Below are 70,000 nucleotides of genomic sequence, written 5' to 3' on the forward strand. Positions count from 1 at the left end.
CCCGAACTGCATCTCTCTGGAACTCGCTTCCCCAGAGTTGTTTCCCTCCAAACTTCAACCCACAGCTGTTCAGGTCCAACTATTACAGATATTTTATGAATGGAGGACACCAGTAATATGGTGGATGGATTATTTTTTTTTATTCGTTTTTCCTTCCTCTGTTCTGTTATTAAAAAAAAAAATAAAAATAAATTCCTTGGGAAGAGGTGTTAGGGAGCTGCCTTAACTGAACAGAGCACCAGCCATGATTTAAAAAACTGGCTAAGCACTGAGTCAAGAGAAGAACATAACAGAGGATAACTGAAGAAGGTTGGCAGACAAAAACACAGACTGGCAGAACACAGCACATAAAGAACATAACAGAAGAAGGAGGCAGACACAAGCATATAAACACAGAATGACACTGACAGAACACAGCACATAAAGAACATAACAGAAGAAGGAGGCAGACACAAGCACAGACTGGCAGAACACAGCACATAAAGAACATAACAGAAGAAGGTTGGCAGACACAAGCATATAAACACAGAATGACACTGACAGAACACAGCACATAAAGAACATAACAGAAGAAGGTTGGCAGACACAAGCACAGACTGGCAGAACACAACACATAAAGAACATAACAGAAGAAGGTTGGCAGACACAAGCATATAAACACAGAATGACACTGACAGAACACAGCACATAAAGAACATAACAGAAGAAGGTTGGCAGACACAAGCACATAAACACAGAATATGATACCGACAGAACACAGCACTATGAACTAGCAAGTTTAACTGCAGAAGGCTGTGTGATCTGGGAGCAGGGCAATGAAATGGCAGAGGGACAGGGTGACATGGAGGCGATTTGTTTGTGGCCACCCCTTACGAGATTAAGGTGTCTGGCAATAGACAGATAGACAGACAACAACAAACATGCATATGAAGGGAAAACTTAAGAACATAAGAAGAGAGGATAACTGCAGTAGGCCGGTTGGCCCATGCTAGGCAGCTCCTAGAAGAATAACTGAACTACTAGAATGAGATAAGGATAGCAAAGAAGAAGGCTCTCCCCCGCCCTCCAAACCCTCTAGCCGAAGCCGGCAGGAAAAAGTCAGAAAGAACACCACGCCGTATAGAAAAACTGGCGTGGACATTTTACAGGAAAGTGTGAAAGGAGAATAGAGACTATCATAGTGTAACCTGGGAAGAAAAAAATTATGAATTAGTATTGATTATAAGATTTTCTTTATTCTATATCCACCCCTTATTTGTCATATGCTTATCTAGCCTATGCTTGAAACTCTCAATGGAAGAGGCAGCAACTACTTTACTAGGTAGCTTATTCCATTCGTCTACTACTCTATTACCAAACCAATTTCTACCGATTTCCTTACTGAAACGGAATTTTTCTAGTTTGAAACCATTATTTCTAGTTCTATCCTGTATGCTCACTTTAAGTACCTTGCTAATATCTCCATTATTTATACCCTTCATCCACTTAAACACCTCAATTAAGTCTCCCCTTACTCTACGCCTCTCTAGCGAATGCAGACTTAGTCTTTTCAGTCTGTCTTCATATGACAGGTTCCGGACGTCATGTATCATTTTTGTCATTCTTCTCTGTACATTTTCTAACGAATTAATATCCATTCTATAGTAAGGACACCAAAATTGTACTGCGTAGTCTAAATGTGGCCTTACTAATGCTAGATAAAGTTTCAGTATTACTTTAGATGATCTATTGCTCACGCTTCTCGAAATAAATCCTAGGACCCTATTTGCTTTATTTCTCGCATTAATACATTGTTGCCTTGGTTTAAGGTCGTTACTAATCATAACTCCTAGATCTCTCTCGCATTCCGATTTGCTAATTTCTTTGTTATCTAAGCTGTATTTAGTATCTCCAATGGTCTTGCCTACGTTAAGTACTTTACATTTTTCAACGTTAAATTCCATTTGCCAAGTTTTAGACCATTTGGACAATGTCCCGAAGCGTGGAAAACCGCAAACGTAGCGCCCATTTTTAAAAAGGGTGATAAATCAGCTGCGTCGAATTATCGTCCGATAAGTCTAACGTCAATAGTAGGAAAAATGTTGGAGTCAATTTTGGCAAATAAGATTAGAGAACACTTAGAAAAATTTAATCTTATAAACGAAAGTCAGCACGGATTCAGGCAAGGACGATCCTGCCTCACAAACTTGTTGTCATTCTACTCGGAGGTCTATGAGGCAGTAGATAGCGATAAAGCTTACGATGTTATTTATCTGGACTTTAGTAAAGCTTTTGATAGGGTCCCACACGAAAGGTTAGTTAGAAAGGTTCGAGCACACGGTATAGACGGCGATATCTTAAAATGGATAGAATCCTGGCTGAAAGGACGAAAGCAGAGAGTTACATCTATAATACTGAATCAATTTCATCTATAAGGTACCACGCTAGGGCTGTCTCATACAGGACCGGTGTATTGGTATTAGCGGGGGTATTTTACTGTTAGGAAGCTTACTAACACCTCTTCCTGACCGATTTATTTCTGCTTCTGCTCCGTTACTATATTCTACTCATGCAATCGATGACGATATGAAGACATAGGAAGCCAACCAGGGGATAGTAATGAGTCGTTTGGAGAATAATCGGTAAGGAGGAGGGAAAAACACTGTTGGGAGGAGACTGGTATGTAGGGAGAGTACGGTTTCTATAGGTCACACACACACACACACACACACACACACACACACACACACTCGATGGTGCAGTGGTAACGTTCTCGCTTGCCAACTGGTGGACGGGAGTTCGCGCCTCGCTCAGGTTGCGAAAAGTTTCACTGACGAAGTGGGTGGTTACTGTCCCCCTTGAGCAAGGGGACGGGTGTGTGCGTGTGTGAAGGTCACAGCCTTGCCCTTAGATCGGACTATATGAGCTCTCAGCTCCCTTCCGGGAGGGTAAAAGCTGACGATCACGACCATCAAGTGATCCTGACCGACCCGGTGAATTACACACACACACACACAGAGATAGATAGATAGAATTTTATTGACCACAGCTACAAATGATCATACACATTATTTTAAAGATTGGTCCAGTAAAAGTACATATATAATAATACAATGAAATACTAAAAACAAATTACAACACCCTAAAGGGAATTCTTAGATAACACAGCGGCACGACAGTGAAAAGCACTGACTACACCTGCCTTTGTAACTCCAAGTAAATATAATGATACAAACTCTCACATCAGAAACAACGCCCACCCTGGATTTCATATCAACTTCAAAGAAAAATCAAAGACACAAATGCTCAAAGTATATAAAACACGTACTCCTTAACTTAAAGTAATATGAACAGTGACCTTTATGTACCCAGGAATAACATATGCTTTATCTATTTACTTCCTTCCTTTCAACATTTATGTTTTATACTTTATAAGTATCCAAGATCTTGAAAATTATAGTACATCTTTGAACATCATCATATCTATTAGAAAATATATCTGTGATAGTTGAAAAATTATAAACGTCTCTCAAGTGTTGCGTCATAGCACATTCTTGTACCACATGAATCTCATTTTGTATCTCACCACACTCACATACCCTCTCCTCTACTGGCAGCCTTCCACGTCCCCTTCTGTTCCATCGGCCCACCTCTATTGCTAGAGAATGTGCTGACACTCGGAACCGCGTAAAAGCAACGCGATAGTGTTCACTTGCATAGTTATTCTGTCTGTATACTGAATGGACATTTAATTCTGGGTTTATTTCCATATATGTTTTACGTTTGGAAGACTCTGAGTTGGAAATTATGGCCTTCAGGTCCCGAAATCCTTCAGCTATATCATCCCTTTCATTATGTAATAAATTGTTAATGTATGTATGGGTCTGGTATTGATTGTTCATAACAGTATTAATGGCTAAAACTAATGGGTCATCATCCATTCCTTGCCTTTCATTCCACATCTTACGAAAAAACTTTCTTTGCTTGCATTTAACTAAGGACTGTAACTGAGGATAACCAGATTCTACATAACACAAGTCATTACACGTAGTTAACCTAACATTTAAAAGACTTTTTAAAGACCAATTATACAACCTCACAACCGGTCTCAGGTCCGCACCCAGCCAAGACTCACATCCATATAAAATAGCCGACACCAAACAAGCATCAAACACACGCTTCTTAACACAAAAAGGAATGTCATTATTTTTCCTTAAAAATGAAATGAATTTGATGACATGAGTCATTTTGGCGTCTGCGTGAGCCCTGACCGATGACGAAACTGAGCCGTCAGCCGTAAATGGTGAACCAAGATACATATACTGAGTACACTGTTCTACCACCAGACCCTCTACCCGCAAATCTTCCATATCCTCAGGCGTACCATGTATTACAAAAAATTTTGTTTTTTCTCCGTTCACTTTCATATCATACTCATCGCAATATTGCATCATCAATGACAACTTATTAATCATCCCACTGCGCGAAGTGGAGAGCAGCACAGTATCATCCATCTGCATTAAAATATGTAGCCACCTCAAGAATCCGTCATCACCACAATGATCTTTTATCAGTTTAATCAAATCGTTCACGTATAATATAAAAACAAACAAGATGTAGGGGATCCCTGACGAACTCCCAGTGTGGCAGCAAACATGGCAGTACCAATAATGCTCTCTGTAACATTATATACAGCACCAATAGCACCCAACATAACCATACCACATCCAAGACGCTTTAAAATTCTTATTAGAATATGTCTTTGTACCCGGTCATAAGCCTTACTAAAATCAACGAGTGTTACAAATAACTTTTTCTTTTTCTTTCTAGCTAAATCTGTTTGGAGGCGTAATGTCACTATGTGCTCCACACAGCCACGACCCCTTTGCGCTCCTGCTTGTTCACGATACGGCTTAAACCACATCTCCAAACGGGAGCACAACACCATATCATAGAGTTTGGAGATGCTATCTATTATACTTATACCTCTATAATTCTTAACATCCTTTCTATTCCCTTTCTTAAAAATAGTAATCAACTTGGCCCTAGTCCCAAAGTGCAGGATATTGTGCGTTAGAGAATATCACATTAAACATATTAACAATAAGCATTAGCCACTGGGCAGGCAACAGCTTAAAAATCCCTGGTGCAATGCCATCTGGCCCACAAGCTTTTTCTGCTTTGAGCTTACTAATTTGGTGCATTAACCTCTGCAGGGGAGATGGGGTTATCTAACACAGGTATAGTTACATTGCTATGTCGGCATTCATCAAGATTATCTATATCAATATTCATTAATTCTTCATAGTAGCCACGAAATTCTTCATCAGAGGGTCTATTGTTAGCCTGTAATTCATCATTTAAGTCTCCCTTCCAACTGATTGTCTGCCACACCCGTCTATCATCCCTGTCCTGCATCATCCTCTCCCAGCGGGATAAGCTACTATCACCACCACCACCACCACCACCACCGAGAACGCCCACAGCGCTTCGGCTAGCTCTTGCACATTCGTACAAAGCATCAGCAATATTATGAGCAAGATTATCTATATTATGTTCATCCTCGCAATTGGGAACATCAAGAAATTGTACATTATTTCGAAACATATCCAAATCTATTGTTGAAAACTTAATTGGACTGCGAGCCACCGAACTACTCTCCCTGACATTTAACAGCGATGCATGACCTCCAAGGTGACATGCACGGCGGTATAGGGAGTCTACACTAGTAACTGGGATATTTACCTCAATGCTAACGGGAGCATGATCCGATGGCAAACATTCCATATTATGCACACACAAGGATTTAATATCATCAACCAATCCACACGGTACCACACACACATCCAACTCTGACACCCAACTACCTCCTTTACGAAAAGTCAGATCACCTTTAAAATGATTAGTCGTCGTCTTTAGGTTATTTAGTACCAACATCTTGTTGTCTATGCAAATCGTAGATAGTACATAAGCATTGTCATTAGGGGCATTTATAGTGTCGTGTATAACTGGGTAGCAATACATATAGGCATCAGGAATATCACTACGGGAAGGTAACTCCCGAACACATTTACCAAATCTGGAATTAAGATCGCCTATAATTACACACCTACAATCACCATCAATAATCTTTTCTTGGATTGAGGCAAATGAATTGTAAGAAAAATACTCAGAATCATGTGGTGGAATATAACAAAACCCAAATATTACATTAGGAATACATTTAAATTTCATCCATACTTGATCCTGTATTCCGTAATCAACGCTCTCTACATAACCTGCTAAATAATTTTTTACCAACACAACTGTACCTCCCCGATGAGTTGAAACATTATTCACACACCTGAACGTCACAAATCCTGGCAAATGCACAGACAGTTGTGTTTTTGTCTCATTTAGGCTGACAACATCAAACTTTAATAACAATCTTTGCACCTCAGTCTTCTCCAGCTTGGTTCGCACAGCATTTATGTTCCAAGTTAATATGTTGATGGTTTGGGTGAGTTGTTGCTGTGGTCTTACTAAAAACACATGATGTTAAATTTGTCTATCACTTCTCCATCTCTGTATAACTGACGTTCCTTAAAGTTGATATATATGTTACAGCCTACAGGTCGACACTTACTCATCCACTCTAACACGGTCATTCGTATCTTAGCCCCAAGGGGGAGAAGGAACAATTCCTCACCGCACCACACCGCACGAGGGACAATTGCGCCGTGCAATCAGTGACATCCACAGCAAGGCCCTACAGCAGAGCTGGTTTACACCTGCCACATCATAATAGACCCATCCCTTTACCCGCATCTGCCTGATCAGCTGATCAGACAAATGTAGGAGAATATCCCCCCAAGGCTGCGTCATCATTTATTCATTCACAATTTCTCTCCATTCATTTCTATCACGCACAGCCACTCTTCCTTGCTCTACAAACATCCCTCTCACATCCAATGCTCTCTTCATATATATATATATATATATATATATATATATATACGTAAATCGATCGACAGAAAAACACAGGCAGACAGATAGGTAGGAATAGATAAGCAGACGGATAAATAATAATCATGTCAGGTCTGTGCCAAACCGCCTGCAAGAAGTGATTGGAAAATGGAAATAAAGGAGGTTGGATTCGATACTGACTGAGAGAGAGAGAGAGAGAGAATGAGGGAAGGTGTTAAGAGAAAGTAACAGGGACAGAAGAAAGGAGGAAATCAGATACTGAGACAGATAGACAGACAGACCGAGTAGATGAGGAAGGGAGAGAAGAAAGGAGAAAAGCAAATGTTGAGAGGCAGAGTGTATGCTGACGCCGCTTAAAAGCTGGCTACATTTGTCTACCCGCGAATTGCAGTTATCTTTAAATGTGTTAAAATGCTTTATTTATTTTATACTAACATGCTTTATTTATTTTATAATAATTATATCAGTAAACGTATACTTTGCATTGACATTATTCACCTTACAGAACCCTTGAGAGAGAGAGAGAGAGAGAGAGAGAGAAAGAGACGGGGGGGGGGGGATGACGGGATGTATGGAGGGAAGGAGGGCGGGCGGGTGAGGTGAGGAGTGGTCACTTGTCCATTGAGGCAAGGAAGGGGGTGCGGGGTACGGTTCATATGGAAGAAGATTTAATGGAAAAATCGAATAGGAAAGAGAATTTCTCAGCCCAGCCCTTGAGTGTCCAAGTTTCTCTGTCCATGACTTTACTGCTCTTAAGCAGTTCACCTTTAGTCTCACGAAACACGAAACATACAAGCACATAAAGCTGCAGTAACACAAAGCACAAACATAATATATAAAACAGATTTAAATCGGAACACCAGATACAGAAAATACATGGAACACGAAGCACACAACACACACACACACACACACACACACACACACACACACACACACACACACACACACACACACACACAAAACCACGTCCACCTCCTGTCATACTTGACTTTGGAGGGCTCCGACCAACAAAAGACCGCAATGCATAAACCACTTTGACAATGCAGTAAATTTAGGCGTTTCGACAGGGACCAAGACTTTTACGAGAGAGTGTCTTAAACCATATTAATCGTACATATCCTTAAATTTGTGAATTGTTTTGGCACACACTATTTCATTCGGTAGTGCATTCCATTGATCAATTGCTCTGTTTGGGAAACTGAATTTCCTTACGTCTTTATCACCTCTCTTCTTAAGCAGTTTTTTGCATTGTCCTCTTGCTGATGCTTCTCCATATGTTAAGTAATCATTTATGTCTATTTTCTCCTTTCCTGATATGCACATATATAGCAATATCATGTCACCTCTTTTCCTTCTGTCCTGTAGTGTTGGTAGATTCAGCTTATTTAGTCTTTTTTCGTAGCTTAGGTCCCTTAAGCTTGGTATCCATCTTGTGTGTGTGTGTGTGTGTGTGTGTGTCTGTGTGTTTAAGGTGTGTGAGATGTTTTCTATAAGGAAAAATATATACTCTCTCTCTCTCTCTCTCTCTCTCTCTCTCTCTCTCTCTCTCTCTCTCTCTCTCTCTCTCTCTCTTTACCCCAGCTCAATTTACAAGTGCAGATGTAAGTTTATGTTTCACCTTTTACCATATATGTCTGTCTGATTCGCAACGGCTACAATATATCATCTTGCCTAGTCATTATTTACAGCCTCGTATCTGCATAATCAACCGTGAAATATTTAATTGACGAACCGTGGCAGGGATACGAGAGATAAAGAGGTAGGATAAGAGAAAAAGAGCAGAGAGTAAAACCAAAAAAAAACAGAGTATGAGATAAAGAGAGCAAAAGCCTGAAACAAAACGCAGAAAGGCATGAATGGGGCCAGAAAAAGTGAAAAAAAGAAGAACGATAAAAAGAACACAGGATAACAGTAATATACGGCTTGGATAGGTAGCTCTGAGGTCTGATTAGGACTATGAGGAGTGCAAGCATAAGCAGACGAGACTACGTGCTTCAGAGGCTGATGAAGGCTATGAGAAGACCATGCATGATTTGAGAGAGTTGTCATCGTATAATCAGAGAGAAGTACGACTCCCAATATCGTGTGTGTAATCATCAGTAAAAAGCCTTGCACGAGGGAGGTCGGAATCTAAAAACATGCTCTTGACACATCACTAATAAGAGGAGTGTAATAGATAATAAACACCGTTGCACGAGAGACAGGTGGGAGGCTTTGAAAAACATACCATCAACAGATTACCAATAGGACGTGTGTAATAGACACCCATGTAACAGACACGAGTAAACACCCTTGCCTGAGAGATGGGGATCTGTAAACACACCAGTGATTTTACCAATTGGAAGAGTGTAATAGACAGTAAACATCTTTACTTGAGAGGAGGCGGAAAGCTTTAGAAACATTCCAGTGATATATTAACCTCCATATTAAAGAAAGCACTGAGATATCTATTAACGCTTGCCTTAAAAGAATGAACCTGAGTCTGTTATCTCGCAGCCACATACGAAAAGACATAAAACAAGGCATATCCAATGACTTTCAGTACAGCAACGTCTCTTCAAGCTTATTCTTACTTCAGACGATTTTATTCAACTTGGACAACGTATCTGCTAATGAAACTTGGGCAGGATATCTGGTAAAGAAAGCTGTATCTACTGCAGTTTTTCTAATTCCAGTATTTTCCACGACGCTCTTATATAATCGTCCACAGAGGGAAATAAACTGAAAACATTTGCTGTATTCCGGAAGAAGCAATCGTATCTATAAAAGGAACTGTTCTTAAGCAGTTCACCTTTAGTCACACGAGACATACAAGCATATAAAGCTGCAGTAACACAAAGCACAAACAAAATATATAAAACAGACGAAAAACGGAGCAACAGTTACAGAAAACACATGGAGCACGAAACACACACACACACACACACACACACACACACACACACACACACACACACACACACACACACACACACACACACACACACACACACACACACACACACACACACACACACACACACACACACACACACACACACACACACACACACACACACACACACACACACACACACACACACACACACACACACACACACACACACACACACACACACACACACACACACACACACACACACACACACACACACACACACACACACACACACACACACACACACACACACACACACACACACACACACACACACACACACACACACACACACACACACACACACACACACACACACACACACACACACACACACACACACACACACACACACACACACACACACACACACACACACACACACACACACACACACACACACACACACACACACACACACACACACACACACACACACACGTATCCTTCCCCGCGCACACACAATCTGGCTTGAGCAGTTCAGTTTTTCTTCCTTTACTTTCAGCAACACTGATGTGGTTTGGTCATAGGAAGGTAATGGGGAGTAAGAGATTGGCGTGGAAAGAGAGGTGGACCAAGAGCAAGGTGGAAGGATAGAAGTGAGGGAGTACATAAGAAATATATATGAAAGTGGGATAACAGAGAGAAAGGGGACGAAGGCAAAGAACAAATTGAAGTGACAGTGTTCGATAATGAACGTTCATGACTGCATTTAATACTTTCTGAGATTTGCTCCAGAAACAAAATCTCTGCGCCCGCCCAAGCGTCCCAACTCTACGGACGGACACCAGTGATAACATTACCCTCCACTGACTTTGGTGGAATAGATGTTCTGCTGTGGGATAGATAGTTACGAGGAGAGACAGATTATAAATAATGAGGTGGTGGACAGACAAAAAGTCCGTGAGGGAAGGTGCATATGGGTGATGAAGTATAAAGGAGAAAAAATAGGTAGGCCAATAACAACGTGGATGGAAAGAAAAACCAAGGAGTACTTGAAGGAGAGAGCATGTGAGTGAAGAAAGATGAATGAAAAGTTGGCAAAGAACTGGGTGAACAAACAATGTAAGATAGTACAGCCCAAAGAGAAGTATGTATGAGAGTGTAATGGTTGGAAGAAGAGAGGAAGGCCAAGACGATCGTGGATAGAACATGTAGGGAATACACAAGGGGAGATGTAGAGTGGAGTAGTTGCGAGGAGAAGAAAGGTTAATCTAGATCAAGGATGATGAAAACAGATGGGTAGTATAGGACGGAGAGGTGGACGAATTGTTGATGAAGAGGGACAGAGATGAAGGAGGTTTTTGGTTCCGATCACATTTCACTGGATGAGGTGTCAGACAAAAACCTCTATATATTCACAGTTCCCTGAACAACAGAAAGAAACGCTAAATAATTCGTCAGGCTGAAAGGTAGACTGTTATTTCCAGCACAGTATCAAATCTGTTATATTCTGATCTGCCTCTAAGAATATGAACCACATCGCTGCCGTGGATGCATCTGGGTATTTTAGTCAGGCTAATACAAGGTTATTCAGCTCTGAGAAGTCTGTCAGTATAATCGTTGGTAACTTTCGATTATCCTTAAGCTGGTATGGACACAACTATTGTATTCAAATTAACATCAGGTGATTATTTTTACCTGAGACAAGTCATAACATTCCAAGGATAGATCGCCGCAACTTACACAGATTTCGTAATTATAAATTCCATCAGACTACTCACAGTTTTTTAGGTATTTCTTTCTATTTGCAGACGATTTTATCCAACTGAGAATACCGTTGGACTTTTTTTTTTTTTTGTTGGGGGGGTGTTAATGAAGGTTATACGAGTATCAAACCCTCTTGAAAACTCTCTCCCAAACTGAACCATATCGTTTGGAGTTAGTAAAAATAAATTAACTGGATACAAATATAATAGATGCTGGAGCTTCAAGACCCATTGATTATGCCTTTGGCGTCATGTGGTAAGAGAGAGTGGCTTTGAATGGTGTGGTGTGGCCTCGCTCATGTCGCCGGGAATGAAGTACCTCGCATCCCAAAACGTTAATGAGACAGACAGACACAACCTTTCCTTGAGATGCTATCGCGTCCTTTTTAAGCACTCCGGCCTGAAAGGATTTTACCTCTCCTGTGAGATGACATTTTTTCTTTGATTTCACTCTTACTGTCTCCATATGATTGCTTTGAAGAGACTTTCAGCTTTGAAGAGACTTTTAGATATGAAAGGGTTTCACACACACACACACACACACACACACACACACACACACACACACACACACACACACACACACACACACACGAGACCGTACTCTAAATGGCACTCCAGCTTTGTAGCACACGTTTCTTGGTGATCTGTTTGGCCCGCTACACTATGACATTATCTTCTTTGTTATTTGTGTTGCTTTAATATCAACACAATTGCATTAGTAGTATATATTAATGCAGTTGAGGTGTGATGTGCAGAGTAAATCACTAAAGTAGATATGCTACGACATCACTGAAACAACTTATAATACGACGGCAGTGGTCTGCAGCATTTAGAGAGGTAGTTGGACAGACATACAGGCAACTCCCAGGAGAAAGAGAGAGAGAGAGAGAGAGAGAGAGAGAGAGGGAGGGAAAAAACGAGGCAGGATATTCTAGGTTAGTTAGAACTGCCAGAACGTGACACACATGTTCAGTGACAGAAAATAGTTGGACGGTGAAGGCAGTAGCGAAACGAAAGAAGTAAAAAGTTGGAGCTCGTTCTTCGTAATACATTTATCGCCCCGAATTTCTCACATGGTTCTATACCCTATGTCCTCTCTCCACCAGATGCATATATTCATAGGTTCTCCCCTCACTCACATGTACAGGCTACCCCGTGGAGAGTGTGCCAAAAATCAGGAAGTTATGCTTGGACTAATTTTGAGTCATAAATGATATAAGAGCGTGAGTCTAGTTCTTAACCTGTACAGAGAGCTATGATTTCGCCAAGACGAGCTTCAGGATTGGCATATAATTTTTACATTCAGTGACTTCAGCAAGCCTCATAGCTCCAAGATACTGACGTGATGCTCTTGAACAACCAGAACTAACTACCCTATTTTAGCTCTTCCGCTAGTTAAATGGTGGGCTTAAGGTTTGGCAAGTGAATAAAATCCTCTATTCTGATTAAAATTATTCTATCAGCAATATGGGCAGACTCGACACATTACGTTTAGTTATATTACTCTCATGTAGCACAAACTTTGCCTTATTCCAGTGTTCCATGTTCGGTATCAAATTCATGTTGTACAGTAGCATTGTTGAAATTAAAAACTCTCATATCATATTTATTTTCCTTTAACCTTTTATCAACCCCCTAAAAGTCTCTCCCACATGTACGGTACCTTTTCGCAATCTTTGCACGGAATTTTATACACACCTGCTTTGTTTGTTCTTTTTACGTATTTGTTAGTTTTCTGACTAACTTGCCCACAGTCGTATTTCCTGCTCTGACTACCTGTATTCCTGCCATATTCATACAGGGAGAAACAGTGTCCGCTACACAGGGTGTGAGTACTATTATTCTTTTCTCAGGTTTTTCTTTTTTTGTATTTACTCATGTGTATTTTAGTGACACTCTTTCTAGTTTTGTGGATAAAATATGGAGGGTATTTTAGATCACTAAGAGCTTTAAAAATGTAAACATGTTCATCCAGTGAGGATCTGTCCCTTCTCCCCCTTGGGTCTAAGATACGAATAATTGAGCGTGTTTGGATGAGTAAATTGGGAGTGTGTTGTCCTGTCTCGGCTACCTCCCTTTGTGTGGGGGAAGCAGCCTAGGTATATAGATAGCTAGATTAGTTAAGTTTAAATGTAGATATTGTATTTGTGTGTGTGGTATGTATGTTGATTTGTGGAGTTTGAGGAAGGTATTTGTATTCAGGGGTGTGTGAACCCTGAACGTGACCAAGGCTGGGTGGGGGACTATTTTAAACGTAAAGTGTGGGGGTGAACCCGTTGGTGTCCCGCGCCACAGTGGACACCTGCTGGCTCCCACACACCCTCACACCTCCACACCACAGCATCCCACCACACCACACCACATCGTACTGCATCACACATCACACCACTACACCAGACTGTCACACAACATCACACTACACTGCCTCACACCACACGGCACCACGCCACTAGGATAAGCTCGCCTCAGCGCAGTACCACATCACTAAACTCACCCCAGCGCCTCACCACACCACACAGCATCGTACCACAATACACCGCTCATACCACCCGCATCACACCACACTCATCACACCACACCACACCACACGCCATTGTACCACAGTGCACCACACCACATCACGCGACATCACATCAAACTAACCCACACCACTCCTCACCACACCACACTTCACCACGCCTGACAATACCTCACACCACCTCACGACACCACAATACAACACACTGACCTACACCACGCTCCGTTACAGCACACCACACCACACTACACTACAACACGCCACTGTGCACTACATCACACCAGGTTGACTACACCATAAAACACTGCTCAGCACCATACAATAACGCAGCAAGCCACACCACACCAAGCCATATCACATCATACTCTACAAACCACACCACACCACACCGAACCGCACCACACTGAACTGCACCGCGTCACACCACACCACTCCACACCACGCTGAACCATACCACACTGTACAACACCACATCACACCAAACACCAAACCACACCAAATCAAACCACGTGACACCTCAAAACACCACACCGCAACGCACCACACTGCACCAAACCGCGTGTCATTGTACCACACCACAACACAGAACAACACAACACAACACATTGCACCAAACAGCATCACACATCACCGCTCACCCCGCCCACATCACACCATACCTCTCACCTTGGTCACACCACACTACACTGCGCAGCACCACACCCATACCACACACCATACTACACCACACCACACCACACATACCACTCATCACGCATAAGACTGTATCGACTGCAATCTTTGTAATTCTAGTCCTTTCCAAGAAGGTCTTATACAATCGTCCAGAGAGCGAAATAAACTAAAAACATTTGCTGTATTCAGGAAGAAATAATCGTTACTATAAAAGGTACTACGCTTAAGCAGTTCACCTTCAGTCACACGAAACATCTATCTATCTATCTGTCTATAGCCCGACGCCCTAATCCCGCAAATGGTGGCCGCAGACAAAACGCCTCCAAGTCGCTCTGTCACCCACCATTTGACTACCCTCCCCCCAACTCACGCCCCCCTCCCTCATATACCTCTCAATTCAAGCACATAAATCTGCAGTAACACAAAGCACATACAAAATATATAAAACAGACTTAAATCGGAACACAAGAAACAGAAAATACATGGAACACGAAGCACACACGCACAACTACACGCACGCGCGCGCGCACACACACACACACACACACACACACACACACACACACACACACACACACACACACACAAAACCACGTCCACCTCCGCGATACTTGACTTTGGAAGGACCGACCAACAAAAGACCGCAATGCATAAACCACTTTGACAATGCAGTAAATTTAGGCGTTTCGACAGGGACCAAGACTTTTACGAGAGAGTGAAATAGGGAGAGAAAGACTGAAGCCAAGACGTAGGTCACAGAATCAGATGGGAGGAGGGGGTTGTGTTTATAACGTTGTCTGAATCTTATTTTAGGCCAGTCTCGCCTAACCTATCCATATTTGCTCGAACTGAACCTGGACTAACCTCGAGTGACCTAATTCAACCTAAAATAACCCAAACTAATCTAACTTAACCTCACCTAACCCAGTCTAATTGTATCGAATCTCACTATCTCACGTAACCTCCCCATACCTAAACTAACTAATTCTGACGCAGCCTGACCGCATCTAACCCTGCCTAATCCTACCCAGTCTCACTTAACCATACCATACCCGACCTAACGAAACCCACTCAAGCCTCAAATGACCAAATCCAACCGAAACCTAACCCAGCCTAACCCAACCCAATAGAACCCAACCCAAAATATATCAAAACCGAGCTATTCTAAAGCAATCTAACCTAATCCGTCTATATCTAGTCAATCTGAACCCAACCCAACCAAAAATTATCTAATCAGACCAAACCCTGCCCAAAGTGACCTAACCTAACTTTCGATCGGCTATAAATTCGCTATGAGAAAATCTTGCTGCCTGACAGTCTACGGATGTCACATTCCAAGTTTCGCCTGTTCTGTGTACAAGTATATGTTTGTACTTACCTAATTGTTCTTACCTAATTGTATCTTTACAGGAATGAGTCAAGCTCGTACTGTCCCGTGTCTTAAACCATATTTATCGTACATATCCTTAAATTTATGAATTGTTTTGGCACACACTATTTCCTTCGGTAGTGCATTCCACTGATCAATTGCCCTATTTGGGAAACTAAATTTCCTTACGTCTTTGTCGTCTCTCTTTTTATGCAGTTTTTTACAGTGTGTGTGTGTGTGTGTGTGTTGCACCGCGGACTGGGTACAGTGTTGTGTACCGGGTCTGGGTGTCAACAATACGTGTCCTTTAGTTCTCTCTCTCTCTCTCTCTCTCTCTCTCTCTCTCTCTCTCTCTGCGGTTTCTGTCTCTACTTCCTTCTATCTCCTCTCCTTTTCCTGTTTCCTGTTTTCAACTTTCCCACCATTATCCTGCCTCTCCTCTCTCTCCCCTTTAGTCTTCCCTCCTTTCCTTCTGTCTGTTTTCTTATCTTCTCTCCATTCTTATTTTCTCTCCTCTCTCCCGTCCTCCCTTTATATCCCCGTTCCGTTCTCTCCCTTCTTTCTTCCCACCATTTATCTTCCTCTCTCCTCTCCTCCATCCCTGTTCTCTCCCTCCCTCCCTCCATCCCTGTTCTCTCCCTCCCTCCCTCCATCCCTGTTCTCTCCCTCCCTCCCTCCATTCCTGTGCGCTCCCTCCCTCTATCACCTCTCCATCCCCCTCCTTTCGATTTTCCTTCGCTATCTCTTCCATTCATTCCTTTCCCCCTTGCCCTCGTATCTCTTCGTGCCGCCCCTCTTTCTTCTCTTCCTCACCTCTACCTCTGATCCATTCATTTCCTCGTCTCTTCCCTTCTTAACCCTTTTCCTCCCTCAGCTCGCTCCCTACCCCTTCTCTTTCTCCATTCCTCTCCTCTCGTCGTCCCCCTTCTCTATTCCTCCTAGCCTGAGTCTCTCATCTTCCGCACCTCTCCCCTTCTGCCAGTTTCTTCCTCACACTTCTGTTTTCCTCTCCCACTCTTTTCCTCTCGTTTCTCTCTTTTTCATCCATCTCATATCTTCCTCTCCTACACTCTTCTTATTTTCTCTCTTCCTCTCCTTCTTCATTTCCTCCTCTCTCACTCAATCCTTTCTTCCTCTCCCTCCTCTCTCCCTTCCTTCCCCATCTATCCTCTCATCCTCCCCCTGTTCTCTTGCTTCCCTCCTCTCTTTCTTCCTCTTCTCACTTGTTTCTCTCCTCTCTTTCTTCCTCTTCTCACTTGCTTCCCTTCTCTCTTTCCCCTCCTTATCTACCTTTCCCTCTCTTCCTCCCGTCACTCCTCTCTTCCTCCCGTCACTCCTCTCTTCCTCCCCCTCCTCTCTTTCTACCCTTTCTCTCTTCCTTCCCTTTAGTCTCTCCTCCCCTCACATTTCTCATCATTCATCCTTTTCTTCTTTCTCGAGTCCCCTCCCTTTTCCCTCCTCCTCTGTTCTTTCTTCCCCTCCTCTCTTCCCTCTCCAATCCCTCCTCCAGTCTCTTCGAGTCATTGCTAGGTCTCTCTTCATGTTCCTCATCATTCCTTGTTCCTTTCTTTAGTGTCACTCCTAATGTTACTGTTCAACCATCATCATCAGCATCAGCAGCAGCAGCAGCAGTGGCAGAAAGATCATCATCATCATTACCATCATCATTATCATCATCATCACCAGCAGCTGCAGCAGCTTTATAATAATTGTTACCATCATCAACGTCATCATAATCACCACCACCCCACAACCCCTTTCTCTCTCTCCAAATATTACCGTCATTTTTCTGGACCCGTGAATATTTTACTGTAAAAATTAAGCAGAGTTGATGAGACCTTTCATCCTGGAAAAGTTATTCAGTTCAAGAAAATAACAGGCCTGGGATGTGTATATTAAACTCTCTCTCTCTCTCTCTCTCTCTCTCTCTCTCTCTCTCTCGAATGTATGGTATTATCATGTATGAGATTCGTCTGTAGTATGAAAATTGTTATGGTGCCAATAACAATTGTAGTATAGTAGTAGTAGTAGTAATAGTAACAGCAGTAGTAGCAGTAGTACCGGTACTTCACATTACAACTCCAAATGGGGCCTTGTATTATGAAGATTGGTACTGATCTTCACACTATAATATAAAATATGGATGGAGGTGATCTTAAGTGAAAAAAAAGTATTAGCAGTAGTAATAGTAGCAGAAGTAGTAACAAAAATAAAATTTTATAATAACAATCCATCCATTCATCCATCAACCAATCCAATGTCAACCCACGAGAAATGTAGGAGCCAGGGGCTAGGCAAGCTGGTCCTGGCATTTAAGATGAGTGACCAGCCTCACATCCTTGAGTGGCAATAAACCCCAACAATAAACCCTAATCATTCCTTGGATATAAACATGCACCGGCTCAATCTGATTGGAGCACCTTAATTACCCACTAAATCACCAGGTGCCATAATTTGGTTATATGGTTACCACCCAGCATAGTAAATGGTTTCCAGGTGTAAAGGAAACCATTTGGCTTGTCACTCAGTGCAGAGTCACCTATAGGGAGAAGGAAGAGGAAAGAATGAAGGAAATAATGAAAGAAGAAGAAAGAAGGAAGGGAGGAAAGTGCAGACACCAAAGCAGCACTACATTGAGTGAGTGGTTGGTGAGGCGTCGCGTAGGGATATTATAATAACAGTTTAACAATCGTCATCATCATCATCATCATTTGGACCCCCTTTCCAACCCTGGGGCAGGGTGAGGAGTAACAACGTCCAGAGAACCTACATTTGCCCAACCCAACGGGCCACGCTTCCATTCACTCATTGTTCAAGCCTCCGGAATTCTGGCTATATCTGACACGCCAAAACCATTCAACACATTCTGTAGCTTCACATAAACGTATCCAAAGAGTCAATCCAGACGCTGTCACATTAAAAAGGGGTGCCAAATCCCTGATCATGCACTTCTCACAACATTCATCTAGCCAGCTCAGTCTCTGGTCAGTTCCCTAGCCTCACTGACTTCCATACCTCTCTTCCTCACACACTCATCCACCATATCCCTCCACCTTCTCCTTGGCCTACCTCGCCTCCTCCTTTCTTCAAATTCGCTCAGATATATCTTTTTCACCACCCTGTGGTTATCCATTCTTTCCAGATGACCATACCATCTTGGTACACACTCTTCGATTCTGGTGTCCACAGACTTCCTCACTCCGCACCTTTCACGAATCACATTATTTCATATCCAGTCCACTCTCTGTACTCCACATACATTCCTCAGCAGTCACATCTCTACTGCTCTCACTCTTGACTTTTCATTTTCATGCCACACCATACTCTCACATCCATATGTTAAAGTTGGCACTAACACTCCTTCATGTATGCATCACTCAGCTGCAGCACTCAAGCCTCTGTTTCACGTCAAAGCCTTCATTGCACCAGCTACTTTCCTTCCTTGTGTCCCACTACTTTCCAATTCAGCAGATTTTCCTCTCTTTTCTATCACTGTACCCAGGTATTTGAACTCTCTCACGAATTCCAGTCTCTCTCCATTCACTGTAACATCACACTGGGAGACTATCACTTTACTCCTTTCTACATTTACCCTCAAGGCACGACACTCACAGACATCAGCACAATTCTGAATTAGACTACCAAGCTCTTGTCCAGGGTTTGGAAGTAGCACTGCATCATCAGCATACAACAAATTTGAGATATTCCATCCATCACCATTCACTACCACCACAATCCCTCTTTCCATTACTCATGTTTTGACTTCTCTCATCACCTCATCCATATATATATTTAACAATCATGGGGACATCACACAACCTTGTTGAATGCCCACACCGATTGTGAACCATCCACTTCGATGCCCATTTACCCTTACACATGCTTCACTACCTTCATTAAAACTCGTGACGGCACCTAGCAGCTTACTATCTACACCGCACATGCGCAAAACCTTCCACAGTCCTTCTCTGTCTTCTTTGTTGAATGCTTTTTCTAGATCCATAAATGCCATAAACACCTTTTAGTCCTTCTCACAAGCCTTCTCCACTATCTGTCTCACTGAAAATATTTGATCCACACATCCTCTGCCACTCCTAAAGCCACCCTGTTCATCACTCACTAGGACTTCTGACAACTCTCTCTTACTTTCTCTACAATAATTCTTCCATATACCTCCCCTACAACACTCAATAACTTATGCCACAAAAATTCTTGCACTCTCTTCACTCACCTTCACTTTTGTACAGGGGTACAATAACTGCTTTTTTCCACTCTGCTGGCACAGTTTCGCTCATCCATGCCTTCTTACATATCCCCAACAAGCACTTCATTCTGCTCTCTTCACTACACTTTTTCATCTCTGTATACACCTCATCAACTCCAACTGCTTTCCCATTTTTCAGTCACTTCACAGCGTTCTTCACCTTTGCAAGTGCCACGTTTCCTGGCACTGCATTCCTTCTCTGTACACCCCCAAAACCAGTCATGTTAATTGTCGCTTTTCTCTCTCCATTCACATTCATCAGACTTACCAAATACTCTTCCCTCCTGGTCCTTACTTCATCCCAGTGGGTCAATAATATACCACTTACGTCCTTCACACTTTCACATTTCTTTCCGCTGTCACTTCTACATTTCTGCACCTCTTTCCAGAATAACTTCCTATTTTCAGAGTAATTTTCATTCATTTTTCTTCTTAGATCATCATTTACCTTCTCCTTTTTCCTCTTCACTAGTCTCTTTATGTGCTTCTTCTCTCAGTACATTCAGTTCTTATTTCAACTGGACTCCTGTTCTGTAACCTCTCTAGCCACTTCTTCCTCTTTTCCTCCACTGCTCTCTTAACCTTTTCAAACCACCACGCCATACCTTTCTTGTTTGTTTGTTACCCTTGCCACACCACACACTGCTTTTGCATTCCTAACTATGCAATCCCTATATGCATTCCACAAGCTGTCTAGATCCTTGCATTCCTAACAATGCAATCCCTATATGCATTCCACAAGCTGTCTAGATCCATTTCATTCCAATTCACTTATTCTAACTCCTCCCCTACTTTGGTCCTGTATTCATCTGCCATTTCTTTGATCCTCAGCGTCTCGACATTCAGTCTTTCTCCCTGACTGCTCCTCTCTCACCTGGTCCACCTCACTTGTTTCAGCTTGATCTTGCACACCACTGTCATATGATCTGACAGAAACTCCACATCGTCCTCTCGCTGCCCTCGTATCATCAACCATTCCCATCATCGACCTCTCCACGAGCACGCAATCAATCAGGCTCCTTTCAACATGATCCCCGTTCCATCTCTTCATATCGCCCATTACGATCACTTTATAGCTCCTGGGCATTTCTCCCATTGCTTCATCCAGCTCATCCCAAAACCTGTCTTTCTCTCTCTCACTCGTCATCACACGGTGCATAAGCTACAATTACTGCCACTTTCACCTACTGAAACTTGAAGTTGACATACATAGATCTCCAGCTGACACATTTGTAATCTCTTATTCAGTTCTGCCACATTTCATTCATCAGAAAAGCAACTCCTTCCCTGCATCTTCCTTACCCATTCATGCCCGATCTTACTTATTTCACACCCTCCCACTCCTCCAGCTCACATCCTTTCATTTTTGTTTCACACAGTGCCATCAAGGAATATCTTGCACTCCTGAACACATTCGCCACTTCCACCCTCTTGCTCTCCTCATTCACACCTCTCACATTCCACATGGCCACGCGAATCTACTCATTTGGTTGGGGTCCTGGGCAGGTATTGGGCCCACTAAGGCTCTCTGAAACATTTGCCATGATTAAGTGATTTTAGATAGGGGAATCTGAAGGACATTTAACCTGGCCAAAAACCCTGATTATATGGTTACCACCCAGTGCAGTAAATGGTTTCCTCGGAACATGAAACCATTTGGCTTGTCACTCAGTTTAGAGACCATAAGGCATCTCTGCAATGAGTGAGTGGATGATGGGTGCCCCTACCTACCACCAAGAAAACACTAAGACCTTCACCTTATTATCCAATCATGTACCTCTTCTTAACCAATGCTAAATTATTATAAGACAAATGAAGAAAATTGAGAAAAAAATATATGATACGAAATAAAGAGAAAACATAAAAGGTGTATTGGTGTTGTGGTGAGGAGGGGTATACTGAGATGGTCTGGGTATCTGGAGAGGATGGGGGATGACAACTGGGTGTAGAAAGTGACAAGTATGAACGATGGGGGTAGGGTTGTGAAAGGCAGACCAAAAAAAGACCTGGGATGAGGTCATAGAGTGTGACCTCTGGGATAAAGGACTGAATAGGGAGGCTGCCAGGGACTGAGCAGCACAGACAGCTGTAATTAAGTGACTAAGTCTGACTCATGCAAGCATGTTGGAGCCTTTATAGAGAAAAACAAAATAGACAGACAAGAAAAATGGAAATGGCAAAATAAAGTTGATAAAAAGAGAACCCCAAAAGGTAAGCAAAAAAATGACAAAAAGGAAACAACAAAAAATTGTCTATCCATCTATCTATAGCCAGATCCCATAATGAGTTTGTACTTAGAGAGTTATCTCTAACCTGTTCTTTTTTTTCTTTCTAGGTGAAGATGAACGACACGTGAGTAGCGGCCACACGTGTGAGTATTACACACACACACACACACACACACACACACACAATGTTTTATTCGCCCCTGTGTAGAGTATAACTCTCTTGTGTGGGGAGGCTCCTCACATACACTCTTCTCAACAAGGTGGAGTCAAAGGCTTTTTGTCTCATTAACTCTCCTTCTGGAACGATGCAGGAATGTAGAAGTGAAAAAAAGAAAGACAATGTGATGGTGTGAAGGATGTAGGTGATAGATTATTAACCCATGGGGATGAAGCAAGGACGAGATGGAAAGAATATTTTGAAAGCCTGATAAATGGGAATAGAGGGAGCAGAGTGGCTGTGAACATGATTGGTTTTAGGGGTGTGCAGAGAAGGAATGCAGTGCCAGGAGACGTGACACTCGAGTGATGAAGAGTGCTGTGAAGCGGCTGAAAAATGGGAAAGCAGCTGGGGTTGATGACGTGTATGCAGAGATGATTAAGTGTAGCGGTGAGAGAGGAATTAAATGCTTGTTGGAGATATATAAGAAGGCATGGATGAGTGAAACTGTGCCTGCAGAGTGGAAAATGGCTGTGATTGTACCCCTGTAAAAAAATAACAGAGAGTGAAGTGAGTGCATGAATTATCATGGCATAAGTTCACTGAGTGTGGTAGGGAAGGTGTATGGAAGAATTATTACAGAGAAAGTAAGAGAGAAATCAGAAGTCCTGGTAAGTGATAAACAGGGTGGCTTTAGGAGTGGCAGAGGATGTGTGGATCAAATATTTGCAGTGAGACAGATAACAAAGAAAACTTGTGAGAAGGACCATAAGGTGTTTATGGCTTTCATGGATCTGGAAAAAGTATACAACAAAGTGGCTGCATGAGATCAAGTAGTGTCTAGAGTTGTCATTAGGCGACCGAAGCCGATGAATGCAAACATGTCGATGTCTTTGTAATCAATATCATACAATACAAAAAGGTAGCCAAGACTCAGACCCATACATTCTAAAGGGGGCAACATGGGATTGACTTACCATTTACTCTCTCCTGTCTCTAAATGTTTTGGACTATGATAACATGGTCTTGAATCCCTACACTCCAAAGAGGGGAGTAACTCTTACAGCTTCACGTTTCTTCAGGTGGGAGGGTGAGGGTGCAGGAGAGCCTGGCAGTGAAGAGAGCATGGACTTGTCTGAAGGTGGCAGCAGCAGCAGTGGTACCCTTGCCAACCAGTCTCCCCTCTCAGATCACACATCCATCCCACCTCCTATTTACTCCTACCAGCAGTCTGTTCGAGACCCTCTCAGGTTCCCCATGCAGGTAAGACTTTAGTGATACAGACTGCACTGAGGTAATGATAATGTATACATTGTGTGTGTGTGTGTTTGTGTGTATGTGTGTGTGTGTGTGTGTGTGTGTGTGTGTGTGTGTGTGTGTTCTTACCTAATTGTATCTTCACAGGAATGAGTCAAACTTGTACTGTCCCATATATTAAACCATTTTTATCATACATATCCTTAACACTTTTCGTACACGTAAGAGTTATATGCGGTGGCTGAATAGGTAGAGAGGCGGCTTGCAGTCCTGATGGACCCAGGATTGAATCCCGGCTGGGGCAGGGAACAGTTTAAGGATTTGAATTTCCTAAAAAGCAGACTTTCCTGATCTACCAGATGACCCGCCGACATGTCATAAAAGTACCCCCGCTAATACCAGTACACCAGTCCTGTATGAGACAGCCCTAGCATGTATTCAATATGGACAGTGGGTGTTAGTGCCAAAGTGGTGACATGTGGAGGTGTAGGAGGACTACTGGGCCTTGGGATAGGCCACTGCCCCCAAGAAATAGGCCCTGAACCTCTGCCCAGAGTCGGACACGTAAAAAAAAAAAAAAAAAAATGCTAATGACTTTTGGGCCATTGCTCTGGCACAGTTGTTATCAAACCATTTTGGAGAGTTTGATCTTTTACTTAACTGTTGACCTGGTATGAATAAATCTATACCAGGCAGTATTAAGTCATTAATGTGGGACTGGACAGAATTGACATCACTAGAGAAGATAGCCTGCCATGGAATGTCAGCAAGATAATCAATGTGCCATTGGGTCACCTTGACAGGTTCAGAATAGGGAGGTCTGGGGGGGCTGACTAATGAGGCTTTGATGAGATTGTGGTCAGAGGATCCAAGTGGTGACAGTACTTCTATCCTGTATTGATCTGGATTATTTGTCTGGAACAGATCCAAGAGATGGGCATTATGGCCAGGATTATCTGTTATTCTGGTTAGTTGCTTTACCAACTGTGTGAGATTAAATGATTCTGCAAACGGCTCGCACTCTAGACCAGCATCGTCAATCCTGGCAGAACGCAATAACCATTCAACATTAAGTACGTTAAAATCACCCAAAATGGTAATCTTGGTGCTAAGGACAAAGTTAAAGTTACTCAGCTGTGTGGATATGGAGTCAAATACACTGGGTTCTGAAGAAGCATTGGGGGAGTGATAGACTACACAGACACATTTGGTAATATTTAGATAATTTAGTTTATACAGTGAGTAATCAAAATTAGTTGAGGTGAAGTTTAAAACAGTGTCAACTGCATATTCAGATTTGGTATAACAACAGGTGCCGCCCTTGTTACAGAAGTTTGTGAGGAGATGGTAACCAGGAAAACAAAATGGGGAAATTCAGTAGAGGGAGAAATTTGGGGTTCTGTGAGGAACAAGGCTAGAGAGGATATGGACTGTAGGAAAAAATGAACTGAATTCTAATTGGTACCAAAAGCACGGACACTGGCGAAGAATAAGGCTGCACCTGCTCTTCTCCGCTGACAAGCAAGAACAGAATTTGCAACAGTTGCTGCTGGTACAGTCGCTTCATGGCAACCAGGAGGACCCTGTGCTGCCAGCCCTACCTTGCCGGTGATGGCAATCCGAGATATCACCTCGTTTGCTGATGTTAATGTAGCGGCCATTGGTAAAGGGAATGGAAACAGGAGGTGTGATATTTTACATGCATATAGTGTGGTGTAGACAGTTGAAGGTACAGGTATTAAGAGAATATGCTGGCCTACTCTCTGTGTAAATGAAAGCACTGATAATGTTCAGCAAAGGGGGATGGTAAGGATCAATTCCTGAGGGCTGGTGAAATGAGGGCTCCAGCTCTCCCTGGCATAAGCTTGCCCTCCACCTTGGAAGTGCCGCCCTGTTCAACTGGTGCTACAGTCTACTCCTGGTAGATATTCAAAATAAAGAGTAAAAAATTAAAAGGAGTAAGAAATTAAAGTTTCTTATACAACACTTGAACTTGTTGTGTACAGTAAAGCAGTATAGTGTCAGACAGGTTTTTTCTTTCTTTTAAATCATTCTAATGCTAATACTATCTTCATTGCTAAACATTTCACCAACAATCTGCCTATAGCAAGACACCTTAACCCCTCGGCTGCGGCAATGGTGGCGGGAGCTGTATCACTGGTGCGGCAATCCAGCCCAAAATTACCTATTTTCAACTCAACAATTCTCATATTATTTATTAAGATAAAGACAAAATAAAACATGCACAAGAAAGCTCAACCTTTCTTCTTCCCTATGAGCATTTCAGTGAAGGTCTAGGTTCTCATATGTTGCTGTAGAGATGTGTGGAAGCAAAGTCATTTTCGCCGTTTTTGCGCGGTGACTGAGGGGAGACAACCGGGAGGCACTGTTGCCTAGGCCGTCCAGGCTCGCCACTGCACCACTCATCTCCACCACCCCGCTCCACCATTTCATTTGCACTATGTTGTGTGTGTCTTAGCACTTCCATCATTATAATGAACAGTGAAAACTTATTCAGTAATGGTAAATTTCAATGAAATACAGTATTTCCTTAGCTTATTTTATTTATTATTACTCTTATAAAATAGTCTCTTTCACTTATCAGAAAAGGCACTTTTATCCTCACTTTCGTTTCTATTATTACACTTACAATTACACTTACTCAGTAATAGTAAACTTCAATGAAATACAGTATTTCCTTAGCTTATTTTTCTATTATTATGCTAATAAAATAGTCTCTTTCACTTATCAGAAAAGTCACTTTTATCCTCACTTTCATTTCTATTATTACACTTACAATTACACTTACTCAGTAATAGTAAACTTCAATGAAATACAGTATTTCATTGGCTTATTTTTCTGTTACTATGCTTATAAAATAGTCTCTTTCACTTATCAGAAAAGTCACTTTTATCCTCACTTTCATTTCTATTCTTACACTTACAATTACACTTACTCAGTAAACTTCAATGAAATACAGTATTTCCTTAGCTTATTTTTCTATTACTATGCTTATAAAATAGTCTCTTTCACTTATCAGAAAAGTCACTTTTATCCTCACTTTCATTTTATTATAACACTTACAATTACATTTACAAATAGTCTTCACTTATTTACAGATGAGTCAAAGAGTCTAGAATTTGACGAGTGTGTGGAAGTCACGGTAGCAGTCGCCTATGCATAAGCCCACCTGACACTCTTGACACCATGTTGTCACTTTCCTTCTCACCTGCTCACGCCTGGTAGTGTTCTTGCAGACGTGACACAACACTTGCCTTTTTGTTCCACCCTCTGATGTTGCTGTATGTGCCAAGTAATGGCGCTGCAAAAGCTCTTTACCTGCCAACCTGTCAGGCAAAGCAGCATATCTCCTTCCTCTTTCTGTTGTTTGTAGTGTTCCATATTTTTCTAGCAGCTGGAACACTACATTGTAGGAGAACTCACGAAACTTTATCTTCTTGTGTGACCGAAAGAGGTACAAGTTATATGCATTGAGAAGTGTCACATCCACAAGATGCAGGAACAACTTGATGTACCACCTCACTGTTTTCCGGACACACTCAACATTGCACAGTTGCATGTCACACTTATCAACTAAGTTCATGTTCAGGTTGTAGTCCAACACTGCATCCGGCTTCTGTATTTTCTGTCCTGTATGGTGGTCTGTTTTGTCTGTTTCTATCATGTTCCCTTTGTGAACTGTTGTCAGCACAGTCACATCTCTCTTGTCCTGCCAGCCAATTGACAATATGTTGTATGATTTTGACAACTGTACACTTCCTCGTCCTGCAGATGGTGCAAACTTTGGCATAAACTTGCGAGTCCTTCGTACAGTGCCACAGGAACCAGTGCCATTAGTGTGGAGGAATGATGCCAAGGAAGGGCTGGTATACCAGTTGTCGGTATAAAGAATGTGACCTTGACCGAGGTAGTTTGCAATCAGTTTCTTGACGACAGCTCCTGACACCCCAAGAGGATCGTTCCGTGGAATGTCAATGTCCGTTGCTGTGTAGACTATCATGTCCAACACATACCCAGTGAGGCAGTCACACATCACAAATAGCTTGATGCCAAAGCGGTGTCGTTTGGATGGTATGTACTGTTTGAACACTAGTCTACCTCTGAACAGTACGAGCGACTCATCGATCACTAACTTCCTGAAAGGGACAAAGTACTTGGTGAAGTTTCCTTTCAGCATCATGAAAAGATCACGAATTTTCCACAACCGGTCTGTGTTGGAGGGATATCTGTTGTCTGCGAAGTGAAGAAAACGCAGTAGTACCAAGAATCTGTCCCGTGGCATATATTTACCGAAGACAGGTGTAGGGATTAGGGCATCATTCTTCCAATAATCGCTCAGCACCTGCTTCTTGCAGTGTGGCATGAGCATTAGCAATGCCAAGAATGACATCAGGTCGGCCCTCACAATATCTTTCCACCTATGAACACGAGACCTGGGGGAGAACTCGTGCTGCTGAGTGATGAACTGGTGATATAAGTTTGTCTGGGTACAGATGAGGTCGATTATATCGTCCGTAAAAAATGCCTCAAAGTAATCCATTTCTGGGGCATCCAGCTGGTTTGGCCAGTCTTCTGTAACACCACTGTTACTGGCATCAAATGGATGGATGTCAGGTGTAAAATTCCTTCCATCACTCCAAGTGAATGAAAGTTGCGTGGAGCTGGTGGGAGGTGGTGGTGGAGACGGAGTGGGGCTGGTAGGAGATGGTGGTGGAGACGAAGTGGGGCTGGTGGGAGGTGGTGATGGAGACGGCATGTGCGGGGTGTGAGGTGGTGAAGGAGATATCATCCTTGAGGTGCTAGGTTGTGGTGATATTTGCTCTGACTGTTCTCTGTAAAATTGTTTTACAAGAGATTTTACTGCATGGCTTGGTGCCATGGAAGATGCGCGGGTTGATTTTTTTTGTGGTGATGTGAGATGGGAACACCGGCTCCGGCAGATCCATGCACACCTTGTCCCACTCCACTCTCACCCACTTCACTTTCACTTTCCTCTTCACCAGCACTAGGAAGTATATTACCTAAATCTTGCTCTTCTTCATTGCATGACTGTTCACTTTCTTCACTAGTATCTGTTTCACTGTCTTTATCAAATAGCAGCCCAGGGAACTTTGATGGTGTAACATACTGTTTTCGCTTCCTGCGTGGTGTAGTGACTTTAGCAACTTTTTTCTTGCTTTCCTTTACATCTACCACTTCACTATCACTGTCACTTTCAGTTGCAGGTGTATATTTACGTTTTTGTATTCGTTTCCGAACTGTAGCTCTCCCCTGCTTGCTAACACCACGCGATGTAGAGGGTATGGGAGACTTGGAACGACCACGTGACGACTCCATGGCTTCTGGGCACAATTGGGCACAAACTAGGACACAACAGCAACCCCAAGTACCGCGGCAGAATACATAACATGCGCCCGCCAAAATTCATGGCGGAATTTTTGAAACAAAAGTGTGGATTTTAAAAGGAATGTCGCAGACAGTCGATCGGACCTTTTAAAAGGAACGCAGCAGACGAGGGGTTAATCATGGAAAACATAATCACAAATGAATCATCTCCATGTCACCCTGTCCTCTGCCAAGAGGCTGCTCTCTCTCTCTCTCCAACTCATATCCCCTCTCTCATATACCTTTCCATCCCATTCCTTCATCTCATGCATGGTCTCCCACTCCCCCTACCCTCTGCCTCACTGACATTCCCTCTCCTGGTCAGTCTGTCATTCTCCATATTTTCAACATGGTTAACCATCTCAGTGAACTGCAGACATTAATGCTGTGTTCAAGCAGAATGGGCGCCTGGTGGGCGCTGCGATGGAGGAGGAGGAGGAGATGTTTGCCCTCAGTGAAGCGGAGGCCCCCATCGCACACAGGGGCACACCTATCAACCTCACACATCCAGAGTACACCCTACCTGACACAGAGATCTATGAGCCAGAGACAGGTAAGGTACAGTTAGAGACAGGTAATGTATTCCCAGACAGGTTGTGTACAGCCATTTGCAAAACTTTACATCTTATCATCTGCAGCATCCATCTGCAATTCTCATTCCTGTCCTCAGCATCACACACCCGCAGTACACCGTGCCTAACAGAGAAATCTGTTGGCCAGAGACACGTAATGCACAGTTCCTGACAGTAATGCTGATCTTTTTTTTAAATGAACATTTATGAGGTACAGACAGACAGAGACAGTGATCTATGAGCCAGTGACAGGTAAGGTACAACCCTCCCTCCTGCCTCCCCAAGTTCTGCATTTAAAAGCAGGCTTCAAGTTTCTACAGGGTGATTCAATACTCTGATGCCTAAGAATAATGCCAGTACAGCACACCACCATTATCCGATGGGGTTAAATTATGGAAAGTGGATCGGATAATGATTTATGGGATACCGGGACAATTAAAACATGGGTTTAATAAGGCTATGTTTGAGGCCAAGTGGAACCCACACCCTTCCCCCTCTATAAAAGTAACAACAGCAACCTTAGACATGTGGAGAGAATGGAGAATGAAAGACTGACTAAGAGGGTGTATGTAGGTGAGGTGCAGGGAGGGAGAGGGAGGGGTAGACCAAGGATGAGGTGGAGGGATGGAGTTGAGAGGTATATGAAGGAGGGGAGAGTGAGTTGGGGGGAAGGTAGTCAAATGGTGGGTGACAGAGCGACTTGGAGGCGTTTTGTCTGCGGCCACCCTTTGCAGGATTTGGGCGTCGGGCTATAGATAAATAGATGGAACCTTAGACTGGTCCCTAGACCTCCTTTAATGCCTTAGCTGACTACTTTCCATCACCGTATCACTTATGAGTATGACTGAAAGAGTGATCAGAGGTTGAGTAGATGTAACACACTAACCAAACAGGTGTAACTAACCTTATTGAGTACCAGGTCCTGTTGAGCCATCATCATGGGTCTCTTTGAGGCTGGGGCATACGTGGTGTCCCAGGGCACTCACTCATCATTGCATTTGCTCTGGCAAAGAAGAGAAATCTAGTTGACAGGAATAAATGTTTGTTTTGCCAGACAAACTTACTGTGCCTGCAATTCCTACATATTTATTTTATTTTCTGCAAAACAGCTGAGTGGTGAGTGAGGGATGGAGTGACAGTGGTCAGATGGGGAAGAAGTAGATGCAAGGGTTGTGGCTGTAAACACAGCTGACGTTTGTGGGCATAGGAGTCATAATAATTCTGCTGTTCAGTACAATATTTCCTCCCATATCATCCATCTATCTATCTATCTATGGCCGACGCCCTAATTCCGCAAAGGGTGGCCGCAGACAAAACGCCTCCAAGTCGCTGTCACCCACCATTTGACTACCCTCCCCCCAACTCACCCCCCCCTCCCTCATATACCGGTACCTCTCAACTTCATCCCTCCACCTCATCCTCGGTCTAACCCTCCCTCTTCCTCCCTCCACCTCACCTACATACACCCTCTTAGTCTCACTCTCCATTCTCTCCACATGTCCAAACCACCTCAGTGTATTTCCCCTAATCTTCTCAACCACATCCACATCTACCCCACAATGTTCCTTCTCTTCTTCATTCATCAATCTGTCCCTCCATGTCACTCCACATGCTACTCTCAAGTAACTCATTTCCACTGCTCTCACTCTTGACTTGTTCTCCTCTTGCAAGGTCCACACCTCACTTCCATACGTCAGGGTAGGGATCACAGTACTATCATGCAGTGACTTCTTAACTTACACACTCACCTTCCTATTTCTCATCACTGCTTTCAGTGAACCAACAACCTTCCTTCCCTGCTGTACCCTTTCACATACTTCATCCCCCAAAGTTCCATTCTTACTCATCACACTACCCAAGTACTTGAATGTACTCACATTCTCCATAATAATAATGTAGGAAAGAATAAATTTATGGTCTTCAAGAGGAATGAAGTCAATAAATGTACAGTGAGGTAGGATGACGAGGAAATGGAAAATGTGAGTGCATTTAAGCACGAGTACTTGGGTAGCGTGATGAGTAAGGGTGCGAGTCTGGAGGATGAAGTGCTTGAAAAGGTGCAGCAAGGAAGAGAGGTTGCTGGTTCTTTGAAAGCAGCGATAAGAAATAGGGAACTGAGCATGATATTTTAAAAAAAGTGCCTGCATGATAGTACTGTATTGTGATGCCAACTCTAACATATGGAAGTGAAGCTTGGACCTTGTTGGAAGGACACAAGTCATGAGTGATGGCAATGGAAATGAGTTATTTGAGAGGAGCATGTGTGGTTACATGGAGAGAGTGTCTGACAAATAAGAAAGTAAAAGAGCACTGTAGTGTGGATGTGGATGTGATAGAGAGCGTTAGGAGAAATACACTGGGGTGGTTTGGCCATGTGGAGAGGATGGAGAGTGAGAGACTAATGAGGAGAGTGTATGTGAGTGAAGGGGAGAGGGAGAGAGGGAGGGGGCAGCTGAGGATGAGATGGAGGGATGGAGTGGAGAGGTATATGAGAGAGGAGGTTTTGAGCTAGGAGGAGGGCAGTGAAATGGCGGGGGACTGGGCGACACGGAGGCCATTTGTTTGTGGTCACCCCTTATGGGATTGAGCCATCTGGCAATAGATAGATAGATGGATAGATAAAATAGTAATATTAATAATACAGTAAAAGTCCTCCAATCCGACCACCAGTAATCCGAAAATCCCAATATTCAGAATTTGCCAAGGCAAAAATTTTCTATTTTTTCTGGTGTTTTTCCAATTCTTCTGGGCTGTATCTAAGGATTTATCTGGTTTGGACTTGCCCATGGACTTGGATATACGTGCCATCATCTATTCATCTACACTTCTATGCATTTCCAGTGAGTAAAACAATAATTCATATCATTTATGTGTTTATTTAAAGATCATGTACATATTTGAAATGTTTTCAAAGGCCCCTCTTAATAGTTCTAAAAAAAACAATCAAAAGACCCTCAGTTCCATGTGATTCGTATTAGAGGACATTTACTGTACTGTAATAATAGTAATAACAATACTGATACTAATCCTAATACTAATACTACTACTACTAATAATAATAATCTATCTACCTATCTATCAACTCCCAGTCGCTGTGATCCCGTAATGGGTAGCCACAAACAAATCACTTCCACCTCACCCTGTCCCTTGCCATTTCACTGCCCTCCCCTCAGCTCACACACCCCTCTCACATACCTCTCCATTCCATCCCTCCATCTCATTCTTGGCCTCCTCCTCCCTCTCCCCTCCTCCACCTCACTCACATACACTCTCCTCATTAGTCTCTCACTCTCCATTGTTTCCACATGGCCAGTGTATTTCTCCTAATCCTTTCTGTCACATACACATCCACACCACAATGCTTGTTCACTTCCTCATTTGTCTGTCTCTCCATGTAACTCCACATGCTCCTCTCAAATAACTCATTTCCACTGCTGTCACACTTGACTTGTGTCCTTCCAACAAGGCACAAGCTTTGCTTCCATATGTTACAGCAGGTTTCACAATACTCTCATGGAGCGGCTTTTTTACTTCCATGCTCACTTCTCTATTTTTTATCACCGTTTTCAAAGCACCAGCAACCTTTCTTCCCTGTTGTACCGTTTGAAGCACTTCATCCTCCAAACTTCCACTGTTACTCATCACACTACCCAAGTACTGTACTTAAACAGACTCACATTTTCCATTTCCACATCATCCAACCTCACAGACCATTCAGTGACTTCATTTCTCTTCAAGACCATAACTTTACTTTTCCCTATGTTCACCTTTAGATTCCATTTCTTATACGCTTTCCCAAACTCTTTCACCAAGCCTTGCAGTTCCCCTTTGTCTTTTCTTAACAATACAGTACCGGTATTATCTGCAAACAACAGAACAGGAAGTTTCCAAATGCTGCTCTCTCTCATTAGGGCTGCACCAGTATTCACTGCCCTACCTTGCATCTCTTTTATAACCCTATCCATATACAGATTGAACAATGATGGAGTCATGACACATCCCTGTTTGAATCCAACATTCAGATAGAAAAATTCACTCAGTTCACCATCCACACGCACTGCAGCCTTAGCACCCTCATACATATTCTTCACAGCATTCAGCAGCTTCCCATTTACTCTATTAAGTAAAAGTCCTTTAATCCAACCACCAATAATCTGAATATCCCAATACTCCAAATTTTTTGAGCTGGCAGATAATTTTAAATGCAGTAATAAATATAAGTGTATTAAGTGAAAATTAAGTGAATTACAGTAAGTTACTGTTTAGTGAACTGAGTGAAAACTAAGTTATCAAGTGGATTTTTTCTCTGGGCTTTGTCTGGGCTTTATCAAAGGATTTATCTGGCTTGGACTTGCTCTTGGACTTGGAATAACTGCCTGCCACTATTCAGCTACACCTTTATGCATTTCCAGCGAGTAAAACAATGACCCATATTATATTAAGTGTTTATTTAATGATCATGTACATATTTCTAATGTTTTCTGAGGTCCCTCTCTCTCAAAAAAAAAAAAAAAAAAAAAAAGGTGTTCAAAAGACCCTCAGTCCCCTGTCATTCAGATTGCAGGACTTTTACTGTATATTTTTAATATTTTCCACATGCTATGTTTATCCATTCTGTCATATACCTTCTCCAAATCCATGAAGGCTGCATACAACTTCTTTCCCTTTTCTAGAAATTTTTCCACTAAAGACCTAAGGATGAGTACCTGATTTACACAACCTCTTCCCTTCCTAAAATCTCCCTCTTCTTCTCCAACTTATTCCTCTGTTATTTCTCTAACTCTGTCAGTAAGCATCCTACCATATACTGTTCCTATTACACAAATACCCCTATGATTGATACACACTTCTTTTTCACCTTTTCCTTTGTACAGGGGAAAAATTATTCATGACTTACAATCCTCTAGGATTCTATCTTCCTACCAAGCCAATCTTCACATCTTCCATATCCATTTCACCACTATCTCTTCCCCATGCTTTAGCATTTCACCACACACCTCATCAATTCCTAGAGCTTTCCCCATTTTTACTTACTTCATTGCTTCCACTACTTCCATCCTACTGATCTCTTCCTCCCTTCTCACCTACCTCCTGCTCCCAGCCACTCCCAAGCCACTTATACTCACATTACTTTCATTCTCTATGTTTAACAGTTCCTTAAAGTGTTCTCTCCGTCTACTCACTTTTTCTCCCCTCTCCACCATCAATCTACTATTTTTATCTTCCACTCTCCTTCTAACTTCTCTATCATGATAATAATGATGAAATAATAATAATAATAATCCATCCATCCATCATCCAATCATGTAATAATAACAATAATAATAATAATCCATCCATCCATCCATCATCTAATCCTGTGTTGCCCCACGAGGAGAGTAGGAGCCCTGGGCAAGGCAGGTTGGTCCAGACATTGATGATGAGTGTGACTGGTCGCACTCATCCCCGAGTGGCATTACATGAGCAATAAACCCCAACCATCCCTTGGATATAAATTTCCATCGGCTCAATCCGATTGGAGTGCCTTAATTACCAACTAAACCACAGGTGCCATAATCTGGTTATATAGTTATCACCAAGTGCAGCATTTGGCTTCCTGGTGTACAGGAAATCATTTGGCTTGTCACTCAATGTAGAGTCACCCGCAGACCGAAGGAAGAGGAAAGAAAGAAGGACAGAAGAGGAAGGATGGAAAGAAGGAAGGAGGAGAGGAAAGGGCTGGCACCCACGAGCAGCATTACACTGAATGAGTGGATGGTGAGTGCCCCCACCTACCACAGAATAATAATAATAATAATTATAATAATAATAATAATAAAAATAATAATAATGCACCCTTCAGCTTCACACACACCCTGAGTACACCCTTTCTGATATAGAGACAACATGAAAGAGGTTATAATATTCATGCATTATACATATTCTTCTATATATTCTGTATTGTTAGTGGACATGGTACATGTATGATGTTAAGCAAGTTACAGACTGAGTTTGATGTAGTGTCAACTGGATGGAGAAAAGAAAAATGCAGTTTTATAAATTTATGCCTACAGAGGAATGTTATTGTGGTCAACAAAATGTCTACTTCTTTATCAACAGCATGCCATCATTATATGAATGGGATGCATCTTTGAAAGTGGGTGGGAATGCTCACCATCCACTCACTCAGTGTAGTGCTGCTGCCGGGTGTCTGCCCTTTCCTCTCCTCCATCCTTCTTTCCTTCCATCCTCTTCTGTCTTCCATTCCTTCATTCTTTCCTTGTCTTTCTGTCTATGGGTAACTTTACACTCCTTCTTCTGTCTTTCTTTCCTTCATTCTTTCCTCTTCCTTCTGCCTGTGGGTGACTCTACACTGAGTGACAAGCTAGATGGTTTCCTGTACACCAGGAAATCATTTACTACAATGGCTGGTAACCATATAACCAAATTTTGGCTCCTGGTGGTTTTGTGGGTAATTATTACACTCCAATCAGATTGAGCTGGTGAAGGTTTATATCCAAGGGGTGATTGGGGTTGAGCGGTGAAGGTTTATATCCAGGGAATGGTTGGGGTTGATTGCTCATGTAGTGCCATTCAGGGATGAGTGAGGCTGGTCACTCTCATCTTAAATATCAGGACCAACTGCCTAGCCCCGGGCTCCTACATTCCTCAAGGGGCAATGTAGGATTGGATGATGGATGGGTGGATGGATTGTATAACAAATGATTTTTTAATGAATTTAGTGTTCTAGCAATCATATACTGTAAGTGAGGAAATGAACATACAGGTATAATGAGAAAAATGGGCAATGTAGCAGTGAAAAACACCAATGAAAAAAATGTGCTAAATGTTACAGTCATAAAAGCATGTGATCATATAAGTCAGTTGTAAAAAACAGTCTATAATTCTAACTACCAATCTGTCTAATCTACTTATTCATCCAGTAAACTAAAGCATCAGTCTATCTGTCAATTTCCCTTCCTGTCAACCCCCAGTGGACTTCCCAAGCTCCCCGACAACCCTCCGATACCTGGTGGAGCCTGGCAGTGAGGAGTGTGGGGGAGTGCGACTTGCAGAGAGGGAAGAAACCTCACAGCCACCTGTCACCCCTACAGAGGACGATTATTCTCTCTACACCGCTGTTGTCTCACCCCCAACCGGCCAGGTCACCCTTAGGAAAGGTAAAGGATCATCATTATTCTCATCATCAACTTAGGATATGTAAAGAATCTTCATCAACATCATCACTCTCATTGTCATCATCATCACTATAAACTTAGGAAGCATCAAGGATCCACCACCACCATCATCATCATCAACTTATAATACATAAAGGACCATCATCATCATCATCATCATCACTGCCAACATTATTCATCTGAAAAGGAAGAACGTGGTATTTAAGGTAGAAAATCAGACAAAAAGGGAAAACAGGGATATCATAGGTAAGCAGTATATGAAGAATGATGAAAAAATGGTAATGGTAGACAGTGAAGATATTAAAGATCCCTGGAGAGAGCATTATAACTGTTTGCTGAATGAGGAGTCTGACTGGAACAGGGAAAGTTTAGAGTTAGCAGATCCAAAGTTTGGCCCTTGAACTTTGATCGATGCTGATACTGGGAGCAGAGCGATAGGCAATATGCAGTTGGGGAAGGTGGTGGGTGTTTCTGGATTTACTGCTGAAAAGCTGAAGGCCTCAGGAGATATATATGAGTGGGTTTAGTTGCTGATTTGAAAAACTCAATTATATATCAGTGTGTTGTTCCAGATGACTGGCTGAAGAGTGTGACTGTAAATGTGTACAGTAAACTTTCAATTATCCCGCATAATTCAGCCAAGCCATATGCCAAATAAAGTGAAACACCAGATATTGCATAATACCCTCCATCGGCTCGACATTCAGCGTTGAGCAGGATACTGTGTTACTATCCCTGTCGACCCTCTATCCTAAAAACTTTCCCATGAATGATATTGCTTTAACAGAGCTGAGCCAGCAGTGCCAGATACTGCCTTCAGCCGTATATTGTGATGGCAGATAACTGAAAGTCAGTATCATCCGGACCTCTTTTCCCACCCTAGGGCAGGGTGAGGAGCAGCAATGTCTAGACAGCCCAAATTTGCCCAGTACAATGGTCCATGCTTCCATTCACTCATCATTCAAGCCTCCAGAATCCTGGATCTATCTGATACGTTAAAAACATTCACCACACTCTGTAGTTTCATATAAACGTATCCAATATAATCACTCTGGATGCTGTCACGTTAAAAAGGGGTGCCAAATCCCTGATCGTGAGCTTCTTCTCACAACATTCATCAAGCCAGCTCGATCTCCTGTCAGTTACCTAGCCTCACTGACTTCCATACCTTTCTTCCCCACACACTCATCCACCATACCCCTCCACCTTCTCCTTGGCCTACCTCGCCTCCTCCCTTCTTCAAATTTGCTCAGATATACCTTTTGCACCACTCTATTGTTATCCATTCTCTCCATATGACCATACCATCTCAGTGCACTCTCTCTGACTCTGGTGTCCACAGACTTCCTCACTCCACATTGTTCACGAATCATTATTTTGTATCCTATCCACTCTCTGTACTCCACATACAATCCTCAGCAGTCCCATCTCTACCGCTCTCACTCTTGACTTTTCATTTTCATGCCACACCATACTCTCACATCCATATGTTAAAGTTGGCACGAACACTTCATGTTAGCCTCGCACAGCTGCAACACTCAAGCCTGTTTGTTATCAAGGTCTTAATAGCACCAGCTTCTTTACTTCCTTGTGTCACTTGACTTTCCACTTTTTTTGCACATTTTCCTCTCTTTTCTATCACTGTACCCAGGTACTTGAACTCTCTCACCAATTGCAGTCTTTCTCCATTCACTGTAACATCACACTGGGAGTCACCTTCTTTCTCAATAACCATCACTTTACTCTTTTCTACATTTACTTTCAAGGCACGACAGTTACAGACATCTGCAAAACTCTGCACTAGTCTACTAAGTTCTTGTCCAGTATTTGCAAGTAGTACTCCATCATCAGCATACAACAAATTTGAGATATTCCATCCATCATCATTCAATACCAATGCCATCCCTCTCTCCATTACTCATGTTATTACTTCTCTCATCACCCCATCCATATATATACTGAACAACCATGGGGACATCACACAACCTTGTCACACACCCACACCGATCATGAACCATTCACTTAGATGCCCATTTACCCTTACACATGCTTCATTGCTATCATAAAAACTCTTGATGGCACCTAGCAGTTTCCCAACTACATTGTACATGTGCAAAATCTTCCACAATCCTTCTCTATCTACTTTGCTGTATGCTTTTTCCAGATCCTTGAATGCCATAAACACCTTATGGTCCTTCTCACAAGCCTTCTCCACTATTTGTCTCACAGCAAATATTTGATCCACACATTCTCTGGCACTCCTAAAGCCACCCTGTTCACCACTCACTAGGACTTCTGATATCTTTCTTACTTTCTCTGTAATAATTCTTCCAAATACCTTCCCTACCACACTTAATAAACTTATGCCACAATAATCCTTGTACCCACTTTGCTCAACTACCGGGGTACAATCATAGCCTTTTTCCAATCTGCTGGCACAGTTTCACTCATCCATGCCTTCTTACATATCTCCAAAAAGCACTTCATTCTGCTCTCTCCACTACACTTAATTATCTCTGCATACACCTCAACTACTTTCCCATGTTTCAGCCACTTCACAGCATTCTTCACCTGTGCAAGTGTCACGTTTCCTATCACTGCATTCCTCTGCGCATCCTCAATCATGATTACAGTGGCTCTGCTCTCTCTATATTTATTCACCAAGCTTTCAAAATATTCTCTCCCTATTGTCCCTACTTCATCCCCATGGGTTAAAAATCTACCACTTACATCCTTCACTCTTTCACATTTCTTTCCACTGTCACTTCTACATTTATGCACCTCTTTCCAGTATAACTTTCTATTTTCAGAGAAATTTGCATTCATTTTTCTTCCTTGATCATCATTTATCTCCTTTTCCTCTTCACTAGTCTCTTTACGTGCTTCTTGCACTCAATATATTCAGTTCTTATTTCAATTGAACCCCTGTCCTTTAACCACTCCAGCCACTTCGTTCTCTTTTCCTTCACCGCTCTCTTAATCTCTTCACGTCACCATGCCGTACCTTTCTTCTTTGTTGTTACTCTTGCCACACCACACACCACTTCAGCATTCCTAACTAAGCAGTCCCTATATGCATTCTACAGGATGTCCAGATCCATTTCAGACTTTCTCCCTGACTGCTCCTCTCTCTCCTGGTCCACCTCACTCCTTTCAGCCTGATCTTGCATACCACAATCATGTGATCTGACAGACCACATCGTTCTCTTACTGCCTTCGTATCAGCAACCATTCCCAGCATCGACCTCCACAAGCACATAATCAATCAGGCTTCATTCAACTTGATCCCCATTCCCTCTATACCATGTATATTTATGTGCATCTCTATGTTTGAAATACGAGTTACAAATGCAGGACCTCCTTTCCTGACATATATCCTTCAGTTGCTTCCCGTTATCAATTTCTCCTGGTACTCCATTACAACCCATTATGTCATCCTCAGGACCAGTGCCTACTCTTCCATTCATATTGCCCATTACAATCACTTTCTAGCTCCTAGGCATTTCTCCCACTGCTTCATCCAGCTCATTCCAAAACCTGTCTTTCTCTCTCTCACTCCTGTCATCACACTGTGCATATGCTAGAATCACAGTGGCAGCCACTTTCACCTTCTCAAACTTGAACATGACATACATACATCTCAGGGTGACACATTTGTAATCTCTCATTCCATTCTGCCACACCTCATTCATCAACAAAGCAACTCCTTCCTTGCATCTTCCTCACCCATTCATGCCTGACCTCACACACTTTACACCCTCCCACTCCTCCACTGCACACCCTTTCATCTTTGTTTCACACAGTGTCATCATGGCATATCTCGCACTCTTGAACACATTCACCACTTCCGCCCTCTTGCTGTCCTGATTCACACCTCTCACATTCCACATGGCCATGAAACCTGTCCATTTGGTTGGGGTCCTTGGCTGATATTGGGTCCTCTGAGGCTCTCCAAAACATTTGCCATGATTAAGTGATTTTTGATAGGGGAATCTGGGGTATACTTAACCTTGCCAAAAAACCCAGTTATATGGTTGCCACCCAGTGTAGTAAATGGTTTCCAGGGTACAGGAAACCTTTAGGCTTGTCACTCAGTATAGAGACCATAGGGCATCCCTACACTGAGTGACAGGATGATTGTCCCCCCCATGTACCACAAAAGTTAACTGTATATATCAACAGTATATTAGAAACAGAGATACAATGGTACATTATATCAGACACACAGATAAAATCTAGGGGGGGCCTACGTAACCAAAGAGAGTACGGGGCTATGTGTATTTATGAATCCAATCCCAAGGTGGGATTCTCAAACACATTTGCAATCGATTCCCTGTTATAACTTATATGTATTTTACAGGAAGAACCAGAGATATGAGAGATTCTGTACTGCCCTTTTCTTGTTCTTCCCTCAAAAAATATATATATTAACCTATGATAATATCTCTCATAACCAAGATTTCTTTTTCTGGGAAGAACAAGAGACATGGGAAGACACTGTACTGTCCTTTCTTTGTCCTTCCTGGGAATACATATCACAGTTACAACAGGGCCTTGATCATAAATACAGTTATGTTCAAGAATCTCACTCCCAGTTTCTTATTTTTGAGCATCTCTTCTACAGAGCGTCCGTCAAGCTTGGAGGTGACCCGGAAGAAACGTTTGACAGTGACAGAGGAGCTTCTGACAGTGGCGGTGGAGGACGACCAACACTCCCTCTCCTCCCTCAGCCAACACACCAATGACGATGATGACGACGATGACGATGACGCACAGATGCTCTCACATGATGAGTTCACTGATATGCTTACGCCAGATGACATAGACACACCGGATGAACTAGAGGAATCCATCATGGAGCGTGAGTTTTTTTTTCTCTTTTTCTTTATGTGTTAACTCTGGGCAAAGGATTAACAGCCATTTCATCATGTCTGACCATGGGCACAGGCTTACCTTAACCCATTCTGTTACATCAAGCAGTCCTCCTACATTTTGCATACCTCCATAATTATGTCATCACCTGGTCTGAATATATCAAAGGGTTATATGAAATAATGACAATCACGCACAGGTGCTTTCACAAGACAAGTTCATTGATAATGCAGACACACTAGATGTACGGCAGGAATCCATTATGGAATGTAAGTATTGCTAAGAGCTGTTTGGTTACAACAAAAGGTTACATGAAAAGAACCTATGTGACAATGATGAAGATGATACACAGATGCTTTCATGTGGCGAGTTCACCAATGTGCTCACCCGTGTTGACAGAGATACACTGGATGAACTGTGAAATCCAGGGGCATCTGCAGGATTTTTTGTAAGGGGGGGCAAAATAAAAGAAATTATACATATATGTGCTGACTGAACATATAATTCACTATAAAATATAGTATCAAGATGTACTTAAATTGCAGGCGAAAAGTATTCATATGCTGATGTGCTATAACTCAAAGGAACGAAAATATACGTGACGTCCGGAAAAGTTCTAGACACACTTTGGAATTCTAAGGTGGGGCAACTGCCCCCCCTTGCCCCCCTCTCCAGACACCCATGGTGACATCCATCATGGAGTGTGAGTATTGCTGACTGAAAATTGGTCTGGCTGTATCAAAAGGTTGCATGGTTCTGGATAGGGATGACTTCACAAGGTGACACCAGTGTAATGGGGTGATACTACTGCCTAGTTATACAAGCCCTCCTAGCCTTCCTATCCCCTGAAAGGAGGAGGATTGAATGCAAGGGCAACTTCAACCTGCAATTTACTGGGTTCTTGTCCTTTTTTTTTTTTTCTAAACAAAAGACAAACAGAGGAAGGAAAAACCAAACAAAACAAAATATCAACCACCAAATTACAGGTATCCTCCATTCATAAAAACTCTGCAACAGTTTGACTTAAACTGCTGAAGGCTGAAGTTTTGGGGAAAAATCTGGGGAATCAAGTTCCAGAGAGAAGTAGTTTGGAGAATAAAGGAATTCTGATATGCAGAAGTTCTACAATATGGCAGTGTGACAGTCAAGTCATGGTGCTACCAGATGCCCATGTAGCACAGGGGAATGTATGGAGAGATGGCACAATGGATGCAACTTTGAGAATTTGCCATAAAAGTATCTGTAAAATAATTCAAGGGAGGCAATACTTTGTCTGACTTGTAAGAGAGGTAGTTAATTTATAATTGCAGGATTATTAATTATTCTTATAGCTTTGCTCTGAATTTTGTCCAGTTGTTTTAGTGGAAAATCTCCACATCCACTCCACATGGGAAAGCATTATTTATGCTGAGACTGCACATGACTTGCAAATTACAGCTAACTGCTCATTAGGGTAGACATTATGGATTTTGTATGAAAATCCAAGTTTCTTTGAAGCAGTTTTATAGCATGTGACCTTGCATGAATTTCATGAATCTATAGTTATTAGGCAGGAATGCATCCCCTTGGTTATTCACCTAAAATAAATGCACTACAGTGATAAGTTCCATAATATCACAGTTTTTTCCATGCAGCCAGTAGGATATATGAGGTACATGCACAAGCAAAATGATGCCATGTTTCCTCTCGTGGAATCGTCATACCATACAGGGTTGATCATGGTATTACTTATGTTTTATATGAACTGGCAACTAAATTAAGTGCCAAAACTAGCTAATTACTTTCCTACAGTTGCTGATAACTGCTGAAAAAAGATATCAGAGATGTTCAGTAAGCTTTGTAACAATATAAATGTCTCATCCTGGACTCTAACAATTTGTCAAAGTTTCATGCCTGAGAGTGATGATTATGTGCCTTGTTACAGAGCTTGTAATCACATACCACTCTTATGGTAGTATCTCCCGAGTTGATGATAGCCATCCATCTACTACCGAAACAGGGAAATTGGCAAGTGAGCTTTACAGGTGACAAAAGAACTTTAACACTCAATCTTTCTGTAACTTACAGTGGCTTTATTTGAAGAAAAAAAAAAAAAAAAAAAAAAAAAAAACTGCTGTTGTTGTGCCATCATGCTCATCTGAAACATGAACCCAGTGGACTGCAGGTGTACATTGTCCTTCCCCTGCAGTCCATCAACCTCTTTTCAGGGGATAGGATGAGAGTTCAGGGGCATTAGCATTATCAGGCAGTGGAGTTGCCTGGTTATATCAGTGACACAACATGAAGACATCCCTTCTCCAAAAAAAAAAAGAAGAAGAAAAAAAAAAATAGATAACAAGAACCTTCTATCTTGATTCAGGTCTGGGTCCTCAGCCAAGGATAGAGCCACTACCTGAGTACACAGCAGTGCAGGAAACCAGTGAGGAACGGTCATGGCGATCAGTTGTCAAATCTGGAATTGAACGGAGGATTGACATGAAGGTCAGTACATCATCATTTATCCATCATCCAATCTTTTATTGCCCCACCAGGAACATAGGGACCCTGGGTTGGTCTACTTAATTCCTGATTTTTGATGTGAGAATGACCAATCTATTGTCCCAGAATGGTATTGTGTGAGCAGTAAACCCCATCCACCCATAGTACGTACTGTACACCTTTATGAGCAACATCTGCTTGGATACTTTCAGTCAGTATATCTGTATAACCAAATGGTTTTTGGTGGTTAAGTGGGTTAAGGCACTGTGACCAGATGGAGCCTCTATGGGTTTCATCTGAGGAGGGAGTTGGGGGCTCTTTGCTTGCACAATGCCACTCACGGGAAAGTGGGGCTGGTCACCATTGCCTATAAATATTAGGAATGGGTAGCCTATGCCTGGGCCTCAGGGCCCATTTTTTATATGGGCAAAATGGGATTGCATGATGGTACATTTATTGCAAGAAATGTTAAATGACGCGAACAGAGAAAGTCTCAAAGTAGGGCTAAAGATGAACTGGACTACTGTAATGTGTAATCTTCACACACCAAAGAGCATCATCAGTATACCAGAAGAAATTCTTGAAGTAGTCAAGGAGTACAGTTACTTGGGGCAAATACTAAAATTAATGATAGACCACGATAACAAAATAAAAAGTTGCATTACAATTGGAGGGAAAGCTTTTGGTAAACAGAAAGACATTATGAAAAGTAGCTTGGCAATATGTATGAAACAAAAAGTGTATAACAAATGAATTATTCCAGCTATGATGTGTGGTTGTGATACCTGGAAACTAATAAAATCAATGGAAAATATACTAATCCGTTCTCAGAAAGCAATGGAAAAGTCAGTGTTGGGAATATCTCTATGAGACAGGAAAAGATCAACTTGGGAGAGAGAGCAGACAAAAGTTAGTACATTATAGAAGTTATAAAAGAACAGAAATGGAGGTGAGCTGGCCATGTAGCTAGAATAAGGGATAACCGATGGAGCAAGAGGCTGACTGACTGGACATCAACAGATTGTAAGCATAGCAGAAAAAGGCCAGACAGGAGGAGGAGATATGAGAACGAGATATTTTCAGGGAAAATGTGACAGAGATTGCCTCAGTCAAGGAATTCGTGGAGAAGGTAAGGGAAGGCCTTTGTTCAGCAGTAGACTTATAATGGCTGCTGCTGCTGATGATGATGATGACATACAAATAGAGTATATATATATATATATATATATATATATATATATTGTGTATATATATATTGTGTATATAAAGCAAACTCTCTTGTATGTGCTGCCACATCTTCTAGAATGCATCATTATCTGTCACAGCAAATGGAGGCAAATTTTAAAAAACTTACAGGATGCTCAAAATTAGAAATCCATACCATCCGATGGGAGTTCTGCCCCTCAGACACTGCCGTAAGTCTCATCACCAAAACACTGCTTTTGATGTTGCGAAATTTGGCAATTTTCTAACTTGTTAACTGTATGTCGCTATCTTTAGCTTTCTTACGTTCAGCATTAATTATATAAATTTTCCTCGTCTTCAATACGTTTCATACTCATATTTTCTAGGGTATCTCATCCCAAAATGGATGATGTGTTGGTTCTCCCCCCCTCTCCCAAGGCCATCACTCTCACTGTAACGATTGTGACTGCAAGGTGGAGTCAGAATCCCAGGAGCATGAATGGTGAGTGAATGAGAGTGCAGCCTAGTTAACTAGGCAGAAATTAGATAGTTCTCCCTCTAGTTTATTAGTGTTTTTTATTGCTCTCTTAACCCTACCTCACCCCACCCTTGTATGGGAAAAGAGGTTGGGATGATGATGATGATGATGATGATGCTGGTGATGATAATGTTGCAGGTGATTGAGCCGTACAAGAAAGTGTTGAGCCACGGGGGTTACTATCCAGGGGCTAATGAGGCCATCATCGTCTTTTCTGCCTGCTTCCTCCCTGACAGGTCACGCAAAGACTATGATTATGTCATGGACAACCTCTTCATGTAAGTTTTCTTCCAGCTTGAATGAAATTACTGTATTTTAAAATAATGTAGGCCTAATGCTGGAATAGTGATTTATATGGAAATATAAATAAAGTATCAGCTGCTTTTATATGACTGGTACTGCTAACTTACACAATGGAAATACAAGTACAGTATATGAAACTTGTATAAAGTCTTAATAAAATATATAAGTGAAACTTATCAAGGGTGATCCATGTATTATGCAACCAAAGTTCATGTGTTGCTGGGACAGCTCAGTCAGCAATACTATATCCTTTTAACTCTAACTTGGCCTAAAACTGCCATGTCAACATCATTAATGATGAGTTGTAACAATAAATTAACACTAGAATATGATGTCACCTATAAAGATATGCTATGAAAAGGATGTTCAGGTGTAGTATTGTCTTTTTCTCCCACTAGCAACATGAAATAAGTCACTAAAGGACAAAAATCTGAGCCATGTTATAGTAAAAATAGTATAGTGCATACCCTGCATCATTTTCTACTTCCCATAGCCTTTTTCATGCCTTTTACTGTTTATTCTATTATGTTCACTGACTGTACAGTTAATTAATAATTTCATGAGGCAGCCAAAATGACTTTGTTCCTCACATTAGTAGACAGTCCTTCCTGCAACAGACAAGACTGGAGAGCACAATAGATGGACCACCTAATACATTAATGGCACAAAGGTATATGAAACTTATATATTACTTGTACAGGTATGTGCTGACAACACTAGACCAGTTAATTGCAGAGGACTACATACTAATCTATCTACACGGGGCCACAACACGAGGCAACATGCCTTCCTTTGCATGGCTTAAGGTAATTATTATGCAATGTATCATGTGATGGAAAGTATTATGAGAAATACCTTGAGAAGGTCTGGCCATTTGGAGGGAATGGAGAAGAGACACTGACTAGCAGAGTGTAGGTGAGGTGGAAGGGGATGGGGGAGGCTGAGGATGAGATGGAAGGAAGGACTGGAGAGGTATATATATCATATATATATATATATATATATATATATATATATATATTCAAGTACTTGGGTAGTGTGATGAGTAAGGATGGAAGTTTGGGGGATGAAGTGCGTGAAAGGGTACAGCAGGGAAGGAAGGTTGTTGGTTCACTGAAAGCAGTGATGAGAAATAGGGAGGTGAGTATGGAAGTTAAGAAGTCACTGCATGATAGTATTGTGATCCCTACCCTGATGTATGGAAGCGAGGCGTGGACCTTGCAAGAGGGGAAGAAGTCAAGAGTGGGAGCAGTGGAAATGAGTTACTTGAGAGGAGCATGTGGAGTGATATGGTGGGACAGGTTGACGAATGAAGAAGTGAAGGAACGTTGTGGGGTGGATGTGGATGTGGTTGAGAAGATTAGGAGAAATACACTGAGGTGGTTTGGACATGTGGAGAGAATGGAGAATGAAAGACTGACTAAGAGGATGTATGTAGGTGAGGTGGAGGGAGGGAGAGGGAGGTGTAGACCGAGGATGAGGTGGAGGGATGGAGTTAAGAGATATATGAGGGAGGGGAGGGGTGAGTTGGGGGGAGGGTAGTCAAATGGTGGGTGACAGAGCAACTTGGAGGCATTTTGTCTACGGCCACCCTTTGCGGGATTAGGGCGTCAGGCTATAGATAGATAGATAGATAGATTTAACTAAAGAACAGAGGAAGGAAAAACAAGTAAATAACCAAAAAAACCAATCCATACGCCAGACTACTGGTGTCCCCCATTCATAAAATATCTGTAACAGTTGGACTTGAACGGCTGTAGGTTGAAGTCTGGGGGGAAACAACTCCAGGGAAGCGAGTTCCAGAGACATGCAGTTCAGGAAATGGATGAATTCTGATAGGCAGAAGTTCTACAACATGGCAGTGTGACGTTCCAGTCATGCGCGCTACCAGATGCCTGTGTAGCATGACGGAAGGCATGGAGAGGTGGCACAATGGATGCAACTTCATCTGAGCATTTGCCATAAAAGTTCCTGTAAAATAATGCATGGGATGCAACATTCCTTCTTACATGTAGGAGAGGCAGTTTATTTATAATAGCAGGGTTATTAATAATTCCAACATCATTGTTCTGAACTTTGACTAGTTGTTTTAGTGCAACCTCTCCACATCCATTCCACAAGGGTGAGCAATATTTTACTGACAGTGCACATGACACTTATCAATTATAGCTAACTGTTTATAGGTGAAGAAGTTACAGACTGTACAACAAACCAAGTTTCTTTGAATAACAGTGGTGTGAACTGGAGAGAGGGCAGGCTGATGGGGGAGGATACAGTGACATGTGGATGATTAAACAGTAGCAGCCCATTCTGGGACCAAGGCATTTAGTTGCAGATACCTAGATAGACACAGATAAATTATTAACCTCTACAATACAGTATATCAATGCCTTTTAATAGTCTGAGGAAACAAGTCAAGTGTGAGAGGAGTGGAAGTGATATATTTGAGAGAAATATGTGGCATAAGAGAGAGAGAGAGACTACTGTTGACTTTAAGTAGCATTGTCATGTTGATTTGGATGTGCTGGAAAGCATTATAAGTATCTGGAAATGGTGTGGCCATGTTAAGAAAAAAAGGAGAATGAGAGACTGACTAGGTGAGTGTGTGTGAGTTGGAGAGGGAGAGGAGAAAAGGGAAACTGGGATGAGATGGTGGGACGAAGTGGAGAGTTACATGTGTGAGGATGTGAGTTGGAGAGAGGGAAGCTTGATGGTAGAGAACAGGATGAAATGGAGGCGATTTGTTTGTGACCACTTAAGCATCTCGTCACAGAGTTCAATGATGATTATTATTAAAATATTATTATTATTACTATTATTATTATTATTATCATCATTTTCATTATTATTATTATTATTATTATTATTATAATTATTTTTATTATTATTATTATCATTCTTGTTATTGTTGTTGCCAGAGGTGTTACCAGATGATTGACCGTCGCCTGCGCAAAAACCTGCAGGGGCTGTACCTGGTTCATCCCACTTTCTGGGTCAAAACTGTTGTTGTCATGACACGGCCTTATGTCAGGTCAGTTCTTCAGTAATCAGTGTTCATCACAAAAGAGTCTGTGCTTCTCTGTCATACAGCTGGTCCTCCATATTGGTAGGTTCATTATTTGTGGGTTTGGTAGTGCTGTTATCTTTTTCATAATGGTGACATCTTTTATGGTTTGCTTGCAATCAACAGATGATTTAGACAACTTTTCAGAATGTTTTGTGGTAGTGATGGGGTTAATGAAGGCAGTTTGAAAATATTATCCTATGGTGGATAAAATCATCCAAAGACAGCATAAACATATTTAATACATGCCATCAAATTGTAGGGGTTAAGCACCTCAAAATACACATCAAACAAGTAGATTTTAACATCTGATGATGCTCTGAGGCACTACAAAATGTCTTAGGCAATCACATAGTCAAATTACAATAGCAGAGGCTATTTTGGAGTGAGCCATATATTTGTAGGTATCTTGCAGTTTCTGGATGAGTTCATACTGTATCCCATGTGATTACGGGAGCCAAAATATTTCACTTTAACTTGGTCAAAAATTACCATTTCTCCATTTTGAATGCTTAGTTACAACAACAGATTAGCACTAGAATATTATGCTTGCCATGTTAAGGATGTATAGCATTGTTTCATTCTGCCACTAAGCTATGTGAAATAAATGGCAAAAGGACAAAAACATGGGGTTAAATTACAAAGAAAAATCTATAGTCCTCATTTACGTATAACCCTTACTCTAAAGTTGTTACAGTTGAATCATTACTAAGTCAATTATGAATTAATACCTTTCCTTCAAATGGTCAACCGTTGTATAAAGGCAAGGGTGATAAGTATGAATGTACTAGCTTTAGGGGTATAAGTCTGTTGAGTGTTGTAGGTAAGGTGTATGGTAGAGTGTTAATTATGAGAGTTAGAGAGGGTACAGAGGGAGTGATTGGTGATGAGCAGTGTGGCTTTAGGAGAGGGAGGGGATGCGTTGATGAGGTGTTTGCTGTGAGACAAGTGTGTGAAAAGTATTTAGCGAAAGGTAAGGATGTGTTTTGGGCATTTATGGATTTAGAGAAAGCGTATGATAGAATTGATAGGGAGGCTTTGTGGACTGTTTTAAGATTGTATGGACTTGATGGTAGGTTACTAAAAGGGGTGAAAAGTTTTTATGTAAATAGTAGAGCGTGTATAAGAGTGGGAAATGCTGTGAGTGATTGGTTTCCTGTGAGAGTGGGGCTGCGACAGGGATGTGTGACGTCGCCTTGGTTGTTTAATATTTACATGGATGGTGTTGTAAGGGAGGTGAATGCAAGAGTTTTAGGTGGAGGTCTTAGTCTGGTGAATGTTGATGGTGGAGAGTGGAATCTGAAGCAGCTGCTCTTTGCAGATGATACTGCACTGGTGGCTGATTCAGAGGAGAGATTGAGACAGTTGGTAGAGGAGTTTGGAAGGGTGTGTGAAAGGAGGAAATTGAAAGTAAATGGGAATAAGAGTAAAGTGATGAAGTGTACGAGGTTGGTAGATGGTAGGGGGATGAATATAGTTTTGAATGGCGAGTTTTGCTTGAGGAGGTAGAGTGTTTTAAATATCTAGGGTCACATGTTTCTATGGATGGAAGAATAGATGCAGAAGTGAAGTTTAGAATAAATGAAGTAGGAAAGGTGCTGGGAGGAATGAAAAAAATGTTTAGATGTCGTTCGCTTAGAATGGATGTAAAGAGAAGGCTGTATGAGGGTGTTGTGGTACCGACTGCATTGTATGGGGCTGAAACATGGAATATGGGTGTAGCAGAGAGGAAAAGTTTGAATGTAATGGAGATGAGGTGTCTGAGGAGTATGTGTGGAGTGACGCGTATGGATCGAGTGCGGAATGATGAAGTGCGAAGGAGAACTGGAGTTGTTCGGGAGATGGCTGGTAGAGTTGAGCAGAGGGTGTTGCGATGGTTTGGGCATATGGAGAGAATGGATAATGAGCGATTGGTGAAAAAGATAACTAGATCTGATGTGAGAGGTGTAAGGCTGACAGGAAGACCACAAATAGGATGGATGGACAGTGTGAAGAGAGCGCTAGATGCAAAAGGGACGTCTGTTGAGCAAGGAAGAGTGGCTGTGCGTGACAGAAATGGGTGGAGAGAAATTGTGAATGAATAAGTGATGACGCAGCCCTGAGGGGATATTCTCCCCCATTTGGTCTGATCAGCTATTTCAGGTCAGGTGCAGGTAAGGGGATGAGTCTGTTATGATGTGGCAGGGGTAAAGCAGCTCTGCTGTCGGGCCCTGCTGCGGATGTCACTGATTGCATTGCGCAGTTGACCCTTGTGCAGTGTGGTGCGGTGAGGATCTGTCCGTTCTCCCCTTTGGGGCTAAGATGCGAATGAACGTCTTTGAATGGATGAGTAAATGGGGAGTGTGTCGTCCTGTCTCGGCTACCTCCCTTTCTTTGGGTGAAGCAGCCTAGGTATATAGATGGAGAGATAGATAGTGTATCAGTGCCTATTAGTGCCTGCGTGTATTAGTGTGCGTGCATGCGCTGATCAGTGCTTGTATCAGTGTTTGCGTGAATGAATATGTGCCCACTCTTTCAGCCTCTTCCATTTTGGACTGAAAGAATCGTTCCATTTCCTCCACTTCCAAACCCCGCATCCTCTCACGTTTACCTCATTCAGTTGCATGCACTCACCTCTGCATCATGTTCTCTGTCTCTGCCTCCTTCTTTCTGTCTCAGTCTCTCTCTCGGTCTTTCTACCCTTCTACTTACCTGATTTCCTCTCCTCAGTTTTCCCTGTCCTTGTAACTGATCCAATCTCTCTCTCTCTAAATCTTCCTCTGCCTGTGCCTCTGTCTCTCTGTTAGTCTCTGCTTCCGTCTGTCTCTTTCTTTGTCTGTCTCGGCAGTTCCACTTAAGGTGAAGAGTTTTGAGATGTCATAAGTTGAATAAAATCTCGTGGTAGTTGCAATAATTAAATCTAGTAGACATCGTATTGAAGGGGTTCATTATAGTGTGGATACCGACAAGCAATTTTATTCATTTAGGAAGCAACCTTTCCTAGTTGAAAGGGTGAGCTTTAGTCTTCATATCCCCCTCATTACTGTTAGGTCATCGGATTGAAGGTTAGATGTCATAAGCTTTTGGGCCATATTATATGTGACTTGAGATTTCCTAACACCTTTTCCATAGCAAATTATTTTGTACATTACACCTTGGTGTAATTCTGAAGGTTACTGATGGAAATTATGTGTATATCAGGAAACCATTTACTATGCTGGGTTGTAACCATATAACCAGATTTTGGCGCCTGGTGGGTTAGTGGGTAATTGTGATGTTCCAATTGGATTGAGCGGGTGAAGGTTTATATCCAAGGGGTGGTTGGGGTTGATTGCTTATGTAATGCCACTCAGGAATGAGTGAGGCTGGTCACTCTCATCTTAAATGTCGGGACCAGTTGCCTAGCCCTGGGCACCTATGCTCCACATGGGGCAATGTAGGATTGGATGATGGGTAGATGGATGAATTATTATTAAAAACATCTTGCATTTGGTATTGCCAAGTTATTTAACTCATGTTGTCTCCAGATGATAATGTTCTTGCTGCCAACAAGCTACTTTTGTTAATCAAGGTTTGAAAGGAAAGAACTAATGTATAGTATATTTTCAGGTGCGTGAGTTGACTGAGCCATGGAAACCGCCTACAGAGAGGGAGCAGGGGGGGAGAAGAAAGCCAAATTAATACCAACCAGCTGCCACGTTAATACCAGCCAGCTGCCTGGACAGGAAACTAGAAGTTCCCTTTCTCCTACGGTCCACCATCCTCCTCATTTGGCATAGAGAGTTGAGGGAGAAGAAAGGGGAGACTGAGGATAAGGTAGGAATGGAGAAGTATATGAGAGGGGGGGATCAGTGAAATGGCAGGAGACAGGGTGACTTGGAGGCAATTTGTTTGTGGCCACCCCTTACAGGATTAAGGCGTCTTGTTATAGGTAGACAGGTAGTGTAGATTTATTCAAACCAGAGACCAGTATCTCATTTTGGTGTGTGTTTGATTTTTTACTGAGCAGATAGATGATGATTGGATGACATTTGTATGGGGGAGTACATGATGAGGGTTGACAGCACTTATTTAACTTGAAAAGTTGGATGGATTATTGGATGGTTTTTATGAAATGCATGTGTGTGGATAGTTATGCCTGTGTTGTGGTATCAGGATTTCAGGGGCTTGAATGATGTGTGGGGATGTGGCCCATTAGGCATGCCATTGAGACTTAGAGTAGTTCTCGTTATTCTTAAAGTAGTTATTATTATTACTATTATTATTATTTGTGGTAGGTGGGGGCGCTCACCATCCACGCACTCGATGTAGCGCTGTTCTCGGGTGTCTGCCCTTTCCTCTCCTTCATCCTTCTTTCCTTCTATTCTCTTCTGTCTTTCTTTCCTTCATTCTTTCCTTGTCCTTCTGCCTACGGGTGACTTTACATTCCCTCTTCTGTCTTTCTTTCCTTCATTCTTTCCCCTTCCTTCAACCTGTGGGTGACTACACTGAGTGACAAGTCAAATGGTTTCCTGTGCACCAGGAAACCATTTACTATGCTGGGTTGTAACCATATAACCAAATTTTGGCACCTGGTGATTTAGTGGGTAATTGTGATGTTCCAATTGGATTGAGCCGGTGAAGGTTTATATCCAAGGGGTGGTTGGGGTTGATTGCTTATGTAATGCCACTCAGGGATGAGTGAGGCTGGTCACTCTCATCTTAATTGTCGGGACCAATTGCCTAGCCCTGGGCTCCTATGCTCCACATGGGGCAATGTAGGATTGGATGATGGATGGATGGATGAATTATTATTAAAAATATCTTGCACTTGGTATTGCCAAGTTATTTAACTCATGTTGTCTCCAGATGATAATGTTCTTGCTGCCAACAAGCTACTTTTGTTAATCAAGGTTTGAAAGGAAAGAACTAATGTGTAGTATATTTTCAGGTGTGTGAGTTGACTGAGCCATGGAAACCACCTACAGAGAGGGAGCAGGGGGAGAGAAAGCCAAATTAATACCAACCAGCTGCCACATTAATACCAGCCAGCTGCCTAGAGAGGAAACCAGAAGTTCCCTTTCTCCTACGGTCCACCATCCTCCTCATTTGGCATAGGGAGTTGAGGGAGAAGGAAGGGGAGACTGAGGATAAGGTAGGAATGGAGAGGTATATGAGAGGGGGGGATCAGTGAAATGGCAGGAGACAGGGTTATTAAAGTACTTATTATTATTACTATTATTATTATTTGTGGTAGGTGGGAGCGCTCACCATCCACTCACTCGATGTAGAGCTGCTCTCGAGGGTCTGCCCTTTCCTCTCCTCCATCCTTCTTTCCTTCCATCCTCTTCTCTCTTTCTTTCCTTAATTCTTTCCTCATCCTTCTGCTTACAGGTGACTTTACACCCCCTCTTCTTTCTTTCTTTCCTTCATTCTTTCCCCTTCCTTCTGCCTGTGGGTGACTCTACACTGAGTGACAAGCCAAATGGTTTCCTGTACACCAGGGAAACATTTACCATGCTGGATGCTAGTCATAGGTAGTTCTTAGGCTGATGAGGACTATGAGGAGTTCAAGTATAAGCAGACGAGACTACGTGGTTCAGAGGCTGATGAAGGCTATGAGAAGACCATGAATGATTTGAGAGAGTTGTCATTGTTTAATCAGACAGGACGTGTGCGACTCCCGTCATGGTGTGTGTAATCAGCAGTAAAAAGCCTTGCACGAGGGAGGTAGGAAGCTTAAAACATGCTCTTGACAAATTACCAATAGCAGGAGTGTAATAGATAATAAACACCCTTGCACGAGAGGGAAGTAGGAGGCACTGAGTATATCTATTAACTTTTGCCATAAAAGACTGAACCTGAGTCTGTTATCTGGCAGCCACATACGAAAAGACATAAAACAAGGCATATCCAATGACTTTCAGTACAGCAACGTCTCTTCAAGCTTATTCTTACTTCAGACGATTTTATTCAACTTGGACAACGTATCTGCTAATGAAACTTGGGCAGGATATCTGGTACACAAGGCTGTATCTACTACAGTTTTTCTAATTCCAGTATTTTCCACGACGCTGTTATACACTCGTCCACAGAGCGAAATAAACTGAAAACATTTGCTGTATTCCGGAAGAACCAATCGTATCTATAAAAGGAACTGTTCTTAAGCAGTTCACCTTTAGTCACACGAAACACGAAACATACAAGCATATAAAGCTGCAGTAACACAAAGTACAAACAAAATATATAAAACAGACGAATAACGGAGCACCAGATACAGAAAACACATGGAACATGAAGCAAACACATGCGCTCACACACACACACACACACATGTATACATAAAATATTCACACATTCACTCACACGTGCACCAGGCAAGCATATATATAAAAAAAAATGTTAGTGTACACCATGCATGAGATAACATGTACGTGCAGAGATATTCGCAAATTGGAATGACAATTTTTTATGCCTTATTCTGAGAGAAATCCACATTTATAATATTAGTTTTATGTAGCCATATAATGTGCAGTTATAGTAATCATTCCATTTTCCTTGCAGGGACAGTGTGTACCGTCCTCCTCGTTTTCACCCATCTCAGGATCTTTGGTGAGTACAATGAATATTGAGAAAACTACTCCATTATATAGCACAGTACCTAGTAAGTAATTGATTTATAATAAGTTAATTCTGATAGATATGATGAGTATGCCATTAGTTCGTCCATACATACTTAGATATTTGGGTTTATATATCAACATAGGAACTAGATGAGAGTTGTGTTGTCCTGGTTATAACCCATAAAGTACATGTATAAGATATCGTTACAGTACGTCTTAATTCTGATCAGTGTGACAGATATGCCATTAATTCAGACATTATGTTAAGCATTTGGAAGCTTCCGGTGTTGCTGTTTGCTGATGATACAGTATTGTTGAGTGAAGATGAATGAGAGTTGCAAGGTTTGGTGAATGAATTTGGGACAGTGTGTAGGAGGAGGAATCTGAAAGTTCTATCTATCTATCTATTGCCAGACGCCTCAATCCCGTTTGGGGTGGCCACAAACAAATCGCCTCCAAGTCGCCCTGTCCCCCACCATTTCACTGCCCTGCTCCCAACTCACACCCCCCTCTTTCTTATACCTCTCCACCCCATCCCTCCATCTAATCCTCTGCCTCCCCTCTCTCTTCCCCCTCCACCTCACTCACATACACTCTTCGTCAGTCTTTCACCGTCCATCCTCTCCATATGGCCAAACCACCTCAGTGTGTTCCTCATAACGCTTCCTATCACATCCACATCAACACCACAACGCTCCTTTATATCCTTATTCGTCAACCTGTCTCTCCATGTGACTCCACAGGCTTCTCTTAAATAACTCATTTCCACTGCTCTCACTCTTGACTTGTGTCCTTCCAACAACATCCAAGCTTCACTTCCATACGTTAGAGTTGGTATCACAATACTGTCATGCAGTGGCGGCGCCAGGAAATTTTCATTGGGGGGCTGAGGAGGGGCTGGGGTAAAATGTGGGGGGGCTTCACAAAATGTCATCAAACTGAAGTGTTGATGGAAAATTGGTATGTACATATTCATAATATCCGAATGTACTGAGGTTCATTTTAGACACCTGTACTCTTTGAAACTGCGGTGTTAATGTATAACATTTCTTATCTCATCAAAAATTCTGCCAAATGAAAGACATAAAACTAGCAAGGAAATTCAGATTAATGTATACGCAACATAATAACATTTATTATTTCCAGTTTATTCCATAAGATTGAAGTTTAACTCAATTAATTTAGACATCATGTGTAAGCAAGCAGTTAACATGACAGAAAAAAATTCTATGTAATGAAGTTAATACAATCTGAAGAATCAGAAGAATTTTTAAATCAAGGTGTAGCGACTGTCACGTTACTTTAAAACTATGCGCTTGTTCTGGTGATTGGCAGCAAATGTGTCTATAATGGCATCAATGTTCAGCTGTTTGGCCCTCCTAGAATTAATTGATATTACAGCAAGGTTGCTGGTGCGGTTGTTGCCACTGCTGTTCCTCAAGTATGTCTTGAGGAGTTTCAGACATGAGAAGCTCCTCTCACAGGCAGCTGAGGTGACAGGGAGGGTCACTGCCATGCATACAAGTTTATACAGATCTATAAAGGCGTCCTTGTATGGCTCCAGCATGGCTGCGAGCTCAAGTGGTGTGGACACTTCCAGGACATTGTCTCTCTTCCTAGCTATTAGTCTTGTCAATTGGTGGACCTTCACTGCAAGATCACCCTCTGCCACTCCATAATTGGCTGCCATTCCTGACAGCGCTTTTTTGTTCAGAAATGTAATGTGCTTAGGATTCAAGGCAGCAGCACCCATCAGAACATTACAGGCATCAGATGAAAATCGCCTGCTCAGCTCATTGAGCATTCTATCTATGATGGCATAGAAGGTCCTTCTCGTGGCATCTGGTATAGCTCCATCCCTCTGACCTGTACTGGATGTTATGATGAATTCATCCAGGTGTCTGGGAGCAAATCGTTGTCTACCTGGACGCTCAGTCTCAGTGCGTATCCCAACTACCTTGCACAAATCCTCAGCAGCCTCCTCTAACTCCTTCCAGGCAGCTTCAGTCCTCATTTCTGTCAGTCCAGACATGACAGACTGCATCAAGTCCTCTGCAGAGGCCAGCTGAAGGTCATGTGACTGGAGGTGGTTTGACAGTTGTTTGGTCATCAGTAACACTTTTTCCATGGCCATCAGAATTGTCACAAATTGCTGATCTAGCAGGATGCACAGGCCCTTTGCCTCAGTGGCTCTGTGTGCATTGTCTCCCTCCATGAGACGTTTCAAGGTTGTCACTATGGCAGGTAGGGTTCTTTTCACTGCCAGACAAGCAGCATGTTGGAAGGTCCATCTTGCGTCAGACAGTTGCTTCAACTCTATGTGCTGCCTTGTGGGATTTAATTCTTTTTGCACCTTTATAAATTCTTCATGTACTACTGACATAGAGAAGAATTTGTACAAACTCTGTATAGCCACAAAAAACTCTGCTGCAGCCTGGATATTGTGTACACAATCAAGGAGCACAAGGTTGAGCCTGTGAGCATAACAGTGGACATACACAGCCTGTGGTACCTTTCTCCTAAACCTCTCCTGTATACCACTGATGTGCCCTGACATGACTGTAGCTCCATCGTAGCACTGGCCAATGCAGGCGTTGTGGTCAATACCACATTTGGCCAGGGTCTCCAAGATCTTGTTGAGCAATGAGTCTGCATCCAGACCCTCGGCTGCTGTGAAGTCAAGGAACACCTCATGAAGGCTCTGTTTGTGGAGATACCTCACCACAATGAACAGCTGTTCTTGTTTGCTGACATCCTTGGTCTCATCCACCATTAGGGCAAAATGCTCTGCTCTTAGGACCTCGTTGCTGATGTCCTCTCTGATTATTGAAGCTATGATGGCGAGCAGTTCATTTTGGATATCGTGGTGCGTATATTTAGCATTGCCAGGACCACCACTCAGTTTCTTTTTGACAATGTCATCATACCTGGAAATCAGGTCCAGCAGTTCCAGGAAGTTACCTTTGTTGCCAGAATCAGTGTCTTCCTTGTGACCTCTTTGGGCAACATTTTGGCAGGCTGTGTAGAGCAGTAAGTGTATTACTGCTCTAATGTAATGTCTGTTTTCCTTTACAGTTTTTTCATGGTTGGTATTAAAAGCATGTATGATCCTAGAACCTGTTGTTTTCTGCATCTTAAACTCTGCCCAAGCTTGCATAGAGAACTTGTGTCCTGCTGAATTATCATGAGACTTCAGAGATGAGGTTGCCTTCTTCCAGTTCTGAAAGCCGTCATGGGTGAAGGACTTCTCACATTTGCTTAAGTGTACATGACCGAAATGACGACATGCAAAGCAGAATGCAGCATCTAGGGTCGTGGAGTACTCCAGCCACGAATGATGATCACGCCAGTTCTTGTTGAATGACCTTGACTGGCCACTGTATTCTGTGGCTGGGTATATCTTCAAGTCTGGACAGGTGGGACCACTATCTGGAAGCTGGCTCAGGTCCTTGGGTCCAGGTAGTAGTTTCTCACCATGGGTGTGAGAAGTGCCCTCTTGTGGCTGGGGTTCTGCACTAGCCTCACCTAGTAAGGCTGCAGACTCACAATCACGATCACCACTGTCCAGGTCCTCATTAACAGCAGGTGTGTCTGTAGGAGGATCATCATCTCGCAGCCTCTTCTTGGGAATCTTGGGTAACAGGTAGCGTTCCATGATCAACCCGGCCTATGTGATCAAATATGATAAACCACCATCAGTTACTTTCATAAACAGGGAAAACAGCATAAACAAGCACACAGATCACAGAAGCATAAAACTGCATATTAGCATTACAACAGACCAGATATTTTCACACTATTTTATTCTTCCTTCCACAGCTTCTTATAATCTTATAGTAGCCTATATACATTTGTAAGTAGAAAAAAATCAACTTACACCATACCTGTAAATCAGTGCAAGACAAAAACCACAACTAATAAGCTCAGCTGCTCAGTAATTCAGTGTCTACTGCACTAAGCAATTAACAGCCAACAGACTCGGAGATCTACACACAACCGCGTCGCGTGGTAGACTGGTCTGGTAGCTGACAGAAATCGAACAGGAATGGCTCATCGTGCACTCGATTCGTTAATGCTGGGCTAGGCTAGGAGCCTAGGACCATGTAGGCCCTATAGCAGTGTGAATCCTTTACTTCATTTTAATCAAATATATTCAAATTTATTAACTTCCTGCCTCGAATTATGACATAATCGACATTCAATTATATTTCTGAAGACGAGATAATAATCGTACAGTCGTAATACACTAAAAGAATGGCTAATATAGTTTAATAAAATAATGCTGTATTTTACTTTCACTTATCATTTCCATTATAGGATATGTAAACTAACCATCTGAATTACAAGAATTTCACAGAATATATTATAACATAAGTTACTCTTAGTATTAGAACTAGGCTGGAAGTTTTCCTTAGAAGTTGAGTCAACTGATAAATTTTCCGTAATTTCCATGAAATTACTATCATTCAGAATCTGCTTAATGCTAACAGCTAAAAATAATAATCACGATTTAATCTATTGTCTTGAATCTTTTCCTAAACTTATAACACTTCGTTTCGTCAACTTTTGTGTATTATTTGTAAATAGTAATACAAAATTGAAAGTTCAAATAAGGGACGTCCTGCCTAAATTCGCCTTTGGAATCTGGCAATATTGGGGGGCTGATGGGGGGGCTTGGCTCATTATTGGGGGGGCTGAAGCCCCCCCAAGCCCTCCCTTGGCGCCGCCACTGCTGTCATGTAGTAACTTTTTCACTTCCATGCTCACTTCCCTGTTTCTTTTCACTGCTTTCAAAGAACCAGCAACCTTTCTTCCCTCCTGTACCCTTTCAAGCACTTCACCCTCCAAACCTCCATCCTTACTCATCACAAAAGTAAAGTTGTGGTGTTCGAGGGGAATGAAGTCACAGAGTGTGCAGTGAGGTTAGTTGGTGAGGATACGGAGAATGTGAGTGCATTCAAGTACTTGGGTAGTGTGATGAGTAAGGATGGAACTTTGGGGGATGAAGTGCGTGAAAGGGTACAGCAGGGAAGGAAGGTTGTTTGTGCACTGAAAGCAATGATGAGAAATAGGGAGGTGAGTATGGAAGTTAAGAAGTCACTGCATGATAGTATTGTGATCCCTACCCTGACGTATGGAAGCGAGGCGTGGACTTTGCAAGAGGGGAACAAGTCAAGAGTGAGAGCAGTGGAAATGAGTTACTTGAGAGGAGCATGTGGAGTGACGTGGAGGGACAGGTTGACGAATGAAGAAGTGAAGGAACGTTGTGGGGTGGATGTGAATGTGATTGAGAAGATTAGGAGAAATGCACTGAGGTGGTTTGGACATGTGAAGAGAATGGAGAATGAAAGACTAAATAAGAGGGTGTATGTAGGTGAGGTGGAGGGAGGGAGAGGGAGGGGTAGACCGAGGATGAGGTGGAGGGATGGAGTTGAGAGGTATATGAGGGAGGGGGGGGTGAGTTGGGAGGAGGATAGTCAAATGGTGGGTGACAGAGCGACTTGGAGGCGTTTTCTCTGTGGCCACCCTTTGCGGGATTAGGGCGTCGGGCTATAGATAGATAGATAGATGTTAAGCATATGGGTTTACATACCAACATAGGAACTAGATGAGGCCCATGTTCACGATATAACCATCTCAGTGTAAGATGTCGTTACAGTAGGTCTTGATTTCACTGTGTCGATAACTATTCATATGGAAGAATACGATTCTGGTCGGGCTTAATTCGTTCTATTATGGCACTTCCCACAATTTCACTGTGTGGGTACAGTATCTTTTATAAGTTAAAGTAGGTTTCTTTTGTGTGGATAATAATGACGTAAAAAAAAATAAGAGGAATGGGGAGACTGTATTAGAACACACACACACACACACACACACACACACACACACACACACACACAAAACTATCTATCCGTCTACTTGTCTGTTTCTGCCTATATCTATCTGGCTGTTTTTCTGTAGATCGATTTATCTATCTATTTATATGTCTATCTATCTCTATCTGTCTATCTATCTATCTATATCTGTCTATCTATCTATATATATATATATATATATATATATATATATATATTGTATATATATATATTGTGTATATATATATATATATATATATATATATATATATATAGAGTCTATGAGAGAGGGGCATAGACAGCGAGAGAGAGAGAGAGAGAGAGAGAAAGAAGCGGAGGGGTGGATGTAGGGAGTGAGGACAGGTGAGGTGAGGAATGGCTCCCAGTCCCCAAGGAATTACCTACTCAGGTCATTTTGACTAGGGCAGACACACACACACACACACACACACACACACACATATATATATATATATATATATATATATATATATATATATACCCAGGATGCTTCCCCCAAGGAAAGTGGGGTAGCCGAGACAGGTCGACACTTACTCATCCACTCTAACACGGTCATTCGCATCTTAGCCCCAAGGGGGAGAAGGGACAATTTCTCACCGCACGAGGGACAATTGCGCCGTGCAATCAGTGACATCCACAGCAAGGCCCTACAGCAGAGCTGGTTTACACCTGCCACATCATAATAGACCCATCCCTTTACCCGCATCTGCCTGATCAGCTGATCAGACAAATGTAGGAGAATATCCCCCCAAGGCTGCGTCATCATTTATTCATTCACAATTTCTCTCCATTCATTTCTATCATGCACAGCCACTCTTCCTTGCTCTACAAACATCCCTCTCACATCCAGGCAGAGGAACTCCTTGAGAGTGAAATGGCTGGGAAGCATGCCGGCATGTGACTGGCTACAGCATAGCTGGGTCTTTCGGGTGTGGGCAATCAGGCAAGTTAGCTGCCTACTGCGACTGCAACACAATGGCGAGGTGTTCAGGAAGTTAGCCAAAGAAACTTTGATGGACTCTGAAAGAACAATAATGGCCCCCAGTCCCGTGCAGCCCTTAAATGGGCAGGGGGTGCTAAGAATCTCACGGTTGCCTCAATTACAATCTAATTCCTTTGTTAATGCAAAAAATACAATTAAAATTGGCAACTGGAATGTGAGAACGCTAAATCATGACGGTAAAATCGATGAGTTAGTGAAGGTTTTTCAAAATTACGGACTTGATATTTGTGCTCTGACAGAAACTAGATTAACTGGAGTCGATAAGTTGGATTTGGAGGGTGGTATACGGTATACGTTTATTGATATCTGGCCGACAGGATGGAATGCATTATCAGGGAGTAGGATTGTTGCTGGGTTGTAAGGCAAATAAGGCTTTATGTGAGTGGGATCCTATAGATGAGCGATTGTTATACGCACGGTTTAAATCAAATCATGGCAACATCAGTCTGTTTGTGTGTTATGCACCTACTAATGATGCACTCGATGAAAGGAAAGACACATATAATGAAAAGTTGCAAGAAGGAGTAGGAAGGGTACCTAGACATGACGTTTTGATCTGCATTGGAGACTTTGATGCAGTAATGGGCTGTTCAAATGAGGGATTTGAGGCATGTATGGGTAAGATGGGAGTTGGTAGTAGGATGAGTGAAAACGGAGTGAGGTTTGGAAGCTTCTGTCTAGCAGATGACTTAGTCATCGGGGGCACACTCTTTCAGCATTGCAATATACACAAGACAACTTGGGTGTCGCCGTGTGGAAAATATAAAAATCAGATTGATCACATCGCTAGCAGTAGGAGGCATAGAAGTTCTCTGCTAGATGTTCATGTTAAACGGGGAGCGGATATTGGTAGTGACACAGTGTGGTGCGGTGAGGATCTGTCCGTTCTCCCCTTTGGGGCTAAGATGCGAATGAACGTGTTTGAATGGATGAGTAAATGGGGAGTCTGTCGTCCTGTCTTGGCTACCTCCCTTTCCTTGGGGGAAGCAGCCTAGGTATATAGATGGATAGATAGATAGTGTATCAGTGCCTGCGTGAATCAGTGCCTGTGTGTATCAATGCCTATTAGTGCCTGTGTGTATCAGTGCCTGCTTGTATTAGTGTGCGTGCATGCGCTGATCAGTGCTTGTATCAGTGTTTGCGTGAATGAATATGTGCGCAGTCTTTCAGCCTCTTCCATTTTGGACTGAAAGAATCGTTCCATTTCCTCCACTTCCAAACCCCGCATCCTCTCACGTTTACCTCATTCAGTTACATGCACTCACCTCTGCATCATGTTCTTTGTCTCTGCCTCCTTCTCTCTGTCTCAGTCTCTCTCTCGGTCTTTCTACCCTTCTCCTTACCTGATTTCCTCTCCTCAGTTTTCCCTGTCCTTGTAACTGATCCAATCTCTCTCTCTCTAAATATTCCGCTGCCTGTGCCTCTGTCTCTCTGTTAGTCTCTGCTTCCGTCTGTCTCTTTCTTTGTCTGTCTCGGCAGTTCCACTTAAGGTGAAGAGTTTTGAGATGTCATAAGTTGAATAAAATCTCGTGGTAGTTGCAATAATTAAATCTAGTAGACATCGTATTGAAGGGGTTCATTATTGTGTGGATACCGACAAGCAATTTTATTCATTTAGGAAGCAGACTTTCCTAATTGAAAGGGTGAGCTTTAGTCTTCACTTCCCCCTCATTACTGTTAGGTCATCGGATTGAAGGTTAGATGTCATAAGGTTTTGGCCCGTATTATATGTGACTCTTGAGATTTCCTAACACCTTTTTTCATAGCGAATTATTTTGTATATTACACCTTGGTGTCATTCTGAAGGTTACTAATGGAAATTGTGTCTATATCAAAACAATAAACGCAACATACTAAAGAATCTTTAAGGTTTAATACACATAAATCCCTAAAAGAAAAAAAAGGATGCTATGAAACCTATGCCGATTGGCACTGCGTCGGGAGTGTTTGTAAAGATATTATTGACTGACTTTAGTAAGTGGTTTGTGAGAACTGGTATGTATGTATATGACCTTGAATGTCCACACGTACTTGCTGCTTCTATCTGTCTATCCATCATGCTATCTATTATCTATCTATCTATCTATCTATTGCGAGACGCCTCAATCCCGTTTGGGGTGGCCACAAACAAATCGCCTCCAAGTCGCCCTGTCCCCCGCCATTTCACTGCCCTGCTCCCAACTCACACCCCCCTCTCTCATATACCTCTCCACCCCATCTCTCCATCTCATCCTCGGCCTCCCCCTCCCTCTTTCCCCCTCCACCTCACTCACATACACTCTCTTCGTCAGTCTTTCACCCTCCATCCTCTCCACATGGAGTCTTGACATATACACGCTACGTCTCCAATCCTGGCTGAAAGAATTAGAGGGTGTCAGTGTGGGTAGCACACACGTCTACATGTGTATTCTATTCACACGTACACACACACATGCTACTCTACATATTCTGTTCACACACATGGTACTCTGTATGTGTATTCTGTTAACACATACAAACACATACGCACGCACACACACACACTACCCTATGTCTGTCCTGGCCTGAGTGTAAGTGTAGTCTATTCATAAACCCACACACATAAACAACTACTCTGTGTGTCCTGGCCTTTGTGTGTATGCATGTGGATATCAGCCAAGTACACACGTTTGCGCACACACACACACACACACACACACACACACACACACACACACACACACACACACTACTGTCCTGGCCTTTGTGTGTATGCATGTGGATATCAGCCAAGTACACACAGCTTCAAGCGCACACGAACACACACACACACACACACACACACACACACACACACACACACACGAACACACACACACGAACACACACACACACACAGACACACACACACACACACACACACACACACACACACACACACACACACACAAAACCACGTCCACCTCGTGCGATACTTGACTTTGGAAGGACCGACCAACAAAAGACCGCAATGCATAAACCACTTTGACAATGCAGTAAATTTAGGCGTTTCGACAGGGACCAAGACTTTTACGAGAGAGTGAAATAGGGAGAGAAAGACTGAAGCAAAGACGTAGGTCACAGAATCAGATGGGAGGAGGGGGTTGTGTTTATAACGTTTTCTGAGTCTTATTTTAGGCCAGTCTCGCCTAACCTATCCATATTTGCTCAAACTGAACCTGGCCTAACCTCGAGTGACCTAATTCAACCTAAAATAACCCAAACTAATCTAACTTAACCTCACCTAACCCAGTCTAATTGTATTTAACCTCACTATCTCACGTAACCTCCCCATACCTAAACTAACTAATTCTGACGCAGCCTAACGGCATCTAACCCTGCCTAATCCTACCCAGTCTCACTTAACCATACCATACCCGACCTAACGAAACCCACTCAAGCCTCAAATGACCAAATCCCAACCGAACCTAACCCAGCCTAACCCAACCCAATAGAACCCAACCCAAAATATATCAAAACCGAGCTATTCTAAAGCAATCTAACCTAATCCGTCTATATCTAGTCGATCTGAACCCAACCCAACCAAAAATGATCTAGTCAGACCAAACCCTGCCCAAAGTGACCTAACCTAACTTTCGGTCGCCCATAAAATCGCTATATAAGAAATTATGCTCTCTGAAAGTCTACGGGTGTAACAGTCCACGTTTCGCCTGTTCTGTGTACAAGTAGAAGATGGTGTGTGTGTGTCTGTCTGTCTATGTGTGTGTGTGTATCTGTGTGTGTGTGTGTCTGTCTATGTGTGTGTTTACGGTGTGTGAGTTGTGTTCTGTAAAGGAAAATTTATACTCTCTCTCTCTCTCTCTCTCTCTCTCTCTCTCTCTCTCTCTCTCTCTCTATATATATATATATATATATATATATATATATCTTTACTCCAGTTCAGTTTAGAAGTGCATGTGTAAGTCTGTGTCTGACCTTTTACCATATATGTCTGTCTCATTCGCAACGGCTACAGTATATCATCTTGCCTGGTCATTATTTACAGCCTCGTATCTGTATAATAAACCGTGAAATATTGTAATTGGCGGACCGTGGCAGGAATACTAGAGAAAAAGAGGTTTGATGAGAGAAAAAGACCAGAGAGCAAAACTAAAAAGAACAGAGTATGAGATAAAGAGAGCAAAAGATTGAAACAAAACGCAGAATGGCATGAATGGGGCCAGAAAAATTGAAAAAATGAAGAACGATAAAAAGTACACAGGATAACAGTAATATACGGCTTGGATAGGTAGCTCTGAGGTCTGATTAGGACTATGAGGAGTGCAAGTATAAGCAGACGAGACTACGTGGTTCAGAGGCTGATGAAGGCTATGAGAAGACCATGTGTCGTGTCCTCCACTCTCTACTTACCTCGTAACAGCTATAAGTTCTATATCTTCGTTTTGCTCTCTGCGAAGACGTGACAAGGCGTCAGCCACTCGGTTCTGGTGTCCTGGCAGGTAGGATACCTCTAAGTCGTATTCGGCAACCTGTACCAGTATCTGCCATCTAGCTATTCTGCCAGAAGGCTCCTTCACATTAAAGAGCCACGTGAGGGGTCGGTGATCCGTCTGCACAATCACTTTGTATCCCAAGACAAGAGGCCGATTTATCCGCAATCCGTACACAATACTTAAGGCTTCTTGCTCGATAGTGGCATAATTAAGCTCAGCTTTATTTAATGCTCTACTAAAATATGTCAACGGTCTAAGGTGTCCATCCTCATCTTCCTGTTGTAATACCCCACCTATCGCAGTACCACTCGCGTCAGTTGTCAGATAGAATGGTTTATCAAAGGAGGGAAACTTGAGTACGATGTCGTCAGTAAGCTTACTTTTCAGACTTCTAAAAGCTTGATCAGCCTCATCGTTCCACTCGATTTTTTGTTTACTGTTTTTCACTTCCTTCTTTCCACGAGTCAGTTTTGTGAGAGGCAGAGCAATCTTAGCATAGTCACTTATGAATCTACGGTAATAATTAACTAACCCTAAGAAAGATTGGAGTTCCTTCAGTGTCTTAGGAACAGCAATTTCCCTTATGGCTCGGACTTTATCCGGTTGGGGCCGCAAGCCTTCTGCAGAAATTAAGTGTCCTAGGTAAGACACTTCATCCTTGAAAAAACTGCACTTCTCTAACTTAAGAGTAAGTTGAGCTTCCTTAAGTCTGGCAAGGACCTCATCTAGGTTCTGTACATGTGAATCAAAATCCTCACCATAGACAATTATGTCATCCAGGTAAGTATGACTGATACGCCCTGTCAGTCCTATCAGGACTTCGTTAACGATCCTTTGGAACGCAGCAGGGGCATCTTTTAAGCCAAACGGTAGACTATTATATTCCCAATGACCGTCTGGTGAGGAAAATGCGGTCAGCGGTCGTGACGCCTCATCCAGAGGGATCTGATGGTATCCTTGCCTCAAATCCAAGCTACTGAATACAGTATTTTCTCCTAACTGGGAAAGAATTTGTGCAATGTTTGGCAATGGGAAGGGGTCTGATGTTATCTGCTTATTCAAATGACGAAAATCGAGACAAATTCTTAGTCCACCATCCTTCTTGGCCACCGGGACCAAGGGTGAACAATATGGTGATCTAGAAGGACGTATTATATTTTGCTCCCTTAGTTCATTTAGCTGTTGCCTAAGAGTTTCGTGATACTTAACCGGTACCTTATAAGGACGACGGTTTACAACCGGTCCTGTTGCACAGATGTGATGGAGGAAATAAGGTGTAATATTCAGTGGTTCATCAGGCAAGGCAAACACTTGAGGATGCTTTCGCACTAGACGTTTGAGAGCATCATTCTCCTTAGTCTCCGGTGGACATAACTCATCTACTTTTAGAAAGAGCTTAGTTAATCTCTCTTCTCCCTGTGTCACACCAGTTATTTGCCCTTGCTCATCCTCCTGATTCTCGTCCCACATTATCTCCTCAAACGGTTCTATTGTCCCCACCCTGTACCTGCCAGATATACTGACCCGGTCAGGGGTGGCGTTAGTGTAGGCAACATAAACCCTGGACTTTCCTCCCGCCTCGCCCGGGACCATCTGTACAATCCCTGGCCACAGCATAGCAGCGAAAGTACTACCAGGATTAGGTGAGAATAACCCAAAGGACCATCCTGAAATTTCAGTCTCTAACGAGATCATTCCACTTGTGAACGGATCAATCACGACTGTCTCACTCGTCATACAACGCCCAGAGATATACTCCTGGTCATCTGATAAGCCGGTTTCGATTACATGCAAGGAGGAAGCACCATCTATGCGAAGATTCTCCTCTCCCGACTGTAATTCTACCTTCTCCCCATCGATCTCTATGCACAACGGATCTGGTGTAATACATATATTCCGAGCGAAAATAAAATCGGAACCTAGAATCACTGAAATAGTAGATGGTAAGTTCCTCACCACTACTAATTCACTCTCGTAGGTGTGACCAGCCAACCCTATAGGCAGGCTAACCACTCCTACCACCTCAAGCTCATTACCACTTGCGGATACTAACCTTCGTCCTTGATACGGTCTGAGCTCAGGCTTGGTCTCACCCAAATTCTCATAGGTTCCTTGATTAATGAGCGATCGACATGCTCCGGTATCCAAGAGCATGGGGCAATCCCTCATTTCACCACACGCTCCCATAATCATCACCAGATCCGTCCCGTCTATATGCCTCTCTCTCTCTCTCTCTCTCTCTCTCTCTCTCTCTCTCTCTCTCAGGTTCTGTAGGGTGAATGATAATGTCAGTGCAAAGTATGATTTTATTGATATAATTATTATAAAATAAATAAAACATGTTATTATAAAATAAACAAAGCATTTTAACACATTTAAAGATAACTACAGTTCGCGGTTAGACAAATGTAGCCAGCTTTTAAGCTC

The 70,000-nt window shown here is 42.3% G+C and overlaps 2 protein-coding genes across 2 annotated transcripts; one reads left to right on the top strand and one right to left on the bottom strand.

Moving 5' to 3' along the window:
* The first annotated feature begins 22,762 nt into the window (after window positions 1–22,762).
* Window positions 22,763–56,233, top strand: LOC145390121 (uncharacterized). Its single transcript, XM_080265174.1, has 10 exons — window positions 22,763–22,773; window positions 23,889–24,069; window positions 29,869–30,022; window positions 37,016–37,201; window positions 41,844–42,080; window positions 44,451–44,572; window positions 46,431–46,570; window positions 47,296–47,401; window positions 49,514–49,626; window positions 56,182–56,233. Exons 1-10 carry the CDS (start codon window positions 22,763–22,765, stop codon window positions 56,231–56,233), a joined length of 1,302 nt encoding a protein of 433 aa, XP_080121300.1.
* Window positions 56,234–57,537: 1,304 nt separating this feature from the next.
* Window positions 57,538–59,895, bottom strand: LOC145390122 (zinc finger MYM-type protein 1-like). The gene has a single exon (XM_080265175.1). It carries the CDS (start codon window positions 59,893–59,895, stop codon window positions 57,538–57,540), a length of 2,358 nt encoding a protein of 785 aa, XP_080121301.1.
* Window positions 59,896–70,000: the final 10,105 nt, after the last annotated feature.

The sequence above is a fragment of the Coenobita brevimanus genome, unplaced genomic scaffold, assembly GCF_032717465.1.
Source record: "Coenobita brevimanus isolate Jiangsu-jjx unplaced genomic scaffold, ASM3271746v2 jjx.HiC_scaffold_2879, whole genome shotgun sequence".
Classification (NCBI taxonomy): Eukaryota; Metazoa; Arthropoda; class Malacostraca; order Decapoda; family Coenobitidae; genus Coenobita; species Coenobita brevimanus.

Bases quoted from the DNA above. Each gene is read 5' to 3' on its own strand.
- LOC145390121 (XM_080265174.1), top strand. The intron at 42,081-44,450 runs GTGAGTTTTTTT...ATCTTGATTCAG, and splicing joins AGAGGAATCCATCATGGAGC to GTCTGGGTCCTCAGCCAAGG. The intron at 46,571-47,295 runs GTAAGTTTTCTT...TTACTTGTACAG, and splicing joins GTCATGGACAACCTCTTCAT to GTATGTGCTGACAACACTAG.
- LOC145390122 (XM_080265175.1), bottom strand. From the start codon at position 59,895: ATGGAACGCTACCTGTTACCCAAGATTCCCAAGAAGAGGCTGCGAGAT.